At 41.2% G+C, this 72,089-nt stretch overlaps 3 protein-coding genes and 1 non-coding gene across 4 annotated transcripts; all 4 read left to right on the top strand.

The window, feature by feature from the left end:
- Positions 1-12,635: 12,635 nt before the first annotated feature.
- Positions 12,636-20,576, top strand: LOC131248078 (phospho-2-dehydro-3-deoxyheptonate aldolase 2, chloroplastic-like). The gene is made up of 5 exons (XM_058248127.1): positions 12,636-13,225; positions 14,671-14,948; positions 15,260-15,536; positions 19,685-19,930; positions 20,043-20,576. Exons 1-5 carry the CDS (start codon positions 12,767-12,769, stop codon positions 20,322-20,324), a joined length of 1,542 nt encoding a protein of 513 aa, XP_058104110.1. The 5' UTR covers positions 12,636-12,766; the 3' UTR covers positions 20,325-20,576.
- A 2,394-nt stretch (positions 20,577-22,970) lies between these two features.
- TRNAW-CCA (transfer RNA tryptophan (anticodon CCA)) lies at positions 22,971-23,042 on the top strand. The gene has a single exon. It is a non-coding gene; the product is annotated as a tRNA-Trp (tRNA).
- An 803-nt stretch (positions 23,043-23,845) lies between these two features.
- Positions 23,846-37,880, top strand: LOC131248077 (polyadenylate-binding protein 2-like). The gene is made up of 6 exons (XM_058248125.1): positions 23,846-24,158; positions 24,336-24,438; positions 28,437-28,507; positions 36,150-36,341; positions 36,428-36,555; positions 37,399-37,880. Exons 1-6 carry the CDS (start codon positions 24,030-24,032, stop codon positions 37,445-37,447), a joined length of 672 nt encoding a protein of 223 aa, XP_058104108.1. The 5' UTR covers positions 23,846-24,029; the 3' UTR covers positions 37,448-37,880.
- A 113-nt stretch (positions 37,881-37,993) lies between these two features.
- LOC131248076 (subtilisin-like protease SBT2.5) lies at positions 37,994-47,265 on the top strand. Its single transcript, XM_058248124.1, has 8 exons — positions 37,994-40,124; positions 40,239-40,627; positions 40,724-40,819; positions 41,034-41,103; positions 41,879-42,161; positions 42,721-43,048; positions 44,084-44,349; positions 46,553-47,265. The coding sequence occupies exons 1-8, from the start codon at positions 39,927-39,929 to the stop codon at positions 47,242-47,244; spliced, it is 2,322 nt and encodes a 773-aa protein (XP_058104107.1). The 5' UTR covers positions 37,994-39,926; the 3' UTR covers positions 47,245-47,265.
- The last annotated feature ends 24,824 nt before the right edge of the window (positions 47,266-72,089 follow it).

Raw genomic sequence — 72,089 nt, 5'->3', positions numbered from 1 at the left:
TACAATGACTTTATTATATGACTATCAGATAGGAGGACATGTCCTTTGGACAGTTAAAAATAAAAAATATATATATATATATATCTAATGATCCTATTTCAATAAGCAAGGGTCCACATATTAGAGATTAGAAAATTTTAACCAATCTGGCCTTGGGCGTGTTGCTCGGCGAAAGTGGGGTCCACTATTTAGCTGGTTTACTTTGAGTTAATGTATGACACGTGTACAAGTTCTGAGTGCGTGAGTATCAAGTGTTACACATCCAGCTTCTCCCGGCTTGGAGAATGTGCTTCTTCTGTTGGTGGGCAGTTAGATTTTAGGACTTCCAAAAGTCTTAAAATCAAGGTGGCCACTTAAAAATGAGTTCCTCTGGTATCGTTGCAGGACATTTGGTGCAACTAAACGTACCCTCAATCAAAATCATAATTATGCATTAGAGTGTTTTTTTTTTTTTGGAGGGATTATTTATGTAAGGGTGTGTTTGGTTACACCAAATTTCATGAAATATTAAGAAATTCTATGCCAAATTAGATCGATTAATCAAAAAATTTTATGATATTTGGTGCAACCAAAGGCACCCTAGATTATTTATGATGTAGAGCGGGTCACAAACACTTTCATGTCCAAGACGAAACAAAGAAGATCTGATCAAAGGCGGAAGTCATCAAGACCGTTAGAACATTAAAATAGGCATATCTTGCAAACTGAAATAAGTTACTCGTTGTAATGTATATGATTTTGAGATAGAACGAGCTATTTTATCCAACCAACCTGGCATATTTGGGTTGCGCACACCAAATTTACGAGATTCCATCATATCAATGGTTAAATTTTATTTTTATTTCTACTTTTACTATTTTCATCCATTGGGCTTTAAGAGTTGTGCACAACATGCTTAGAAAAATTAGGAGAATAACGTGGTTAAACTAAATAGAACACTTACTATAAATTTACAATTTACAGTAAATTGTAAATTTTAGGGAGTTTTAGTTATAATTTAATTCTTAAACTTATTTCAAATCTTAGTATTCTTATTTAAAGGTTTGTAGATTCATTTATTTCATCTATCAAATAATTTATGAATTTTTATAAATATTACTTTTATTTCTTACTTTTTTCTGATAGATTTAATTAGTCTTTACAAGGAGTCTATAGAAACTTTGTGGATTTGAAGTAGTTATCATTGAGGAAGATGGTGTCCGACCTCATCACGTGCGTCCCAAACATGCCAGAAGATGATGAAGATAAATCAAGTTCGTGGACCTGATTCTACTCCTTGTGAACTTGATAAAAGTTGGGCATGGCTAGCTTCAATCCAAAATGATCCAAACGGTTCAACTTGTGGGACGCTGTCATTCAAAATTGCACAAAGAGGACATGCGGTTGTGATTATTTTAACATCTCTTGGTGTTAGCCCACTGATGATCCTGAGTCACGTGGCCCCACGGATTTGATGACGAGAAGAAAAGAAAAGAAAAACGTCCACCTTATCAATTTGAAAATTTGAACCTGTTTATGGCCAATGAGATTGCCCATTCCTGACCGTCCAAAGGATGGTTCTGATCATGGATTTCTGGGCTTTGGGAATATTATATTTCTGACCTTTCATATATATTTGTGCATGGTGGGAGAGAGACTCGAGGGGCTCAGTACCTGCACCCCATCCACCATCGTTGTAATCCAGGGCGGTCAGATTGAAATTGCGTGGTGGGCCAGATCACATTCCAACGGATATGAGACCACCCAGCCGCCCATGCACCATAATCACGGTGCGGGCCCTGTGTTCTATCGGAAGGCCACTATTCCTTTTCACTAAAGATAACTGATCACGTAAAGGCGAGTACCACAACTCGTGGTACGGCACCTTTTTTTTTTTACCGGCAACATGTCACTTATTAGGACATCAGTACCGTGAAAACGGTAAGATCTTCGGTGAAGATCGCCTGGCACAAAAATCAGGGCTATCAGCTAATCAGGTGGCCGCACCATTTGAAACAAAGGACAGCCAGTCAGGCTTAAGATACAGGTGTGGCCAACCTAGTAAGCGGTCATCTTAATTTCGAAATGGGCGATTTTCATGGTGTGGCCTACCGTTTGCATGGTACTGATGCCCTGCATACGTGGAATTCTGGTGAAAAAGACGCTACTGTACCACAACTCGCCATGCTATTGCTAGCAGTAGCAGATGATAATTTCTCAGAGTATCTCTTCATAGAACATGTGGCCGGGTGGTGGACCGTCCATCTGGTTTGACATACTGTGCATGGAAAATGGTTCAAAAGAAAAATCCATCAGCTGCTTGTAGCCACTTGATCAGAGGCCTTTAAAGCGATGGTAGTAAACAAGACCAGTTAACGGTCCAGATTCGATGGGAGAAAGTGAATTTAAAAAAAACAAAAAAAACGACGTATAGGATTGTCTAATATCTCTTATTTTTTAAACGTAGACCAACCAGGAGAGTATCATTAGATGGACCCTACAACTGATGCATCACCCGTCTTACCGTTCTTCTACCTATACAATACGTATCGTGTCCTACCTTTCATTATTTTCCGTATGGTGGGCCCACCAAAGTACCTTTCCATACAAGAGAAATAATGCGCCTATAGGGCCCCACCGATAATGCATGCGAACGGTCAAAAACGTGGAGCCCACGTGGGGCTGCTAAGTCATGTCGTTTTCAACCCCACGGATTAAACGTGCGCTCCCATTGATTGCTGTGAGAACTCATCATCTACAGACAACTGTACCACAACTCGCAGTACGTTGCCATCTTTTCCGCTGACATGCCACTTTTCAAGACATCAGTACCGTGAATATGGTATCTCTTACCACGAAAATTACCCTTATCTAAAATTAGACTGATATACTTACTCGGTGGGGGAAATCTGTACGTTGTGTTTTGTTCATTGATTCCAATGGTGTGGTCCACCTGATTATCCAAAAAATGATTTTTTTTGCTGTAGGTGACTTTCATGGCGGTCCTATAGTTTTTTATGGTACTGATGCTCTGCAAAGGCAGCACGTTAGTAGGTACGGTACCATAGTGGTACTTTACTGGTTGATGATTAGTTCACGTGACACCACGGAAACGTGGTCCGCATTGGAAGTGGACGGAAATGAAAATTCAACGGTTAACTCATTTAAGGCAATCCTAATGAAGGATCTCTATAGCATATCCCATTACGTCAAGGTTGGAGTCCTATTTGATAAATGTACGTATCACTTTTATAATGGCCACGTCAGGGTAGATTTGAGAAGTACCCCCTTTTTTTATCCCACCATGGTACATGAATAGTGGTGATTGACCATTAAAAACTTCTCATGGGTCACAAAAGCTTTGGATCAAGATGATATTTATGCAGTCTCTTCATCTGACTGTTTGTAACCTTACCAAAAGGTTGGATGGCAAATAAACGTTCCGGTGGAGTCTAGGAAAATTTTAATGGTGCTAGTTATTTTTTATGATGCAGTCCACCTCAGATTTGAGTTAGCTTCACTTTTAGATCTTACTCAAAAATGAGCTTTCAAAATGGTTGGACGATATGGATTTATGGCGCATACATCACTTTGAGTCTCATAGTCAAGGGTCCTACCTAACTAAGTGGATCGGGTCGCACTTAATCGACTCCAGTCCAAAACCAGTGATGTGGGTTGGACCTGACCTGTAAGGCCTCACATTGATGTATGCATTTTATATCCGCATCTTGGTGTGATCTTAAGAAGGTTCCAATAGTAGCTGGTGGTGTGGTAGATTGTGATTCATAGTGATAGAAAGATTTTGACTAGACAATTGAAACCTGAGAGGAGCCTTTCAGATTGCAGGAAAAAGAAAGAAAATTGTATTGTTCCAAGGGCTTATTTCAACTGTCTTTTAAAAATTTATCATATGGAGTACATAATGGTACGAGACGATGTGCTGTTTTTTGACTTACCGCAGAAATCTTAGGTGAAAGTATCCCACATATTATCAATGCTTCAAAATCTTAGGTGGGTTTTAGGCACCCTTATCTCATATGGAATCATATTTTGTTTCAATCATTTGTTGAGCTGCCAAGGTGAAAGTATCCCACGTATTATCAATGCTTTAAAATCCATTTATGTACAAATGCATCTTCTAAAGATGTATCTTAGAGAGCTTATTTGATTTTTAAATTACCATGTAAACACGTTGTAAGGATCTCTTCTACTATGCTGCTGTTTACAGGTTCAATGTTTTTACACAAAGATGGAGGTGGAAAACTTTTTGAGCACAAAAACTATAAGGCCCGCCGTGATGTATTTGTCATGTCCATAGCATTCATCTGTTCCACTTGCTAATTTCAATACATGGGCTCAAAAATTTCAAGACATGAGCCTAAAAATGATTCCAATCCAAAGCTCAAGTGAACCTCACCGACTGTTGATAAGTTCCCCAGGGTCATAAGAGTTTTGGATCAAGCTGATTTTTAAGTTTTACTTTGTTCATATGACCTTATGAATAAGTTAGATGACAAATAAATATCATCGCAGGTTTAAGTAAGGTAATAGATTTAGATTTCATTGATTGAGCTTAAGTATAATCATTATTTCATGTGATTACTTATAATAGAGCTTTGAATTTGCCTTATTTTCAGATTCATGCCTTAAACTGAGCTTATGGAATGGATGAATGACATGAATATAACATATTCATTGGGATGGACCCCACAAATTTTTAGCGAATAAAAACACCATGAATTCCCACGGTATTCACATGATTTTCAAGGCAGTAATTCCTCACTAAACCATTTGCAGCCATTTACAGTGAAATCTGGTAAATCCAACAAGCCCTAAAAGTACGAAAGCCAGGACAATTGATTTGGAATAAAAATCAGATAATTGCAACCATGGAAAATATGAAAATCAGCAACCAAGCATTCCTAAAATGATAAGAGAAAGCAAACAGTGACACTAACATAAGAGCGCTCATAAAAAGTATGGCCTGATATTGACAGGCACGTGGAGTGATTAGGTCTCGTCCGTCTGTAAGTATGTACATATGGACCCCACATGGCCCCAAATGCTTAGTGGTTATTACCCTTACCGTAGGGTTCACCTTCATCTAAGGTTGTATATCCATTCCGTCCATCTATTTTTACAGCTAATTTTAATACATGGTCTCAAAATTAAGCATATTCAAAGTCTTAGATGGACCACCCCACACGATTAAAAACATCCCGAGGTCCACTGTAAGTAAATCCATAATGCTTATTTGTATCAAAGGTCGTCCATATGTTTTGAAAAACCATAATATCACAGTATTATAAAAATCATGCGGATCCAAAACTAAAGTGGGCCACACCAACAAAATAATAGAAACAGCAATGTCCACCATTGATATCTTCTTGGAGCTGACAATGATGCTTATATGCCATCCAAACCTTCCATAAAATTATTACCAACCATATAAACGGTAGAAACAAATATCATCATGTGGTAATGTCCACCTTAGATTCAGATCTGCTTTATTTTTGGGTTCATGCTTTAAAATGGTCTCGGAAAAAATGAACGGCGTGGATGTAAAATAAATACATCAAGGTGGCCCAAGTGAAGGGCCTCACCGTCTTGGGTGAGGCTCGGGCCGGACGGAATCCGCTACCTGCGTGTAGGTGATCAGTTCTCTTCCCGTATCCTTGCGCGAATCGCGATAGCGTATCTTTTATCTAAGTGGGCTATCTTGCATTTAATACACCTGCAGGTATACATACGTAGACGTATTTGGATCTTTCATCTAATGGGCCCAACCAGCAATTGTACCGACACCAAAACAGCACTGCTCCGATGATTTCTAGCCGTTACCTGCAAACTTCTGAATGCAAATGGACGGTCATACAAGAAAAGGTAGATGTGGACGGTCATGCAAACGTGGTGAATGTTCATTGGGAAATGAGGGTTGGTGGCATGTGTCCACCTAACCCCATTTGAAAATGCTGGAATATTACCAATGTCCACAATCATTGAACTCAATCAACCACACGTTGGGGCAAGCAAAATGATATCCTGAAGGTGATGATGTGAGCTGTTTTGTTTTTTTCGCTTGATCTGGACCTTTATTTTTCAGGCCATTGATATATGGTTAGGATCATCTGGTTGGTGTGACTTCCACGTTTGCTTGCCCCAACGGTGCTATTGAGCTGGATTTTGATGATTGGTCAGGCTATGTATCAGTCAAAAGCTCGGGACCCAATATTGCCACCACCTCGTTAAAACGGATTGGCCACTCCCCAGCCAATGGCCGATGGTCGGTGCTCCGTGGGCCCCACCATGATTTATGTGTTTCATCCATGCCGTTCATCTAGTTTTCTAGATCATTTTATAGTATGAGACTAAAAATGAGGTATATCCAAGTGGACCACATTACAGGAAACAGTGTTGAATGAGCGTCGACAATTAAAACCTTTTTTTGGAGGCCATAAAAGTTTTGGATCAAGCTGATCTTTGTTTTTTCCCTTCATCAGGTCTGTATAACCTAATCAACAGATTGGATGTCAAATAAACAATACAGCAGGCCTTATGAGGATTTTAATGGTAGATATCTAATTACTATTGTTTTCCTGTGGTGTGGTCCACCTGATACTTATATCCCTCTAATTTTTGGGATCAAGTCTTAAAATGATCGGTAAAAATGGATGAATGGAATGGATGAAACCCATACATCATGGTGGGGCCCACAGAGCACCGACCAGGGGGAGTAGCCAATCCGTTTCCCCCCTTAAGGTGGGACGCGGTTTGGCTGTTGACCCCAGTACCGAAGCGAATTGGCTGGTGTACCACACATCACCTACCTGGCTGATGTGTTGACGTCATTAAGTTCTGTGGATCCATCATGAGATATGAGTTATATCAAAACTGTCTATCTACTCAGCAAGCTCATAGAATGCCTTGAGCTGGAAAATAAGACAAATCCAAAGATCAAGTAGACCATAATGTAAAAAAGCAGTTGGAGATTAAACATCTATCATTGAAACCCTTTTAGGTTCACGTAAAATTTGGATAAATATGATATTTGTTTTTCCTTTTCATCTTGATCCGGTTGGATACTTGGGACATAGATCTAAAACGATCAAAGCGTTGGTCAAGATGGGTTGTTAGTATTTTACATTGGCCATCCAAAACTTATGATAAGATGCACAGCTGATGGTGATGATTGTACGGGAAATAAGTTCTTCAAAATCATTCAGAACTGGTATGTACTCAGTATCGGCTATAAACAAGATCAGCCCAAAAATATTAATTCAGGTGATGTGACTCACATCGGTGATGAATAATACAATATGACAAAATTGATTTTTATATCATGATAACAATAGGGAACACAACTATTAATAAGGAAAAATGCGTATTGAAAAGGAAAGAGTTGAATTATCGAAAGGATATTTGATCCTTTATTTGAAAATAAGCATGCCATAATGCCATGGGGGTTGAATTTCTCCACATCGCCGCCATTTTACCAATCCTTTTACATCCCTAGTGTAAAACGCTTTACTTTTTTGCCAAGACAATTATATTTTTTAATGTAGTAGTAATTGAATAATTAATTATTTAAGTCGATGCTCATACATTGGATTTATTTCTACATTCGGAATCTAGATAGGTATTTTATGACCGACTGTAAGAAATTATTTTTTATTTTATTTTATTTATATTAAAAAATTATTTTCAGAAGGCAATGTCATCTGAATATCATATCTTGTTGCTTCAGCCGGCCAGTCTCATCAAATATCGATTGTAATCTACTTATCTCAACCCTTGAGGTCATAGTTGTTCAATACCCATCTCAACACTTGAGGTAATAGCTGTTCAGTTTGAATTGAGGTCCAAATTCAATTTAACACGCCCAAACTTACCACGTGATGAAATTGTCGAAAACAACACCCAAGGGTGGTAATTGAACACCTACCATTAAAACTTCCAATGGCAAGAATTCAATCTCTACTGTGTGCTCTATTTGACATTTGGATTTACTTCATTTTTGAGAACATGACTTAAAATAATCTCAAAAAATTAATTGACTGCGTGGATATATAAAAAAATCCATCAAGATGGCCCAACGGTCGGGAAAACACCCATAGCTGGGTAATATCTAATCCGCTGCCTTTAGAAGTACCGGATTAGCTACTGACAGTTTGAGTAGCACTAGCTGCTGAAGTGACATCACCAAGTTTTGTAGGCACTACCATGATATATGTGTTGTATCCATACCGTTCATCCATTTAGAGAGATCATTTTAATATATAAGCAAAAAAATGAGGCAAATCTAAAGCTTGAGTGGATCCCACCATAAAAAAAAAACAGTAGGACTAGTGACGCAGACCATTGAAACCTTCATGGCTCTACGATATTTATTTGAGATCCAACCTTTTAATAATTAACACAGGCATAAATAAAGGGAAAACTCAAATATAAGCTCGATGGAAAACTTCATAAGCCCTGCAAGTTTTTAACGGTGAGCGTCACTCTCCCCATTTTATTTTGTAGTGTGTTACACTCGAGCTTTATATTTGACTCATTTTTTAGCTCATTCTCTAAAGAGAAATTTACGATTTACACGACTGTGGACCCCACCTTCTATCCATTGGATATTCTTGAAGCGATACAAACTTAACATACGCACTTAGACCTCCTCATGCGGATGACAAATTCCAAGATGAAAATACCCCTCCTTTTCACAGAAACAGACTGGGTACTCCGCTTGGTGGTCTGTGGGCCCCACCATGATGTATGCTTTTCATCCATGCCGTCCATATATTTTTCTAGATCATTTTATGGTATGAGACAAAAAATGAGGTATATCCAAATCTTAAGTGTACCACATTACAGGAAACAGTGTTGAATGAGCATCAACCATTAAAAATCCTCCCCCGTCTAAGTTGGCGCCCACTGTGATGTTTGTGAGAAATCCTCCCTGTATAAGTTCATTCATAGGGTCACAAAGACCTAAATGAAGAGGAAAAACAAATTTCATAATAATCCAAAACTTCTGTAACCCCTAAAAGGGTTTCAATGGTAGACGTTCAATTCCTCACTGCCTTTTACAGTGTGGTCCACTTGATAGCTAGATTTGTCTTATTTTTCACCTCAAGCCTTAATACGAGTTTGCCAAATATATGGACGGTTTGGATATAACACATACCTCATAATGGGACCCACAAAAATTGATGGGGATTACAACAGAAAAAGGAAAAAAAAAAAAAAAAACGAAGCCGGCGAGTTAGGGTCGAACAAAAGAAAAAAAAAAAGCGTAGCCAGCGAACTGGGTCAGAGCTTGGCCTATCACTAAGGATTATAACCGTAGCCATAACTGTAGTACTATGCACTTCTTCCTCTTTTTTATTTATTTATTTTTTTTATTTTTTACATGGAGAACATTTTCCCCCTTACATTTTTCTATAATACATAATTATGTAAATATGCATATATAAGTATATAAAATTATTTTTCTATCTTTTAATTCATTTCTTTGTCTATTTATTTAACAAGCATATCTCCTAAACTAGAATGATTTACTAACTTACCACATATGATTTTGTGGTAGGAGAAGCTAATTTAGCCAACCAACCTAGTTATTTTCCAAGATTCCATCGGGTCGATGGTCGAAAATCTAGCGGGGCAAACTAGAAAAACTTGGGTCGGGTTGGTGCTCAACCCTAACCCAACCCAAAGTTCCTATACCTAACCCAACCCAACCCAACCCAATCTTGGGTTGGGAATTCTCAACCCAAGCCCAACCCAAGAGGGCTCGACGGGTTGATTGGGGTGGTCGGGTGTATACGTGTTAATATTTTCGTTATTACATTAGTTTATTATATTTCAATATATGACTTATTTTTTGTATCTATGATTTTATTAATTATATACGTGATTATTTATCATAAAGAACTTCATTTTTTTCTTTAAAAAACCAAGCTAAAATATAGGACTACTTCTTTAAAAAGTCATGTAGCATAGCACACAATCTATTTGGGAGAGAGAAATCTGGCATATCTTGTTAGCTCGAGTCCTTGGAAATGACGTGGACAAATGAGACCCGACATCAGTAGTGTACCTTCTACACAAACAATCCACACTCAATTATAATTTATAAGTAACTAATATATTGATCGGGTTCGGGTTGGGTCGGGCAACCTGAGACCTCAACCCAAGCCCAACTTAAGTTTTATCGGGCTGGTGTTTGTATAACGCAAGCTTAAGATTGGACCCGATATATCCTGCCCGAGCCCAACCCAATGTCGGGTCGGTCACAGGTCGGTCAGGTTGAATCCGCCCAACTTTCTGCCATACATGAAATTGAGCGGGGGAAATTAGAAAATCAGCGGGGCAAACTAGAAAATCAGTGGGGCAAATTAGGAAATCAGCGGGGCAAACTAAAAAATCATCGGGGCAAACTAGAAAATCAGCGAGGCAAACTAAGAAATCAGCGGGGGGGACTAGAAAATCAGTGGGATAAACTAGGAAATCAGCGGGGGAAACTAGAAAATTAGCGTGGCAAACATGAAATTGAGCGGGGGAAACTAGAAAATCAGCGGGGCAAACTAAGAAATCAGCGGAGCAAACTAGAAAATCAGCGGGACAAACTAGGAAATCGGCGGGGCAAACATGAAATTGAGCGGGGCAAACATGAAATTCAGAGGGACAAACTAGACAATCAACGGGGCAAACTTAATAGATAATTTCATGGCTTGAGCCAATAAATCTAAACGTATCCAATGTTCAAATGGACCACACTCATTTTCATGCTTACCCCGCTCTTTTTCATGTTTGCCCCGCTTATTTTCATGTTGCGGGCAATCTGCATCTCTTTGGACTATAGGGAATTCATATAACCCCAGGTTACAGGCAAGTTGCATAACTTTTAGACAATTTAGTTTGCATATGGCTCAATTGAGTTTCAAAACTCCCTATTTAAGTAACTTAGAGTCGAACAGCCTCTAAAAGAGGTTTTTGACAAGTTGTGTTCAAGCCCCACCAATTCATGTAGATACCCTTGTTGAACAATTAATAAAGCTCATGAGGAAAAAAAAATGCTAATGAGTTCGGTGACCTTTTCTTTATGACAAACGTTAAATCAAAATAAATAAGGTTTATTTTTCATAAATGGAAATGCAAAATGTTCGGAGATATGGGCCCTATCCAACAGTATAGGCTATTGTCATTGTCAAGAAACTTTTAGATGCCACACCCCTCGCACATGTAGGTAGTCCTTCACGTGTCATTAAGGGCCCTTTTTAATATGTAGAGCATCCGAATTGCGGGGCCCTTCACGTGTCTATAATACATAATTATGTAAATATGTATATAAAATATATTTTTCTATCTTTTAATTCATTTCTGTTTGTTTATTTAACAAGCATATCTCCTAAATTAGAATGATTTACTTAACTTATCACATATGACTTTGGGGTAGGAGAAACTAATTTAGCCAACCAACCTAGTTATTTTCCAATATTCTATCGGATTGGAAAACCTCTTTTGACTCTTCTTTTCAACTATAAACGATGGAATTCTCCACTGCGATATATAAAAAACGATCGTTTTGAGAAAACATTGAGTGGGGCAAATTAGAAAATTGATCGATGGAAACATGAAATTTAACAGGGGGAACATGAACACACCCCCACACACTCACACTAGTGAAATATGAGTGGGGTAAACTAGAAAAATAGCGGGGCAAACTGAAATATGAGCGAGGCAAACTAGAAAAACAGCGGGGCAAACTGAAATATGAGCGGGGTAAACTAAAAAAACAGTGGGACAAACTGAAATATGAGAGGGGCAAACTAGAAAAACAGTGGGGTAAACTTAAGTATAAGCGGGGCAAACTAGAAAAACAGCGGGACAAATTGAATTATGAGCAGGGCAAACTAGAAAAACAGCAGGGCACACTGAAATTTTTAAATACCCAGACCCACTGTTTTTACTCAGAGAGCACGCATAACGTCCCCAAATTTTCAAATACCCAGACCGCCTTCATGGAATGGTACACAGATTTTTTCTCAACTAATCCAGTGCCTCTTATTTCCTTGCTCAGAAACACCCGAAAAAAATTTGCAAACGCGCAGTCGATAGATTTGACAACTGCTTTCGAAATGTTCATTACTGACAGGATGTGAATAGGAATACTTGAAAGAACCTGTCTAATCAATACCAATCTGGTAGCTGGATGGCACACCTGAATTCCCATCGCAGCACCGTCCGTCAGCGCTCGTCTCTGCACGCCAGCAAGAGGTCGTCCTCAAATTCGGTTTCCGTACGAGGAGGTCTAAGTGTGTATGTTGAGTTTGTATTGCTTTATAAAAACCACTGGATAAAAGGTGGGGCCCACAGTCGTAAATTTCTCGTGTCGTTCTCTCCTTCCCGCGTTCGTATCGTAGGGTCAGTACTACCTGTACAAGTACGGCTACAAAACCTGGTGACGTCACTTCAATAAAGTCTCGATACTCTAGCCGTCAGTAGCTAATCCGCGTCCAACTCCGGTTACCTGCGTAAACCGAAACAACGAATATGAAGTCGCCACGTTTCTTACTTCTCTTCCTCTAAAAAAGACAAAAGAGGGATATTTTAGTAATTTCGCATACAAGGTGACATTCATCGAGAGATCTTTAAATCCAGGCATGCAAGGTGTTTACAGGCCTCCATACAGAGTGCGCCTCTCTCGATCGGAAAGAAAGCCCCGTTCTTGAAACCCTAACCCTAGAAATCCTGCATAGTATCTGTAACTCTCTCTCGAGCTTCCATCCGATCGGCAATGGCGCTCACTGCTGCAGCAAATCTCACCCCAACTGCTGCCCTTCAACCCACCTCTAGCAAGATCTCCTTCAAAACCCGGATCCTAGCCGTCCACGCCGCCGAGCCTGCCAAGAAGTCCTCTACAGCCGTTGAAATCAAGTCCAGATCGTCGAATTGGGCGATCGACAGCTGGAAATCGAAGAAGGCGCTCCAGATCCCGGTCTATCCCAGCAAGGAAGATCTCGAATCGGTTCTCCAGACGCTCGCGAGCTTTCCGCCGATCGTCTTCGCTGGAGAGGCGAGGAAATTGGAGGAGCGGCTGGCGGACGCTGCCGTCGGGAAGGCGTTCCTGCTGCAGGGCGGGGATTGCGCAGAGAGTTTCAAGGAGTTCAATGCGAATAATATCAGGGATACGTTTAGGGTATTGTTGCAGATGGGGGTTGTTTTGACGTTTGGTGGACAGATGCCGATCATCAAGGTGAGATTTTTATCAGAGATTTTTATTTATTTTTGGCAATGCGCGCTTACTTTTCTAGATGTGGAATTTCATTGCTGATGTCGCTTTCCTAATTGAAATGTGATGATTCTTCTTGGACTTCTCCTTTCTTTGTATTGCATTCCTCCCTTCTTTGTAACGCTTTGTTCTCTTTATTTAATTGGGTCTTTGGGTGGTTTTGGTGATTTTAAGGTTTGTGTTGGTTCAGTGGAAAATGTTTTTATTTTTATTTATAGATTATGCTGTGTTATTGTTTTGATGTGAATTTCTTTCCTTGGAGTGTGAAATTTTTATTATTTTATTTTTTGGTTTGAATTTGGCCCGAATATCTGGTAGTCTCTAGTGGCTCATTGTGTTATTCCCCAAAAAGAAGAGGAGCAGAAATTTGCCCTTTTTTGCTGTGGCCTACCCTTTTGTCCCCTCTTTTGGTGGTATACATGGAAGGTCACAACCGGTTATAAGCGGTTAATCACTTTTTTATGACTTCATACTTTTTGTTTTCAAATTTACCCTTCAATAAATCATATATTTTCAAGGGAAAAGTTGTTTTAGAAAAAAATGGCTGTAGATTAAGTTAACCTACAAACTCTCTTACCGTGAAGGTTATCTGGAATGTGTTTGTAAATTATAGTGTGGGCACTGCTTAGATGTGAGAGTTTGCTCCTTTTTTGGTTCACCTGTGGTTTTTCTTTGTAGGTTTCCTTAATGCATTCCCGTCATCAGTTATTTGATTTTAATCACCTAGCCTGTTGATTGTCTTGTTATGATCCATGAACCCACATGGCCTCTATTGAATTTCTTGTTGATCTTCTATCTTCTGTGTCGATACATTTTTTTTTATTTTTTTCTTTTCAAGTTTTTCTTTTTATGTTTTAGATTCATTTTCATTACAGCTGGTTGGAGTGTCAACTCTGTTGAGCATTCCTAGTTCTTGTGGATGATGGTTTCTCTTGAATCCAAGTAAATTTTCTTCTCACATCTGTCGTCATCATCATCATCATCATCATCATCTAAGCCTTATCCCAACTAACTGGGGTTGGCTACATGAATCCTTTTCTACCATTCCACAATCAAGTAAATTTTCTTCTCACATCCGACTGTAAAAGAAAAGAGAACGCGCCTATAACTAATGGAATTTAATTGGGGTTGTCAATGGACTGGTCTTGGGTCTGTTTGGCCCAGATTTTGACCTGAATTTTATTTTTATTTTTTTAAATTGATTTTGTTTGCTCAGGCCAGCCCATTTACCCCTGGAATTCATCATGATCAACAATACTTTGCCCTTATTCACTTTTGTAATTTGTATTTTTTATATTCAATGTCTGAGAAGGGATGTCCCAATAAATCATGAATTTTGGTTGATATTTTAGAGATATTCAAATGAGCTCCCCAACTTAGGCTCTTTGTATTCTTTGACTATGCCTCAGGTAGGAAGGATGGCTGGCCAATTTGCAAAGCCCAGATCTGATCCATTTGAGACCAAGGACGGGGTTAAGCTCCCTAGCTACCAGGGAGATAATATCAACAGCGACATCTTCGATGAAAAATCTAGGATGCCAGACCCCCAGAGGCTGATCAGAGCCTATTCCCAATCAGCAGCCACTTTGAATCTTCTCCGGGCATTTGCCACTGGTGGATATGCAGGGATGCAAAGAGTCTCACAGTGGAACCTTGATTTCACAGATCACAGCGAGCAGGGAGACAGGTACTTGATATATCATACCCTTCTAGTTATATTTGAGGTTTGGAATTGGATTCTCGTCTGATGAATATTACATGACAAGATTCATGCCACTATTTCTAAAATAATCACTCTGCTCGTTCTGGTTTTCATGGAGGCTTCTCCCTCTCATTCTGATGATTTGTTGGATTACGTACCTTGTACAGTTATTTTTAAAGTTGTCGAAACTTATTAACTTAGAAATTGGAACAAACATGTACAAATCTATCTAGTAATTTCATCCTATTTGAATATGGTTGTGATGCTTACTCCAAGGTTTGATTGGTTGGAAACAGATATATGGAACTTGCACAGAGAGTTGATGAAGCTCTAGGATTCATGGTTGCAGCAGGACTCACTAGCGAACATCCCATAATGACCACCACTGAATTTTGGACATCCCACGAATGCCTTCACCTACCATATGAGCAGGCACTGACGAGGGAGGATTCGACATCTGGTCTTTATTATGATTGTTCAGCTCACATGCTTTGGGTGGGTGAGAGGACTCGACAGCTGGATGGTGCCCATGTTGAATTCCTCCGTGGTGTTGCCAATCCCCTTGGCATTAAGGTAACATTTTAGCTTGGCCTTAAATTCTAATATCGTCTTTCATCGAATTGGAAAATTTGCATAATCTATACTATCTATAACGCGAGTAGCATTTAGACATTTTTTCCCTCGCAATTAGTTTCTCAATGTTGGAGAACTTTGAATATTTTAAGGACATTATTAGACATTTTAGATGAATTTAGGGGTATTTTAGGAACATAAAAATGTGGTTGGTGCTTGTTGTATGGTTGAGATTCCACCCGAAAAAGCCACTCAATGGCTTAGATTTTATTGCAAAGGACAATTTTACCCTTGCAATTAGTTTTAGGAGTAGTGAAAGTTGTAGGACATGGGGATTTAAAAAAAAAGAAGGGGCGTTTCAGCGATATAACCCTTTTTCTTCATGCAAGTAGCCTGCACAACCTCTCGTCGTTGTGCGTAGCTTGCATGGAGAGATCTATTAGGGAGTCAGTGCGACAAAGGCCATGTGGCGTCCACTATGATGACTGTGAAATCCACTCTGGCCATCCGTTGCGCCAGATCATCATAGGACGTCAGTCTGAGAATGATGTAGATCTAAAACACGAGTGGGCTACAGAAATAGAAAACAGTGGCCCACTGTCAAATCACTTAGGGGCTTCTCTCTCTCTCTCTCTCTCTCTCTCTCTCTGCATGTTGGCCACACCTTCCCCTAAGAGTTCTCTCCCATTTGTCTTCTCAGTCACTCTCCCCCCTATATTTATCCACTTGTGTGCACGTGCTGTGCCTCTAGTATCAGTAATGCCAATTCTCTGTAATATGATTATGTCAGTAACAGTAGTAATGGCAATGAAAATGACAACAATAAGTTTAGTTTGCATATATAGGTCTCATTTCGTGCAAAAATGAGTGATTTATTTTTGTGGTCCCTACTTGTTTCATGGTACTCATTCACTGCGAGACAAATTTTGATTGCATGGCGACGAATAATGGGTCTCTGTGAAGAAAAAGAAATGGCGAGATAAAAAGCATATTGTTCTTTTCGTTTCTAATATTCCTTTAAATCAAGCAAAGAGGATCTGCTAGATCGATTTGCGCTCTTTGGAGAGAACTGATATTTTCATCCCTCTAAACAACCTCTTAGGGCGACACCATGGTTTTGTTTTCATCATCAGATTCAGGTAAGAATGTGAAGGCCAAAGAGCCACTGATTCTCAAGAATGTGAAGGCCAAAGAGCCACTGATTCTCTCAATGAGGCAGGTTTGGGCAGAAGAATCATCAAGGTCGATTTTGTTTGAGAAGAACGTGATTCAGCTCTGCTCCAAACTCTTAAAACTTCGTAGAGAAGCAAAAGTCAGAAGGAAACTGAGGCCATCTCTGGCAAAGCCCAGCGGACCACTGGCGGGGAGGAAGCAGGTTTAAACTTTAAAAGGGCTCTAAAGGAGGAGCTCCAACAGAGTATTGCTTTTCTGGGAGTGAGAAGAGCGAGAAGGGACATCGCCAAGATGAAGGTCATGGTCAATGAACATGTGGCTGAAAACCAATCCTCACTGTTGTGTGACACTATTATAGGTTTCTCTATCCAAGCCTTAAATGACCTTTCCTTCTAGCCTATCACTAGGGAGGTCTTCAAGCTTGGTGATGGCGACATCAGGTTGAGGGTGCTCAAACTATCTTCCCATCAGGTTATCATTAGAAGCAGTTCAGAGATAATATCATAATTAGGGGTGTACACGAACCGAGCTAGCTCGGTTGGCTTGCTTGACTCGACTCGAAAAAGCTCGACTCGACTCGGATTGAAGCTGAGTTCGAATCGAGTCGAGCTGATTTTTGGAGCTCGAAAACGAGTTCGAGCTTACCCAGCTCGACTTGACTCAGATCGAATCCAGCTCGAACTCGGCTCGACTCGGTACAGGGTATATATACCCTTTAAAAAAAAAAAAAAACCCTATTACCCTTTATTCATTTTCCCTTACCGGACGGCCGCCCACCCCTTAAACCCTAACCCATCTTCTTTTCTCTCTCTCTCTCTGTTCCTTTCCTCCCATCTGGACGAATCTCGTGCACCCCTCTCTGTCTCTCTACATCCGCTGGTGTAAAAAAAATAAAATCAGAGGGAGAGAGAGCGAGAGATGAAAGGCGTCTCTTCGGCGCCTGGCGATTACATCCACTTCAACTCCCAGGTTCCCCTCCACAAGATCTCCGTACTCTCTCTCTCTCTCTCTCTCTCTCTCTCTCCCCCCGTTGATTTTCCTATAGTTTTGGATTTTCGGTTTCTATCCTTAGCACATTTGGTGCGTTATTCAATTGCTATCGATTATATATTAGAATTGGATGCTACTCATTACTCAATCTCGTGGTTTTGTTGTGATTTGGTTTTTTTTTTCCCTTTCTTTTTTTGATTTATGTTGCATACACTGTGATTTTGAAGTTGCAGTCAAGGTGTTTGTGAAAATGCCTCAACTTGGCTCGAACTCAGCCCGAGCTGGCCTGAGCTGCTGACCAAACCGAGCCGAGCTGGCCAGAAGGCTCGAAGACCGAGCTGAGCCGAGTTCGAGCTGAGGTCAGCTAGTGACCGAGCTGAGGCCAGCTCGACTTGGTTCGACTCGATGTACACCCCTAATCATAATATGCATAATCATCCTTTTCAGTGAGACCCAAGGTATCCAAAAATGGTTACTTAACGGTAATGGTGGCCACCCTTATGTGTTAAGGAAAAAATGGCCTGTAATGGTCCGTTACGGGGCCAATACGATTTTTTATTTTTTTTTTCAAGAAAGAAGAAAAATCTGGGGCTCAACTCTCAAAATGGCCTTCGATTTCAAGGCAACAAAGATGAATGGATTGGAAACAGATCTCTTTTGGTGCAAGACTGTGCGACAGTGTAACAGTAAGGTGGTTTGTGACTTAGGCTTCGGAAGATTCTTGAAGGTTAATGAAAAGTATCCAGTTCACAGAATTGATGTGACTTCTAGAGACTTTTGAGGTGTTCTCCAATGAGGAGAATGCCAAAATTTGCAAGAGACTGGCCTCTGGTATTTTTTCAGCAAAATCCTTTTTCAAAGAACTCTTTAAATCCTCCGCAGTCTCCTTTCCAGCCAGCATCTAGAGCAATGCAGTCGTGCCTAGAATCACAGCCTTCATGTTGATAGCGGTCCAAGAAATTATTTTGACTCAAGACCAGTTGCAAAAACAGGTTTCAGTCTCCCAAACAGGTGTTTCTTGTGGGAAGAATGAAGAATTGGTCGGACACTTATTTCGACACTGCCCCTTCACGTATTAGGCATAGTCTGCAGTTCTGTTGTCCTTTGCCGTGGCATAAGTTGGTCAAGACAAGCTACTTGGAGAAATGATCTGGTGGGAAGGTTGACAATTCAAAGATAGAGGCAATATTCTCTGGGCAGTGACTCCTTTCTCAGTTTGTTGGGAGATCCTGTCCAAACGAAACAAGTCCTATTTTCAAAGTATTAGAGGCTTCAATTAATAAAATCATGCAGAGAATTGTTGGCAAGCTGCCCTCTTGGGCAGCTGGTCACGCTCTCTTTGCAAATGTCAACCACTCCAATCTTCAGGGAAATTGGAGGTGGTGGAGCATGGGGATGAAAACGAGAAGGGTCATTTCCCAACCGTATGCTTTTCATTGGCAAAGGGCAGAGGTTTACTGTGGTGACATTCCAATCTATTGGGCTTGGGAGACTGCTTTTGGATGAAGATGGCTCCGTGACTCGGGCTTTCTCAGCCCCAATAATATCCGACTCCAAAGTTAAGGCCGTCTCCTTAGCAGTTAGAGAGGCTGTTCGCATTGTGACTTATTCACCATCAGTTTCGCCAGCTGGTCACTGTGATACAGGTCCCTCAAAAAGATGTGTGCTCTTGGGCTTTGGGGATGAAGGGCCATAACCAGAACTTAGATTGCATTATCAAGGAGATAGATTTCTGTCTGGGGGGTTAAACATTTTGTCTAAGCCCTCAACCAGTTGTCCTAATCCCATCGTGTTTGATCCAGCGAAATCTGGGGCAACCTGCCATTATCTTCATACAGGGAATTCTCTTCCCATAATTTAATGATCATTCTGTTATCTTTAGAAAAAAAAAAAAAACAATTGCGACAATGACAACCAAATAACCAACCTCTTCCCCCTTGAAGGTTTGGGATTTTTGCTGACGTGAGCATGTGTCCTTTGTGCAGGTGAGTGACAAGATGGACCCAAAGGAAATGGTGAAGTTATGTGAGATCCTAAACCCTCATAATAAGCCTGGAAGGCTGACCATAATTACACGGATGGGAGCTGAGAACATGCGCGTGAAGCTTCCTCATCTGATTAGAGCTATACGCCAAGCAGGGCTTATCGTCACTTGGATAAGTGACCCAATGCACGGGAACACCATCAAGGCTCCATGTGGCTTGAAGACACGCCCATTCGATTCCATCAGAGTAAGAATCGTAACATCTAATTTGAAGTCATTCATCATCAGATCCTTCATTTTTGTTTGTTCCATAGGACTTCTCACGGACGTTATATTCTATTTTGGTCTCTGTTATGCAGTCTGAGCTGAGGGCATTCTTTGATGTTCATGAACAAGAGGGGAGCCACCCAGGAGGGATGCATCTGGAGATGACTGGGCAGAATGTAACAGAATGTATTGGCGGATCAAGGGCGGTGACCTTTGATGACTTGAGCTCGAGATACCACACACATTGCGACCCCAGACTCAATGCTTCCCAATCTTTAGAGATAGCATTTGCGGTTGCAGAGCGTCTGAGGAGGAGAAGGATCCGGTCAGACAATGTTTTTGTCAGAGGGAAACCTGAAGGTGCTGTTAATTAGGTAAATCTTTGATGTGGATGGGAGCAACTGTTGGTTATTCAGTTAATCTTCTTTCCATCTTCAAATGGAGAGTGGTCGTCCGTTTTGTATTAGATATGTTCCTTTCTTTTCCCTTCTTGAAACTATGGAAGAGCTCTCTCGGGTCTATTCGTGTGTTTGTAGCCATTACTGGCTCTTTGCATTGTGTTTAGCTTTTTTTCATTTTGTCGTGGTTAATCTATGGGTTAAATGCTGAGAAGAGAGATTCATGCATGGTGCTGCATTCCTGTTTGAATCCTCTATGAGCAGGGAGGGGATGTGGATGAATGCTGGGATTTTCTTGCTTATATGTAGCAGTGCGAGTAATTGACAATCCAGTTCAAACATAGACCCGTTTTGTGGTGCTTTGGTCGAACTGACGAGATGTGCTGGCTTGTTTTGGCCTGAATTACCCTGAAACTGATGTTTTTGAAGTACGAAAATAAAATAAAATAAAATCTAGAAGCAAAAGCTAAATCCACGGTTCAGCTTGAAAGGTGTGGGTTCTAACTTAAAGAGTCTTTGACAAATGCAGCTGAAAATTTTGAGAAGGACTATCTACTTGAACTGTTATGGTGGCTGGTTCCATTCCAACCAAGTCCGACTGCCTGCCCCTGCCTGGGTTTTAAAACATTGATGGAGACTTGAGTGGAATGGTTTTGAAAAACATGTTAGTTTGAATTCTTAACACCAATTCTGAAAACGAGCATCCCAAAATTTGGATTTCTAAGTGCCGCTGCATTCCTGGCCATCTTTAAATGGTGAGAAATGGTGGATGCATGCCACCACATGTGCCAGTGTGGCAGATGAGTCCAATATCAAAGCCATCTATCAGGTGGGTCCAACCGTGGATACGATAGAAACAAGCTGATGGCTTAGAAAACTTTTGGTGAGTTCTGTTTAACCTCCACACATCTCTAGACAGTATAATGCCAGCAGTTTAAGACGATTTTGATGCTGTGAGTCATCAAATGAGGGTACTTTTGTCATTTCAAGGGCCCAACTTTTACTTTCTCTACCGCCTGCTAATGGAATGTCACGTGTGTAACTTTGACCCGGAAGGTAGGTCGCAACGTTGAAAAAGTTGGGATGGAATGTCGACGCCCAATATCATTGAACCTTTTTTTTAACTTTCGATTGGGTGGTCCACATGAACACACAGGGGTTGGTGTAACGGATGGACAGGATGCATTTCATGCACGTTAAATCATTTCCTTGACTCACAAAGTAAGCAATCCAACTACTACCTACTTCATGCATCCATTTTCCAGGTGCCTACATTCCCTCCCCTAGAATCTCAAAGTCCCAACTTTGTCTATATTTCTCTCTGTCCTCTCTCCACTTGAAAAGGACTTGCCACTTCCATGTTATGTATGATGCCAAAAACTTTGTACATTTTTGCCTTGCAATTAATTAGTCTTTGCAACATTGGTTAATATAGGGTAAATTTATTATAAAAATATAATTGCTTGGTATGTAAAGGTTGGGATTTTATCGTTCAAAGATTGCACGGTGTACTTCTATGCGTGTTGTCCACACTGACATCTCCTATTCACCTATTAAAATGCAAAAGCTTATAATTATGCAGACTGCAAAACAAAGGTTATGTAAGACTCACTATAGCGACCATGAGACATCTATTTATATATCTGCTTTTGATCATGTTAGGACAAGCAATGTATTTCCTACTCAGAATAAATTTAGATAAACTTGGAGAGGCCCGTTGGTGCAAATGGTGAGAGGCGTCCGTTTAGGCTGCATTGATGGAGATGAAGTGGCCCACCCTTGTTCACTTGATGGCATAGGATGCACATGACTGGCGATGTGTTTCATGGGTGGGTAGCTTGATTTGCAAGAGTCGTGCGTATATTCAAATATCTTGTGGCTTTCTGCAGTTCCAATAGGAGTTTTATCATACTAACTATGTTGGATGTCGACTTTATTCGGCGGATTCTAGCATGTACTAATCCAATGTCAATGAAAAAGCATCATCTGTGCATGTCAAAACATGATTCAGATATAATGGAATTCAGATTTGGCGAGGCTAAGGAAACCCCAACATTAGAGAGGCTGTAACTGCATGGCCCACCTTGATGTGTTGTCCATCCATTTTGCTAGCTAATTCTAGAGTAGGCACCCAAAAATAAGCAAATCTAAATCTCAGGTGGACCACGCCATAGGAAATAATGGTTATTTAACGCCCCATTAATAAAAACTTCCTAAGGTCCGCTGGAATGTTTATTTCCCAGCCAACCTGTTGATAAGGGTCCCACAAACCTAAATGAAAGGAAAACTATGTGCTTGTTCCGAAACTTTTGTGGTTCACATGCATTCAATCACTACTGTTTCCTCTGGTGTGGATCTACTTCATTTGAGCTAACGGATGGATGGCGTAGATATGCAACACATACATGAAGGTGGGCCACACGGTCACGGCCCCACCAAATCCCCATTGGATACAATCATACGTGCATTGAATAGTCAGCCACCATCCTACAGGAAATCATGATTAACGTATCATCCTAGAGATGGAAAATGATCGAGTAATGCGTCTCCGCCATACACGTGGCAGCATATGGTGAGGTATTTTTGGTATCTTTATTATTTTCTAGATAAATGTAAACAATTGGATCCGTGGCGCAATGGTAGCGCGTCTGACTCCAGATCAGAAGGTTGCGTGTTCGATTCACGTCGGGTTCAAATCCAATTTTGTTTTATAATTTTTAATTTTTAATCCTGTCTGTTATATGATGAGTTTTGTGATCTAAACCGTCCAGTATTCTCTATTGTAATTCCATTTTTTATTTTTTGATATAGCCGTTCAACTATGTTTTGAAAATTACTTTTAATCAAATCCATATAAATGACGAGTCTAGTGATCTAAACCGTCCAGTGTTCTCTATTGTAAACTTCTATTCATTCTGAATCTAGACCTTTGAGTCATGGGTCCAATTATCTTCGTAAAAACTTACATCGTTCGAATGATGGTTCCAGTGATCTTAGCCGTTAAACTGTTTTTGCTGCCACACATGAAATCTCGGTATCCAAACCATTTAAATGATGGGCCGGCGGTCTAAAACTTTCGAGTCATTGTTCTTTTTTTTGTTTTCTCCTCGAGTGACACACCAACCATTCCTCTTGGGACTGGAATCCTCTACCGCACCTAAAACACCCAAGTCTGTGGGCCCACCATCTCGATCCACTCCGTCTATCAATTTCTGCCCTCGATGTTAGGCCTATAAGCAAAAGTCAGCCAGATATACCAACTCAGATGGGCCACACCGCATGGAACAATGGGGATGGGATGCCAACCATAGGTTTTGTTTCTTTCATCATAACCTATAAATCATTCACCTGGATGAAGAAAAGATACAAAACTCAGCGAACCACACCGTGCGATTTTACATTGTTCCCACTAGCATGGGTCATGCGAGCTTTTAATCGGGATTAGCTTCTGTTTGGACCGTCAAAATAATGGTTCTCGCCTGACGGAAGGAACGGATTTTACCACTTACAACATGGTGGACCCCACATGGATTGGGTGACAATTCCTGTCCTTTTATACATTCTAATAGAGGCTCCCTCGAGCTCCCTCCAAAACCCCATATCTCTTGCCGGGATAAAGGAAGAAAGGGGAGCGGAAGTCGTGTAGAAAGTGAGAAGCAAGGGCCCTTAAAAGAGGTGGTGATGGACGGTCAGCAGCAGCAAGAGCACGAATCATATGGCGGAGATATGCCGGAAGATGGAGGGGAGATGGACACTGATATGAAAATGGCTAGGGCTGACTTTGACAATGAAGATCCCGATTCCAAAAAGGTCTTAAACCCTAACCTTACCCTAGCTTCTCTTTATCACACTCTTTCATTGTATCTATGATCTTTTCTACTCTTTTTCGTGCCCTAGTTCTTTCTCTGCTCCGCCGTCGGCTTTCGAATCATAGTATTGTTGAAAAATCTCATTTTGCCTTTTTTTTTTCTCCTGCATTTCTGTTAGGATTTAGAGGAGATGAAGAAGAGGCTGAAGGAGATCGAAGACGAAGCCGGTGACCTTCGTGAGATGCAGGCCAAAGTTGAGAAAGAAATGGGCGCCGTTCAAGGTAATTTTTCTCTTTTTTTATCCCATTTCTCATTATATTTTATTTATTTATTTTTGCCTTCTCCATCCATCGTTCGTCTTGTGTGGAAACAGTTCTTAGCAGAGGTTTGTTCTTGATTGATTGGAAAAGTGGGTAGCAAAATATGGTATTTATTTTGCTAGATATGATAAAATGATTTTTATTTTTATTTTTTAATTAGAATTTCCGTCGGTGATGTTGGGCAATCTGGAATTTACTTACGAATTCGTTTCCAGAAACCAATTTCCTCATAAAGAGAGCCAGGCATGGTTGGGTACTGCGTATACGATTCAGAAGCAGATTGCATCCTGCCCCCACCTGGATGGAATCGGTCCAGGCAGGGGCTTTGTGGGGTCCACTGTGAAGTATGGGTTTTATCCACGCCGTTCATCCATTTTTACATATCATTTTAGGGCATGAGCCAAAAAATGAGGCAGATACAAGGTTCAAGTGGACCACAAAGTGGGGATTGAGCTTCCATCATTAAAAACTTCTTGGGGGCTATGGAAGTTTGGACTTCATCCATGTCTATGCGACCTTATGAATAGGTTGGATGGCAATGAAACATCATGGTGGGCCCTGAGTAGGATTCAACGGTAGGTGTCATTATCACTGCTGCTTCCTGTGGTGTGGTCCACTTGAGCCTTGAATCTGCCTCATTTTTGGCCTCATACCTTAAAATGAACTGTAAAAATGGATGAATGGTGTGGATAAAACCCATATATCATGGCGGGCCCCACAGCCACTGCGTGGGCTGATTTCCGTTCAGGCGGGGACTGGACACAATCCGTTTCCATATGATTCTGTGGAATCCAGAGACTGTATTTGGGCACTGGGAAACAAGGTGTCCCGTATCGGTATCGGTTGGCGTAACGGTGACCTCCAAAACCGATACGGATACGGGGGCGTAACGGTGATACGGGGGCGTAACGGTCCGTAACGGCGCAATTTTTTTTTTTTTTGCCAAAAAAATATGAAAAAATATGGATTAAATCAGGAATATTCTAAGCATTCCAAATATGCATTCATTTATAAATTGGAACATGTTTATGGTGGTGTAACGGTTCACTCTTTGGTGAGAAGTTGTATCGGACTGTCTGATGAATTTATGAACCAGATAACCTGAATTTGACTACAAAATTCATATATTTAATTTTCTAACTATCTACTATCAATGATAGATATATTAGAATGAATGTAATATGAAAATATCTTACATTTAGGTGTTTGCAATTATTTTTGAGGGCCAAAATTCATGCGTAAATAGAAAAAAAAATATATATAAAAATATAAAATGGCACCTCAAATATGTAAAATGCACATTAACATGTTCTATTATGATTAACACATCATATGACATCATTAAAACAACAAAAGAATCATAAAAAAATGTTTTTCGAATTTTCAAAAAAAGGGCCGAAATAAATGATTTTTCGAATTTTCAAAAAAAGGGCCGAAATAAATGCGTAAATAGAAAAATATAAAAAATATATATAAAATGGCACCCCAAATATGTAAAATGCACATTAACATGTTCTACTATGATTAACACATCATATGACATCATTAAAACAGCAAAAGAATTATTAAAAAATGATTTTTCAAATTTTCAAAAAAAGGGCCGAAATAAATGCGTAAATAGAAAAAAATATAAAAAAATAAAATAAAATGGCACCGCAAATCTGTAAAATGTACATTAACATGTTTTACTATGATTAACACATCATCTGGCATTATTAAAACAGCAAAAGAATCATTAAAAAATGATTTTTCGAATTTTCAAAAAACTGGCCAAAATAAATGCGCAAATAGAAAAAAATATAAAAAATATATAAAATGGCACCCTAAATCTCTAAAATGCACATTAACATGTTCTACTATGATTAACACATCATATGGCATCATTAAAACAGCAAAATAATCATTAAAAAATGATTTTTCAAATTTTCAAAAAAAGGGCCAAAATAAATGCGTAAATAGAAAAAAATATTAAAAAAATATAAAATGGCACCCCAAATCTGTAAAATGCACATTAACATGTTCTACTATGATTAACACATCAAATGGCATGATTAAAACAGCAAAACAACTATTAAAAATTGATTTTTCGAATTTAAAAAAAAGGGGCCAAAATTCATGCGTAAATAGAAAAAAATATAAAAAAATTATTAAATGGCACCCCAAATCTGTAAAATGCACATTAACATGTTCTACTATGATTAACACATCATATGACATGATTAAAACAACAAAACATATTAAAAAAAGTATAAATACCTATTTTTGACGAATTTCTGAAAAATGGCCCACCGAGCTTTGATTCAAAAAAATCTGTAATATAATGTGCTTTTATCTCAAATACCTAGCCAAGGTTGGTTGAAATTAGTAGTAGGAGTAAGAAACAGTTTAGAAGCAAGAGTTTTAAAAAAACAGCAAAAACAGAGCTTAAAATGGAAAAAAAAAATTTACCGTTACAGGCCTGTTACGGGCTCGTAACGGCCGTTACACTCCGTAACGGGCTCGTATCGGCCGATACGGGTACAAAATCGGGTAACGGCCGATACGACCTCGAAACGCGTAACGGTTCCCACCGTTACCGTTACCTATCGGCCGTTACGGCCGATACGTAACCGTTTTGGCACACCATGCTGGGAAAGGAAGGGGTTGCGCTTGGGTCTATTTATAGAAAAATTAAAAAAAGTGACCGTTCGGAGAGAATCCATTTCCCTTGGAATTTGGAAGCCAGCCTTTAGCTCCATTTTTCACCTTTTACATGGCCTGACATGCAGGAAATTGATCCTACTAGGATTCCATTTCCAGAATTGTAGGTTTCTAGGTTGCCAAATGACTGCTTAATTTTTTTGCCCATGAGCTTGACAGAAAATGTACGCCGGACCGCCTACTTCGTGTTAGTGACACGTGTTTCTTTCTTTGTCTTTCTCTGTTTGTTTCTTTTTTTACTTCTTTCCTTCCTTTCCATTTCTTTGGGTCTTTCAATCACATAAAGAAATTCTAAATATTTAGATTAGCAACCATGTTTCAATTCATTGTAGAGGGAATTACTAAAGTAAGGTTGGAACCATTGTTGTCATGTGCGACCGCATATGCGCATATCCATATGCAGATCGGATATGCGATCTGGCACATATGCGATCGCATATGTGGCATATGCGATAACATATTGGCCAACGATTGACACATTATTTTTTTTTTTTTGTAAAAAAAACAACTTTTTGTCTATAACAAGGCTTCCAAACCTCCTCCATTTGCAATATTCTCACTCTAAAACTCTCTTACTCTATTCTTCTCTTACATTTATTAATTCCAAGTGGTCGTAAACTCTCTCTCTCTCTCTCTCTCCCCTTTTCATTCCCTCTCTTGGAAGTTGGAAGATCAAGATTCAAGCACTTGTTATTTAATTCATTGTTTAATTGATTTTATTTCTCTCAAATATATTTTAAATATGTAAAATTAGTTATTTATTAACTTAGGAAAGTTACCCTTAATTTCTTTTTCTTTTTTTCTTTTTTGAAAATTTCCATATTTTTTGATTTTTTTTTTTTTTAAAGTTTTAAAAAATTAAATTAAATATGCGGTGGCATATGCGATTGTGCTATCGGCTCTCATATGTGCATAGGCATATGCAATCGCACATGATTGCATATGCGATTTGACAACATTGGTTGGCACCCTTGCAATTATGCGCATTTCAAATTGGATTTGGAATTATCGTAAATTGGTAATTGCAATTTTGGGGCTGCTCCCTCATTACGATTGAAGCGGGTTGAGACCCACTTTTTTCATTTATTCCACTGGATTGAGTTATTGCACATCAATTCCTTTGAGCATCCAAATACACCTGTAGACTTAAATTTACATGCCAATGTAGGCATTAATTCTGATTTCTTTCCTCTCTAGCTTTTCTTGATTTACTGATCAAGGTGTCACCTTCTTTTTTTGTGATTGGTTCGTATGAAAAGATCCTTCTGGTGCTGCTGCAACCCAGGCTGAAAAAGAGGAGGTTGATTCCCGCTCAATCTATGTTGGTAATGTGAGTTCCTGTGGCTCTGTCCCTTTGTTGCAATGTAATTTTAATTGGATGTATCAATATTTTCTAATGATATGGGTTCCTAGATACTTTTTATGTGTTTAGGTTTGTTGTTTGTCACCTCGATTGTTAAGAGTCTTAATTGATTTTAGTCATAGATGCCCTTCGCTTTTCATGATTGCTTAATGAAGCAATTTTCTGAGAGTATTGCTTCACTAAGGCATTGGTTGCTGACGACAGTGATCTAAATGTTTCTACGCACAAATTGAGATTTCAGTTTATCATGTTTTTTACCATTCATTGTGCAATTTTGACATATTAGACCAACTTTTTCATGATTAAGCAATGGAAATGCATTCACTTTTGGTATGACACATTCCTGGAAAGGTCTTCCCTTGTTCAGAAAACTAAATGGATTGATAAAAAGTGTGAGCCAGGCTCACACAAGAAGAAAGAGTTGCAGGCTCTGAATGGCAGTAATGATGGAGCTCACCTAAGCAAATGAAATTGCTGATGGTATGTGGGTATGCCCTTATTTGAGTTCTCATTGCATGTTGCAACGCAAGCACATGTCATTCCTAAAACTAAAACTGATATTTTTTTCTTAATAAATAAAAGAGTAGGAACCAGAGTAGAAAACAAAAGTCACCATATAGGATCCATAAAATAACAAAAAGCAACATATATAACCAGCTATCTTAATCACAAGCAATGATGTCAAATGGCATAAGCAATCTGGAGCCATCATGTGGGCTTGATTGCTTATGCGATCGCATAATTGAAAGCAATCGCCCTCACTTTTTTTTTTTTTCAAATTTAAAAAAAAAAAAACCAAAAAAAGAGGAAAAATTGTAAAAAATTAAGAAAAAGTTTGCGTAATTACTACAAGAGGTCTAATTTGTTTTTATTTATTTACCTATTTCATTATAAATTTTGTAAGTTTTGTAATTGCCTGATTACTACATTATTACATTACATTTCAATGACTATTAGACCATCTAAGTTATACAAGTAATCAACAAGTTACACACTCACACTAACAAATAACAACTTATTAAAAAAACTACAAATATAGAAATTTTATTGATAACTTGACGAGTTACTTGATTTATAAATGGAATTGTACAAACTACAAACTAACCGCAAAAAACTTCAAGTTACAAACTTACAATTACAATTTACAATTTACAACTACTTATAAATTAATCTTTCAAAAAAAAAAAAAAACTACTTAAAAATTATAACTTTCAAGTGCAATACAACTTACAAAGTTACAACTTGTACTAATACCATACACATTGATCCTTAACCCATTGTTGCACATCACCACCATCATTGTCGCACATCATTTTTCGACATATACTTCATGTTCTTTTGTTTCTTCATCATCGGTCGCACTAGTTGTTCATCCACATCTAATGGTTGATCACCTTGATCATCTTTTTCTTGTATCTCATTAATCTCATCTACTTCTTGGTCTTCATTGCTACTAGGCCTCGTGTTATTGCTCACCCCTCTTCTCCGCTTTTGAGTTGAAGAACTTTCTCTGGGTGCCGATCCAAGTGCGACATTTTCTGCTTGGGCCTATATTAGGTCCTCGCCTGCAAAGATCGGGTCCTCTATCTCTACAAGCCACTCATTTTCTGCCTTTAAATCATCTAGTAGATGGGATCATATAAACCAAACTTTTTTTTTTTGTCCAGTTTGGAATCTTTCTTGCAACTTCTGGTTGTATTGGATGAAGATCAGGTCATTTAGCTTTGTTTGTTCAAGACATTCCTCTTCTTTTTTTTTTTTTTTGTGCGAATCTGTATAACATTCCAATTGAAAGTGAATTAGTGATGGGTGATGGTGATTACTTAGTTCAAGATTTGAGAATTGAATTGCAATTTGCAAAATTTACTGACTTGAACATACTCCAATTGTGCTCACAATCGTTAGCAGGCATGTAAGGCCAAGAGTTTTCATGGCTAAACTCTTTAGTACTGGATCCTTCTTGTTCAAATCTACTTCATACATTGACCATTAATCAGCTACACAAATAACAGTTTAAGTTAGATTTTTTACATTGTAAGAAATTATTTTTAAGTTAGACCAACTTGTTAAGATATTCATACTTGGAATTTCATAGTCCTATGCTTGATGACTGTCTCTTGAGAAAGTCCTGCACTCTTCATGTAGAAGTCAAGTAGAAATCTGATAAAGTTCTTCTTTATTTGGAATCATTCTCTCCAAAACGTTAAGAAAGCTTATCAAATTCATCGTTTCTACCTCAATTTGATTGGCAGAAGCGAAGAATATGGTCGGATTAAGGATGTAGGCAACCGAATACAATTGAGAATCTGAGATGACATTTGGTTGTCTCATCTCTTATCTATAATATCTAAGATAGGCCTGCAATCATGATCTCTATAGTTAAAGTAGTCCATAATTTTATTTTCTAGCACTCTCCATTTGCATCATAGATGTAGCTCATTGGTGGCTTCTTATCACCATCCACCAATCGCAACACATCTGCTAAGGGTCTCGATGATTTTAATGCCTTTAGTACTAGTGTCCAAAATGATGACAAGAGGATGGTTTGTTGCACTACCTTCCCTTCATTCTTTAACCAAGGCCCATATTTTGATCGGTTAACAGTGCAAAGGTTCTAACCTTAGCGTTCTTTGTATACAGACTTTGTAGTGTTAAATAGGTTGTTGCGAATTGGATGACGCTGGACGAAGTAAATTACACCGAATGTGTTGATGGAGATGAATGACACATTTGTACATAAAGATCCTGATTCTTTTAGCATTAGCAGTCGCTTTGATATATAACCCACTTACATCTTTTAACATTAAATCCATACAATGTGCTGCGTATAGAGTCCAAAATAAATGATGTCCATTTTTCCATAAGAAGGTGAAGTCTAGGGCTAGAAGAATCATTGTCTTTATGTACAAACATGTCTTTCTTCTCCATCACATGAGGCAACACATTGGGTGTAATTTGTTCCCTCCAGCCGTCACTCAATTCACAAGAGCCTTTAAGCACTACAAAGTTTGCATGTAAAGAAAGCTGAGCTTAGAACCCATGCATTGTCGGCTGATTGGAATGATGAGCCTTGGTCAGAGAAGACCGAGTAGACACAAGTGTTACAATGGCAAATTTTGGTAAATGGGCAATAATTATTTACAATGGCAAATTCATGTACACAACTATTTTGATCTTGGCAACTTTATAGAAATTGAGGGAAGAAATACCCACATAAGTCACATACTATGTGAGTTTTTTCTGTAACACTACGATAGTGCCCGTACTTCCAACCTGGTCGACTTGTGTTTCAAAGAAGAAGATTGTGAAGAAAACAACATGGTGTATTGGTGTTCTAACTTTTAAGTACTAAGATATAAAGACTAAAGAGTATAGAATAAATGAGAGGGAAGGAGAAAGACGAAGAGGGAGAGTTACACACTTACATTAGTAGTAGAAGAGAAGAAAGAGAGAGAGAGGGAGTTAAAGAGTTACACTGAGAGAGAGAGAGAGAGAGAGAGAGAGAGAGAGAGAGAGAGAGAGAGAGAGAGAGAGAGAGAGAGGAGTTACACAAATACAAATACACAATTACATTAAAAAAAAATGTTTGAATCTAATTTCTTCAATCTTGTCTTGTAGAATGTAGATTCTTCAAGTTGAGTCTTGAACTCTTGATTCTTGAAGGTTGAATCTTGTAGTTGTAAGTTATAAAAATGTCTTGAATCTTGTAGTTGTAGAATGAGTGTAGAATGTAAAATTAATGAATGTAGAGAATGTAGAATGTGGAGAAAGAGAGAAAAATGTATATAATGAAGATTAGAATGTAGAATGAATGTAGACTAGACTAGAGAATGTAGAATGTAGAGAGAGATATAGAAATGTATAGAATGAATATTGGAATGTAGAAATTAGAAATTGAATGAATGTAGAATGTAGAGAGAGAGAGAGAGAGAGAGAGAGAGAGAGAGAGAGAGAGAGAGAGAGAGAGAGAGAGAGAGAAATGTAGAATAGAATGAATGTAGATTGTAGAGATTTGAGAATGTAGAGAAAGAGAGAATGTATGAATGTAACTATTTAACTATGTAGAATGAATGAATGTAATAGAAAGATAGAAGTAGAAACTAGAAACTTAAAACTAGAAAGAGATAAATGTAGAATGAATGAATGTAAGAGAAAGATAGAAGTAGAAACTAGAAAGAGATAAATGTAGAATGAGAGAATTGAAACTTGAATGAGAGAGAAAGAAATGTAGTTGTAGACATGTGGTCTTGTAGAATCTTCAATTTATTCTTGCTTCTTGAATCTTGATTGAAAGTTGAAAATAGGAAAGTTGGAGCTTGGAAGTTTGGAAGTTGTAACTTGAGAGTTGAATGATGTGACTGGAAAACTTGAAAGTAGGTGAATGTAAGAGAGATTTGAGGAAGTATGAGTAAAATAGAGTATTGGAGTGAATGGAAGTTGCAAATGGGGGGGATTGAATGCCTTTTTAGAGGCAAAAAGTCGATTTTTTTTTTTTTTTTTAAAATTTTTATTTTTTGCAAAAAGAAGAAGAAAAAAAAAAGAAAGAAAGAACAAAAAAATTAAAGTTCCAATGGTCAGATTTCTGACCGTTGGCACATATGCGATCGAATACATCGCATATGCTCACATATTTGGAATATGCGATCACATATGCACACTAGTCGCATATGCCATCATAGCATATGCGATTTCCTTATGAATATGCGCATATGTGGTCGCATTTGATAACATTGATCTCATCTACCTAGATGATTTGGAGGCAGACGGTAAGTGGCTTTTAGAGATAGGACGGCATTGGCCAAAGTAGAAGATGTGGCATTTGGATCGAAACCTAGAGAAAGTTTTTGAACTTAAAGGTAGAGGAGTGACAAGAAGTACCACATGGCCTTCTTTTTTTGCCTTTTCGTTTTTTTTTTTTTTTTAAATTTTTTTCAAAAAAAAAAGTGATGGCGATTATTGCTCATGCGATTGCATAAGCAATCAGGCCCACATGATGGCTCAGGATTGCTTATGCCATTTGACAACATTGGGTGTAAGTGCTCCCATGCATGTCAAGGCCCCCAAGTTGCTTGGCTTTGCTAGATGTCCTGGCAATAAGGAATTGCAACTTTTGTCTGAGCCACAAATATCTCCATCTTCATCACTTTCCATGAAAATGTGTGCATGTGTGTGTACGAGTGTGGTCCTTTTGTTTTTACTGTGTTTTATCACTGTAATATACATGTACAGCTCTGACTGGTAGTGATGCGCCAGCCAGTTCGCAGCCTGGTTAAGAGTGGACAGGTGTCAGGTAGGCAGTGGGCAATTATGAGAACGAAGCTGAGTGGGAGGGGGATCCACTGGATGTGGTTTCCTTAAGACTGTAAGAGGACTTTGCAATGGGGTAATTTTGTTTTCTAAACGATATAGCTTTGCTAAGTTTATTAATCTTCTAAAAAGTTAACCCCCTCAATGTTATATGGGGAAGTGTTTGACTTGTCATTATCACTTTATAGTGCTTTTTGCCATTTGCATAGATTAGCTTGGTGGTTTATCTCTTGGATAAAGAGTCCAATTTGATAAGTTCGTGGAGGAGTCTAGTTTGTCACATGATTTATGCATGTGCATTTGTTTTATATTTTCTATATTTTCATTCTTGTAGACAAATGATGTAGTGAAAAATATGATGCTTAGACCCTTAATTAAAACTGCCGTACCCTAGTCGAATACTTGGATATTTGAGCAAGGTTTTTTGGGGCTCAAGACCTGAAATCCAGATCTACTAGGATTTTGAACTCTCATAGTTTTTAGTTATCTAGAAATTTATAGTGAATGATACCAATCAGGCTGGAAGCCTTGAGGGTTCTCACGGTTTTTTTTTTAATTATATATATATATATATTTAATGACAGGTAGATGAATGGTTGTCATTTTCATGACCCGGCCATGAGCTTTGTCGCTTGTTGTAGGCTTCTGTGCTCTATTTTATAAACAATATTGAATGAGTTTCTTTTTTATTGGTTGATTTCGGTCATGTTCTATCTGAATCTTCATTGTTTGTTAGTTCATTTACTAATTTTGAAAGTAGTTCTTGGTAATCCATGTACAATGGCAAAGATTATTCTCTTTTTTTGTTCCAATATTCTTGAGGTGAGTCCGACTTTGAGAAATGACTTGATAGGTGTAGGGTAAGTGGGAGCCATTTTGGCTGCCTGAACAAAATGCCACCACATATAACGTTATTTAAATTATTGTGTTGGCACGTGAGTTATGTTGGTAATTATGTATCAGTGGGTTCTCCTGCTATTTGAGAGCAGCCAACTAATTAAGCATGACCCTTCATATATTCACGGGTGCTTCATGCGTATAATTTGCCTGACAACTGCACCCTCACGACCCTAAATTGTATGCTTGCCTTTTGGGGTGTGCATGTAATAGTTGGGCCAGGGGTCAGTACTAGGCGGGACTGTGTTGGCATGCGGGTGTTGTTACTGTGAGGCTCTGCCGTGGCTGGTTCCAAGAGCCTGGTTAAAAGAGGAAGGTTGATGTCTGGTTGGCAGCTGATCGTAAAACTTTTGGCAATCTATCTCTGAAAAGCCCACCTGTAATGGTGGGGTGAAAGGCTAAGATTGGTGGTGGAGGTGATGACTGTTACAGTGCTCTTATCATGGGGCACGTCAATAAAGTAGGAATTGGTGTTTTAAGTATCGACGATATTGGCTGATATATCCCACGATATATCTTGTATCCCACCTGTGCGATATGAAACTCACTAGTAGTGGGATATATCCCACATTTTCGATCCGGTGAGCATTTTCGATCATTTTTTTCTTATTCTGTAAATCATGTTAAATCAGTGTTAAATTGTTACAAATTTATGATTTTGATGTTTTGCATGAAAAATCATGGATTAGGAGCTTCAATTTCGAGATTTGGAGGAGATGGGCCAAGTTGTGGAAATTTGAAAAATATCAAATTTCCTAGTTTTTCGCAAATTGGTTACAATCATTGTGTCCAAACATAAAATTAAACATTTATGTTACCTGATATGGTGATTCTTCTTTCGGTTTTGAATGTATTGCTTGTGTTTCCACATATCTTCTTACATTTATAAATTATATGAATAGACTTTGAATATACTTGCATCAATTTAGTTAGACAACGCATAAATTAGGACCCCATACAAAGAAAACCTATTATGTGCACTTGTTTTTTTTTTTTTTTTTTTTTTGTAACGTTTTGATTTATAAGTGTGCATTGATGTTTTTTTTAACAATCACTGAAGTTTCACTGAAAAATTCGACCAATTTCCCAATGTTTCCCCATGTTTCCAACAACAACGATACGTTACGTGATACAACTGATACATCCCATGCAATAACCGATATGTATCCGTATCCCAAGGGTGCGATATGTAAAGTAATACTGATTTTTTGAACACTGGTAGGAATGATGGGTAACAACATATACGTTAGTCCATATCATTTCATCTTTGTTGTAACTATCTATATATTGCAACCATTGATTGTGTTCTTCATTGTGGGTCTGTGATATATGTGCTTATGAACATGGCACTGCCTGAGGATGTGGGGCCATGCATTTATTCATTGTCTCTGGTTTGAGATCTCAGGTAGACTATGAGTGCACTCCAGAGGAAGTCCAGCAGCATTTCCAATCTTGTGGAACAGTGAACAGAGTGACCATTTTGACTGACAAGTTTGGTCAACCCAAGGGATTTGCTTATGTAGAGTTTGTTGAAACAGACGCTATTCAGAATGCTCTGCTTTTAAATGAATCCGAGTTACATGGTCGCCAGTTGAAGGTCAGATAATCAACATGACATGTTATTATCTGTTCTTTTACTTATATCTGAAGTTGGTTTCTTCTTCTTCTTCTTTCTTTGGGCAGGTATCGGCTAAACGGACCAACATTCCAGGATTGAAGCAGTACCGAGGAAGGCGCCCCAACCCATATATGGCTTTTCGATCCCGAAGACCATACATGCCACCCCCCATCTATTCTCCTTTTGGCTATGGGTAAGTGCAAGATTCTGCATTTCATGTTATGCTTCTCCCAGCTGTTTTGTTCCTTGCAGAAAGTGTAACTTCTGAAAGAGGCCTGATCTAATACAAAAGGTTTCTAGGATAAGCTTAACGTAGAAATCAATGTGCGTGGCCCACATTGGTGTTTTAGTGACATCGAATCCGTCCATCATGTGTTCCTCCTAATGTTCTCCTTGGCAACCAAAAATGTCTGATTCAAAACTTAGGTGGGCCACCCCACAAGCAACACTTAGATGGGGATGCTGCCCAGCATGAAATGTTCTAGATTGTACGTTGGTTGTGGGTCCCACTGTATTTTACATCTGCCTTACTAATCCATTCAGAAGATGCATTCAACCATGATTACCGGACAGCCAAAAAATAAGGTAATTCCAAAACTCAGGTGGGCCACATGATTTATGGGTTTCAGGCATGATTTTACAGTGTGGCCACACTGAATTTTGGATGAATCTGATTTTTTGGGCACCAAGGAGAACATTAGGGGGAACACATGATGTGGATGGATTGGATGTCATCAAAACATCTCTCTGTGGAATCCACATTGATTTGTATGTTTAGTTTATCCTAGAGACATTGGTAGTGGATCTGACCACCCTCTGAAAATATCAAGTTAAGAAGCCAACCCCAGATAGCTGGGGCAAGGCTATGATAATGACGACTATGAAGCTGATAAGAAAAAGTAAAATAAGTTCAAGAGCATACCCCTGCCATCTGACACACAATAAAATTTCATTTCTTCTCTTACCATTTCCTATTTTCATTGTTGCAACTTCTATATTGAAGGCAGTTCTATTCCGCATCTCATTCTCTGTGCAGCAAGGTTCCAAGGTTCAGACGGCCCATGCGATACAGACCATACTACTGATGGGGTTCTCTAATCGGCTTGCTGCAACCCCAAGCATCGCAAAACATTTATTTGGTGAGACCATGAACATGGCGTATTTTTAAGGGCCAAAATCCCTGATCGAGCGCTCTGGAGCTCCAAAAATCCATCTTCCTAACAGCCTGTGTTACCGATATGCTGATGGTCTGCTTGAGTGGCCAAATCTGGAATCCTCTTTTTTAGGGTTTTCCAACCCCTGGCCTGATTTGTTTTAGCTCGAATGCTGGTTACCTGGAGAAGGATGGATTCACTGTTCTGTTCTTTTGAATTGCAGGAATTAGGTTGACAAGCGGAAGTGATTCATTTTTGTTTTTCACATTTTAAAGGATTTGGTTGACTCCATGTTGGGATGGAAAAGAATTAACTGCAATTTGAGGGCTAATCCCTCCACTGAATGTGGGCCCGTTTTCTGTTTGAGATCACGCTTCCGTATGCCATTACCATGGAAGCTGTAGCGTGAGCCGCACTACGAAGATCAACCTTGTATGAAACCAGGTCAATCCACTCTTTAGGTGGATCACTCATCTATGTTGAGTCAAACCATTGGTTGCCCACTAATTCCTAACATTGTGGTCCATCCGGTGAGCTTACCGACCTGATTTTAATACCAGGTGTTCCTGATGGTGGGATCCACTGTCGTTTTGATGTGGATGTGCCCGACATGTTAGCGAGAAAGATGGTACAGCTTCACAGCCTGTGGGGCCGTTTGCCTGTAGGTGCTGAGTTGATAGGGCTCTCACTCAAGAGTGAGTGAGAGTTGTTGAGTTGGGCACGTGTGAAGCTTTTGTGGGAGGTGGTGGTGACAATATATGAATGCCTCTAGGTCCATCTACCCATCAGTTGGACCTAAATCTATTGAGGCAAACAAATGTAGCCCACATGATGCCTGGACCAGGCCGGTTTTCAGGGCAGTATGCTCACATCGGTTGCAAGTCCCTGATCTTGAACGCCCGTTCCATGTTGGCACATGAGCCATGATCTACCTAATTAATCTCTCCCCATGTAACTGTCATTGCCAAGCGTTCTTCAGGTGCTGATTTCGGCAGACATGGTTCAAATGCAAAAGGGCAGATAGAGTTCACAATTTGGTGATTAATCCACCATATGCGTGGCATGCGCGTATATGAATCCTGACTCTTCAAATCATACAGCGAATCTGGATGGTGAATAGCAAATGGATAGCTAAAAATACTATGGTCAACCGTCTAAATTAAATTAAGTCAAATGGTTAAGATTGTGCCATTGGTGTTGATTTTGGGCAATGCCCCATCTGTGGTGGGGTCCAAGATCCGGATGCTCCTGATTTTTTATTTTGCAAATGTGTTCCACATGACGAGCGTGGTGGATGAGTTACCACAGCAATTAGAATTACATTTGATGTTAGTGGCCATATGAGTAGAGCTATCTTTACCACCATTTTTACAAAATAGTTCTGCTAGAAAACATCACCGTATTGCAATAAGATACGCATGGAAGAATTCGGGGTAACTTCAAATTATCTGAACCGTTGTTTGATGGGTCTCAGTTTATAAAGTGGATAGAGGTCAAATAAAAGCTGTCAATGGGGCTGCCAGAGCCCTTCCATTATTTGGCTCTTTGGCTGTGAATATGTATGGTCACCATAACCTGGGGATATATCCCAGCAAACCTCTCTATAAAAAATCAAACAAGCGAGAACAAATGCGTAAGGCCCAGCTGATGGATGGTGCTGATTACTCGACTGTGCAGCCAGCATCAACTGCAATGGTCACTTCATCCACATGGACCAAAGTCAGTTTAGAAATGAGAAATACATGGATGCATGTGAAGCATGAGATTTTCGCCTTACTACCCAAATCCTGACAAACTTGCTACATTCTTTCAACAGGCATTCGGCTAAAACATTTCCAAACATGCATTCCTAGCATACACTAAATCCATCCATCACTCCCCTCTCTCCATCCATCTCCCAATGTCTCCCTTCTCCTTCTTCCTTCTCTTCTCTCTCATCCATACATGGGGTGTCCCTTTAATGGGCGCCAAGGTTGTCATGGTTGTGATGGACGGTGATCCTGTAATTTCTTACAAGTCCAATCAAACCCATTTCAGGTCTGACTCTCATGAGACATTGTTATGGTCCTGATTAATGCATCAGAGAGTGAATAGTGTCCCAATGTGCAAACCATAGTTCATAAACATGAAAACTCAAGTTGAATGGGCCTTTAAAAAAAATCTTCTAAGCTAGAAGGTCCTAATCATTCAGTCAGTAGCATAAACATAGAGAGTTTAAGAACACAACAACAACAACCCCAACGGCATCAGCAGCAGACAATGAAAGAAAAGGCCAGATATTAGTGTCCATCAGTGCAACCATCTGGATCACCCAACCAAGTGCCCCACTTATACAAGTTCGGCGCATCGGGACACTATTGAAATATCTCCCAAATTGCCTAACACTTACATTAGTAAGTTGTTAATAAGTATGAAAAATCCCAATCTTCTCTCCTTTAATTGTTATGTTTCTTGTAGGAATGAAGAAGATCTGAAATTGTACAAAGAAAGCATGATTAGTGGGCATGACATGTTCTTGGACTCTCTCCTTCCAATGGACTCTTACACCAAACTCTACAGCTACACCCATTTACTCAATGGCTTTGCCCTACATATCACGTCTGAAGAGGTATGTTAACCGATTCAATAAACCATAGCCATATTAAAATCCACATTCTTAATCACAACATCTAACATCTTCATATAAGAGATGTTCTACTAACAAACATTGAGATTTTTACAGGTACTAGAAATTCTCCAAAATGCACATGGCATCAGAAGTATCCACCAAGACATCAAGATGGTGAAATTGACAACCCACACACCAGAATTCCTAGGGATCCCCAACGGTGTTTGGCCAGAGCTAGGAGGAGCCCAGAGTTCAGGCAATGGCGTGGTGATAGGCATGATTGATACTGGCATCAATCCCTACCATCCAAGCTTCACCGGCCAAAGGAAATGGGGTATCGGAAAATTCAAGGGAAGATGCAAAGAGGGAGACGGATTCCCTCAGGGCGCCTGCGCAGGCAAGATAGCCGGCGCACAGTACTTTGCTCGTGCAGCCATAGCCGCTGGAGAGTTCAATGCCACACGGGATTATGCATCCCCTTTCGACGCCGACGGTCATGGAAGGCAAGTCACATAAAATTTTTGTTACAAGATACTAATAAAAGCTTAGTTTTTTTACGTGGATTAACAGAAATTCCTTTCTTCCGATGCAATTAACAGCCACACAGCTGCAATAGCCGCCGGGAATTACCAGATTCCCGTGATCGCCAACGGATTCAACTATGGATATGCGAGCGGCATGGCGCCCGGTGCTCGGTAAATAAACTGTTACAATCTTAAATCTTGGCAAATTGCCGTTCATGGGGCGGCGGGAATCCAGATGCACATTCGGAAATTGGACTTTGAATGTGAATATAGATTCTGGCCCGCTCTGAATGGTTGGATGGGAACCATTTGTGATGGGGCCCATTTGTTTTACACAAATTATCTGTTTTATGATTTATTTTTTTCGTTTTTATTTTATGGGAAGGATTGCTGTATATAAAGCTCTCTATTCGTTTGGTGGTTACATGTCGGATGCCGTCGCAGCCATCGATCAGGTCTGCGAAAATTCAAGAAATTAAGCTAGAATTTTATTAGTCGTTGACGATAAATGGATTAGTTTCCCTTTGTTAATCTAGGGCTATCAACATTTCAATATCCACCGTTCATGTCACTAGATAAGGTGATCTGAGCTGTTGATCTCGTGGGACAGTACATGGATATGGCATGGTGCAAAATTCACATTGATATGATAATTATAGACATTGCATCATTGTGAATTGCAATTGCATTTTTTTTTCTCGATGTGATTAAGATACCTGGATAGTCTGTCGAGCTTTAGGTTATTGTGTATCCGTGGTGGCCCACCAGATAATGGTTCCAATCACCCTAGATGACTGTCATTTCTACGGTGGAGATGCTACGGATGGGTGAGCAGACTCATCTCTGGCCCTGAGCGCGAGTACACTTGCGAACCTCATTTTGTACACTGTGTAGAGATAGCCGGCAGCGAAGGTAGTATTTTGAATCCTACTCTACACGCTGTGGGATCCGGACCGTGCATAAGGTGGGCCCTTCTGTCTATATCTCGTGGCTCAAAAATCAGGCTCGTTGGATCTTTAGGTGGGCCACACGCGTACGTTTGATGTCGAAGATGGTCATGCTTTCTAAACGTGTTATACCGAACTGATGTTTAGAAGAGCCTGATTTTCAGGTCACTTCATACACAGTGGGGCCCACCAAAATGAACAACCAAGGTAAGCTCTTGCAAGTAGCCATCCTAGTTCTCATCAGCAACACTCAATGGACGGTTCTGATCTGTTCATTTTTCAGGCAGTAGAAGATGGTGTAGATATCCTCAGCCTCTCTGTAGGGCCATCGAGCGTCCCTCAAGGGCCATCTGCTTTTCTCAACGTCTTAGAAATGGAGTTGCTGTTCGCCACCAAGGCCGGCGTGTTGGTCTTTCAAGCCGTCGGTAATGGTGGGCCATCTTCCAGCTCCATCCTCTCTTTCAGCCCTTGGATCACCAGCATTGCCGCATCCATCACCGATCGCAGATACAACAATTCAATCCATCTGGGCAATGGACAGATCTTGTCTGGCACTGGACTTGCACGTAAGTTTCATACCCACCATGTATTTACAAGAGACTTACTTCTGCATGTATTCCCACACATGTCCATCCAATCCATCATGTTCCATCAGATGGGGCCCACGTACAATCATGATCTGACGATCCACCGTGACTTAACATCTGCTGGCCACTATACTGGATGGTCTACGATCCAAACCATTGATCTGATGGGTCCCAGTGGGATGCAGAATTCCCTGAAAATCTCATAATTGAATAGATTCTAACCACTCAATCAGTGACCTCCAAATGAACACTTGAGAAGAAAACATACCAATGGCCCACAAAAAAGATCCAGATATTGGATGGGAAGAATCTTTCAATCTGCAAGATTTTAGGGGCTTCCACCGTCCATGGTGAGGCCCACAAGGACATCATCAACCTCTCGATTCATCACGGCGCTACATTTTCTCCCTTGAGAATCTTACACGGTGAGATTTTCTTATACTTTATTTTTTAGCAAGCATAGAGGCATTTTCGTAAATATCATAGGATGTTAGGGGCACTTGCGTAAATTTGACTCATAGTGTGTCATTGTTGTCAGCTCCTACGGCCGGGGAAATACATTTTCCGATAGTCGCTGCCGCAGATGTGTGCGAGAGGAACTCGTCATTAGTGACGGTTGAGAACTGTCAGCACGCTGAGCCGTTCATCAGGTCCTTGGTCCGGGACAAGCTGATCATCTGCACATACACGTTCGACTTTGAGTTCGAGTCAGCGAGCATTACCACCGTCGCCAACACCATCCAGAGAATCGGGGCCGCAGGATTCATCCTCACGGTGGATCCCAACCTCAGGTCCCACCAAGTGAAGGGCACCACCGTTACACTTCGGGTCCCAGGAATCGTAATAAACAACATGCAAGCCTCAGCGTACGGTTGCATGCATGAACATGTTTCACCTACGTAGTCCTTAAAATTGAGGGCGTGGCTTGGATTCACCTAGGTGCGTGGGCTTGGGACCCCTTACTGTGGAGCCCACCATGATGTATGTGACTAAATCCATGCCATCCATCTGTATTGAAATCTCATTTTAGGGCATGATCCATTAAAAATGAAGCAGATCCAAATCTCAGATGGACCATAGTATAGGAAACAGTAGCGACCATTAAAAACTTCTTGTGAGCCACAAAAGCTTTCGATCAAGATGATATTTATGTGGTCTCTTCATATAGGTTTTTGTGATCTTATCAACAGGTTGGATGGCAAATAAACATTCCAGTGGACTCCATGAAGTTTTTAATGGTGGGGATTCAATCACGATTGTTTCCTGTGGTGTGGTCCACCTAAGATTTGGGCATAATTTATTTTTGGAATCATGCCCTAAAATGAGCTTTGAAAATGGTTGGACCGTGTGGATTTAAGGCGTATACATCACTATGAGCCCCACAGTCAGGGATCCCACCCACCTGGGTCTCACCTAATCCACTCCCTGAAATTTAAATTTACACAAGTACCCTCGTTTGATCATGAAAACATCTATGGTGCCAATGGGCCTGGTTTGGGCTTGGGTTAGTCTATGCTAGGCCCAACCGTTGACACTTAGGTCCAAGGTTGGAGCCTGATAATATTGCGGCCCAACCGTCAGCCCAGAAATTGGTAAAATCCCTACTTTCCACTTGAATGTTTCTAATTTATCCGTTGGACAAGTGGGCCACATCCACAGAAAAAGGTGCCTACAAATCAACGGCCTACATTCAAGATGCATGGCCCAAAACGTGAATGGTTTAGATCTTGCCTTTATGCGCCCATGCATGTACAGATGTAATGCTTGTTATATAGAAAAATAAAATGCGTGGGCCGTCATTAGATTCTTTCAGCAACATAGATTGGACACGGGACGATTTCTAATCTTGTGCATGATCATGAAATGTAAATGGGTGTGATTGAATCCAGTTTCTCGTGCAGACTGTGGGAGTACTACACCACCCACACCATTCGCAACACAATAGGGCGCGTGGTGGCATTTGCAGCAACGGCAAGGATCATGGACGGACGGCGCGCAGTTTACACTGGACAGGGCCCGGTCGTGGCGTCCTACTCATCAAGAGGTCCTGATGTGAACAACGCGCTATTACAGACGGCGGATGTTCTCAAACCCAATGTCATGGCCCCAGGCTCCTCCATCTGGGCTGCCTGGAGTCCCAATAGCCAAGGAGATCGCTATGTTACAGGTACTCATGGACCCTTTCTTTCTTTCCTTCTTCCTTTCTTTCATAAACGCATGCACCTTTATATATATATATAGGGATGAGGGCCCCACAGCGATGTTTGATGGACATCCATGCGGCGCATTTGGTAGGTCCCCTCTAGGTTATGGGATGTGCCAAAAATCAGCCGTATCTGGTACTTAGGTGGGCCACACTATTACGTGTATTTGTACAAAAAAAAAAAAAAAGGTCTGGAAAAATCAGCCGTATCTGGTATTTAGGTGGGCCACACTAGGTTATCATTTTTGTTTTTCACTATTCACGTATCCAATAAGATGGGAGAAGAAAAAAGATTTGCATATTTTTGTTTAAATTAGACTCCTGTCAAGTGTGGTAAACTATGCTTAATTCCCCGTTCACAGAGTTGTCTTTTACCGTGTTCAACATTCAAATTGAAGTCTTTTTATTAGGTTCCTTATCTTGGCGTATTCTTGAAGATTCCCTTGAAAATAACAAATTCATATTGCCTAGGTCCTTGGTATCGATCCGTCTATCTTCTTAATACTATTATAAATAGGCCATGATCTCATATTCATACTTTAATTGTAATCTAGATCATGGATTTAACAAGTTGAATTTGGGGTATTGAAATCTTCTTTTAATCTTTTAAATTTTCATCGCTATAAGACCAATCATGCCTTATGAGATAAAATGATAGGTAGTTGAAGTAATAAGAAAAGTGTAATTGAAATGAAGATATTGAGATAGATAAGTAGCCAAATAGTGAAAAATAGAATTGGAAACGAATGCATTCTAGGAAATATATGAGGTTGTTTGGGTGCATGGATTTACAACCTTAAAATTCTAATCTTTAGGCTATAGATTTTAAATGCTTGGTTTTTTTAGTTGTGTTTAATAGCTTGTATTTTTGAAATTTTGAAATTCAAAAATTGTATTTGGTACTTTAGATTATCTTTTTAGAGTTTGCGAAATTATTTTATATATTTACAAGATAATGAATATACTGAGGTAAAGCGTCTCAACATCATTATACTGAATCCATTATAAGATAACCTTAGCCCAAAAATGAAGTAATTTTAAGCATTTGGTGGCTTAAAAAAATAGACCTACTAATTTCATCAGTGATATTTCTTTTTAAGCTGTTGTTACTCTTCTTTTTTTTTCTTTTTTTTTGGCATCCCACATAATTTTGAATAGGCTTGATTTTTGTAACATCCCCTTATTACGATGGTATAGATGCAAGGGAAAATATCCAACAATGTAAATACCTTAAAAAGATGAAAGATGATTGTTATGATGGTTGAAGAAGAAAATCTTAGGAATTAGGTTTTATTTTTTTTTCTAGATTTTAAAAGGGACAAAATCCAGAATTTGGGTTTGGTCGGAATTGAAATCTAGAATTTTCAGGGTGTCAAACAACACCCAATTAATTTACAAGTCTTGGATTTCAATTCTCAATTACCCCAAATTCTAAATTTCTAAAAGAATAAGGGAAAGGCTAAAAAAACAGTGGGCATGGCAATTAAGAAAGTCCTAATAACCTATGGTTTAATTGAAGTTATAGCCCTTATATGTATGGGAGCCGATTAGTTAGTATAGGGCTCAGAGAAAGAAGGCGAAGAACCATTTAGATTAATCTACCCTTACTAATGTGCAGTACCATAAGAAGTGTGCAACCATCCATTTCATCCACCCCTAAGTTATATTGCTCCTTGCACACATGTGGATGGTCTAATGGTAAGATCTGAGACCACCCATTTCGTCCACCCCGCCCTTCATGGCTCGCCGGGGGAAAAGGCAGCCATTAGATGGCTCTAACCAGCTGATCAGTCGTAGCCTATCAAATGGACCATCAACATCGGTTATGGAAAATGCTCCTATCTTAGATTGTCTATATGGTTTTAAAGAATTACTTCAATCAGGTGATATCAAGGTTCATTGTCTGGAATGGACAAGATTTTCGATCTCAGATCGGTCGATTGGAATATTCACGTGTCTTTTTGAAGCATTTCTCTTTTTTTTTTTTGCATGGTTCTCTATTAGCTATGTGTGCGTTTGGTTGCACCAAATATCATGAAATTTCATAATTAAATCAGTATAATTTGGTTCAACCAAACACACCCTATAAAACCCATGTTATGAAAATTAAAATTTTATAGAATTATATCTGAATATGGAGAAATCCAACATGAAATGGCATCTGCAGGGCAGGATTTCGCTCTCATTTCTGGTACGAGCATGGCCACCCCACACGCAGCCGGTGTAGCGGCTCTGATCAAGCAAAAGCACCCAACTTGGAGCCCTGCCGCAATTACGTCAGCAATAATGACGACTGCCCATGTAACCGACCGCTCCGGTTTACCGATCTTAGCCCAACGGTCTAATCAGCTGGACCCCGGAACACCATTCGACTATGGCTCGGGAGCCATCAACCCAACTCGAGCCATCGACCCAGGACTAGTGTTCGACGCCAGCTTCAAGCACTACATCCATTTCCTATGTGCCGTTCCAGGCGTGGATGATGACTCCATCAGGCAAGCGGTGGGCGTTGGTTGCCCCACGTCCTATAGAAGAGTGTGGTGCTCTGATTTGAACACGCCGAGCGTGACGGTGTCGAACTTGGTCGGCTCAAGAACGGTGAATCGGAGGGTGACGAATGTGGCTGATGGTAAGGAGACGTACCGGGTTACGGTGCGGGAACCGGCTGGCGTGGGTGTGGCTGTGGTGCCACACGTGTTCACCATACGTGTCAATGAAACAAGGCGTGTGAAGCTAACGCTGGAAGCAAGGGAAGCAACGAATGCATACACGTTTGGGGAGTTGGTGATGGAGGGGGATAGAAATCACGTGGTGAGAGTTCCTCTGGCCGTTTACGTTGCAAGCGTGTTAGGATATTGAATGTTTGGATCTAACGTGCGCACTGAGTAAGTACTCTTTTATCGTGAACTTTTATTAAAAAAAAATAAAATAAAATTTAATTTACATTTTCTTGAGCTAATTTCCCCTTTTTTCGTGTTAGGAGAGAGTCTTGTATCCTTCTAAATGGATAATTTTTTGGATGTGAGAAAGGAATTTCTTGGCATACAGTGGGCCTGATTGCACTGCTGTCAGCGTACGCTCGTGCACAACGAGAGACACGTGCATGGATGACACCCACACACGTTTGCATGTACGTGTGAGAAAAAGTCAGAACCAAAACTCAGGTGAGCTATACACCACAAGGAAAAATGAAATATTATGCCTAAAACATCTAAAATCATGTCATGGGACCACCTGAGTTTTGGAATGGATACGTTTTTGGCCTGTTCTTTTCATTCAGGCCGGGTGCACTCCATAAACAACTCAGATGACATTAACATCAGTGTTGGATCTTTTCCTATGTGTGTGTCTTTATATGAAGAAAAAGACCCAAATCTGTGTGGAACCTTTTATGACTTTAAAGGTACATTTGGTAAGTAGAAATTGATTTTTTGGACCGTTACTATAGGATATGGTCCAAATCGAATTACCTTCAACGGGGTGTCTAGAAACATCCAACTATACAATTTAAGTGGACGGCTAATCAAAGAGGTCACTTATCGATCAGCAGTTTCGATGGTGGAGAAACTATCCTACTGGTAAAATAATCTCATTGTCTACTTCACGGATAAGCTCAAATTTCACTCACAAGTAGGAGATTAATCAAACATTTTTTTTTTTTAGTATTTGGGTCAATGTGATTTTTCTTTCTCGGATGTGATTAATGGAATAAGTGGACCATCAATCAGACGGCTCAGATCAAACGACCAAATTTATAAATTGCATTACATTGTCCAAATACAATCGGATTCAAGCCTTGAACTGATCATGGCCTCAGCCAAGATTAATTAGAGTGCGCCAAATATCAGAATCTCCAAAGAACATGTTTGTTTAGATGCCAATGAACTGACATTCAAATACATTTGTATATCAATCAATCCCTAAATGAATATGGTGTGCTTCCCTTTCAAAACACTAATCACACCCAAAGATTACCTAACTCAATCCTCACCGCCGCTTTCGGAATGTCGAGAGAAACTTCGCGACAAATCCCAGCTTCTGTGCCTGAGCAAGTTCTTGAAGTTAGTAATTCAAATTTTAAATAATGGGATGTTGCAAATTTGATGTATAGAATGATGAGATGCGACTGAATTAGTAGTTCTAATGCTGATCTTACTTCAAAGCTTTTCATAATAGTATTCATCTTATTCATTGTAGATCCGCTGTGTTGCTTCTTCTTCTTCTTCTTCTCTCCTTTTTTCCGTTGTAGTAATCCCGCCCATGATTTTAGAAAATTTGGAATCAACACCGTCTTCCAACCGCTGAAGCAAGCGGGAGTTCTTGAAATTCTAGGCCTTCCTTTGACAGCGATAATCTATGAAAGATGATCACATTTCTTAAACATTTTATGATCTTCAAGGACATTTGTATTTGGAGACTGAGAAATGGAGATTGGACCATTAAATGTCTCCAAAATCACAAGGGAGTGTTTTGGCGAGACTAGGGATTTTATGGATTTTGTTGGTGTTTTCCTTGTTGTGCGTTGCAATGGGGTTGCCAATCTTTATATATATATATATATATATATATAGAGTTTGATCCACCAACCAACGGTTGGATCTTCATTACCCAAAAGAGAAATGCTCCCCTCATGCTTTGGAGACACTAATCTGCATTAAACCTTTGATTTTAGCAGTTGAAAACCAAATTTAGAAAATAAATATATATTTTGTAATATTAGTTGTATTGAAAATGGTTTTTAAAGATGTTGATTAGCAAACCATTGTGAGGATTACCAGGATAGTCTGCACCATGAATGGTCAGGATCAAGAAGGCCTGTTGGCTATTGATCCAACAAGGAACAACATGCCGAGATGGTTGCTCAATCATAACCGTCCATCTTAAGAATGCTACCTTGGTTGGGACACAATGAACAGATGAGTCTGATTATCGATGTGTTGCTGAATGTGGACCGTGGAAACGAATATTTCAACAGCTGATCATATCCAAAATTCCAAAATAAATATCTGTATGTGGCTAATCTACAAGTGGTTTCCGAAGATGGACGGTTCATAGCCATCGGGGCATTTCGGAATGTGGGTCCCACGGGACAATACAAGTTGAGTGGGTAGTTCTGGTACCTTGGTTATTTTCTGTTGGATGATGGACGCAGTGGGAGAGCGATGCGCTGACGTGGATGCTGAGGAATGGCTGCGTGCAACTTCCCTGAGGCGTTGCGAGTAAAGGAGGAGATCGGCTCTTCTATCGTACCCGCCACCAATCCTGTGGTGTACTATCCTTTGTCTGACGTGGGTCTGATGGTAGTGACGATGGCGACGGTTAGGATTTGAGGAGACCACTCTTCTCCTCGGTTTCTCGACGTACAAACTCACCACCACCGATGTTTCTCCACAACATACAGGCTGCCATCATCACAGTCATATGCACGTGTTAACGACTGCAGATCATCTGAAGTTCATGACGCAAGTGCGCGCGTGTACATGCAAACTCACACGCAGAGAGATAGAGAGAGAGATTGTTACCTTTGGAGGCATGGTCGTTGGAGACCCACGAGAGAGAGAGAGAGAGAGAGAGAGAGAGAGAGGATTCGGCCTGGGAGATGGGGTAGAGAGAGGGAATAAATGGATTCGGCCTGGGAGATGGAACGTGTGATCTGTCCGGCCTTCGGACTGCAGGCCGGAAGAAAAGCCAAAATACATATATTACAGGGGAGTTATTTAATACTCTGGCAGATGCTTGATGTACAGGCACTTAGAATTCTACACGTGCCATACAGTAACTCAAATCAAACCGACTAAGTTGTGAAAACCACTGTCTCTAAGATAGACTCCCAAAATCAAATTCGTTAAACAATGCCAACCTCTTATTCGGAGGGACTTGTTTGCTGGAACAGGAACATTTTGATATTTTCTTTTTAACCGTCCAATCAATGTCAACAAATCCGATACTCATATAATCAAATAACCATATTGTTTGGTTCAAGATACATCTAAGATGTGACCATAATTAGGACAGTTTACAATTGATGTACTCGTATCCCACTCATGCAATTTCTAAATAATTTCAAAATGCCTGCTTATCATCCATGGGACTCGCCAGCGTATCAAAGCTATTTCTCTATTTTATTAGGTGCGAAAGATGGGAGCGGATTAGGTGTCTAAGGTGTTACCCTTACCGTGGGGCCCACCTTGATGATTTTTTGTATATCCACACCGTCCATTCATTTTTTCCAGACCATTTTAGGACATATTCGCAAACATTAAGCAGATTCAAATTTCAAGTGGACCATATCACAGGAAAGTGTTGATTGAACGACCACCATTAAAAACTTCCTAGGGCCTACCTTATGCAAATATTTAATGTTTAATTACCATCCAAACCGTTAATAAGGTCAAAAAAACCTGTATTAAGGGAAGATAAAAATTTCATCTCGATCCAGAACTTTTGTAGCCTATAAAAAGCTTTTAATTATCATCCACCACTTATTCCATTGGTGTGGTCCACCAGACATTTGCAACCATTTAATTTTTGGGATAACGTCCTAAAATGATCTGAAAAAATGGATGGGTTGCATGGATATACAAAATTCATCAATGAGGATCCCACACGGTAAGGTTAACACTCACTAAGGTATTACCCAGGTAACACCTAATCCGCTCCCTGAAAATAGACCCGCTCATCACATATGACTATATCAGTCATCAAAGTCCCTCATTTCCTTTGTTTTTTTCAAACCATAGTTTTTATATTTTTATTTTTTTTGTCACATGTGGACATACATACATTGCAACTCCTTGTCGATGAGTCCATTTACACCAGCCATATGGCTCGATAGAATGCAGTCACTCCTCTCTTTCCATACCAACCTGTATGTATGGATCTTTCTATCAGCTGTACCGTTTCTGCAGCTTGACACGTGTCATTCATCAAGAAGCTCGTGGACAGTCTCCCCAAACCCTTCATCAAACTTCTAATGCATCTTACCTGGTGGGCCTAGCATGATTATAAAGGACTCGGTGACTCAACCCAACTCATTTGGCACTGGGGTGACTCGTGGTGTTGAACTGGATCAGGTCTGACTGAGTCTGAGTTGAATCGGACGAGTCGACTCGTACGAGTCTTAACGGGTCAGGTGGGCCTTTAACAGACACCTGTTGGTCTGCTATGGGCTTAATTGGAAGCCCATTCGTAAAAGGGTTTGGGGCGCAAAACGGAGGTCCAATCACTAAATGGGTATGGGCTCGAACCCGACTTTGGCCCATTTAATGACTGCTGAAGCTTGGGCTGTACCTAACTCGGTCCAGATCCGGCCCATCCAACCCTGATGTATCTGATCCACGCCGTTGATCTTATACGCCCAGAACGGCTAGACCGTGCTCAAAAAATATCACATATTTGTACGGTTGTTTCACTAGAGGATTTTTTGGGCAATCGTTCATCCACAATCGGGCCCTTAAAATCAACGCTCTCGGATCACTGTGCCATGGGCCACATCAATACATAATAAACCAGTAGGGAACCACGTGATGGACGGTGCATATGTCAGTTTCAATTGTGAATCGGGTCCATCCATCTATTGGGCCATGATAAGGATCGTTTATGCGGACGCGGATTTCCTGTGAAAGCCTTTGCAGGAAGTTCCTGCGCAAGGATACTGAGTGGGGCCCATATAGATGTTTGTGAGAAATCCACCCCGTCCATACGTTTTTAGAGATAAAAAATGAGATGTATCCAACACTCAACTGGGCCACAAGAGGAAATAGTGGGAATTCAGCGAGCACCGTTGAAGCATTCCCATGTCCATAAAGGTTTTGTATCAGGTTATCTTTCTGGTTTTTTAAATTCATCCCATTAGTAATAACCTTATAAACAGTTTGGATAGCATATAAACATCAAGGTGGAGCCCAGAATTGTTTCAACGGTAGGAATTTCTTTCCCCAATTTCCCCTCTCGTGTAACGTACTCGAGTTTTTTACCAAGCTAGTTTTTGGTCACACGTCCTAAAATGATCTCTAAAAACAGATGGACGGAATGGATTTCTCACATACATTGCAGTGGGCCCCACCCAGCATCCTTGCGCAGGAACTTCCTGAGAAAGGCTTTCACAGGAAATCCGTCCCGTTTATGCTTCAAATATGTACCTATCCAACAATCCTAGCCATCAGTTTTCTTTTGGCCACTAATAATTATTATTTTTCTACATTTGTTTCAATGACCACTGATGGATGGATAAGAATGTCTAATGGGCGTGATTTGTTGCTAGGCCCAACATATGAATGGACCCGAAGATGACGCCGAAGATGTAATTCACTGACACGTGTTCATGTTCGTGGTCCGTATCATTCATCTGGTGGGTCTCACAGGTACCAGAAAATGACCTAACTGGAAAATGAAGCCCGTCCATCCGGTGGCCACACGGGTACCAGAAAAATAGACGGTCATAATAAAAATCACCAGTTTCTATTAAATGATAGTGGAAGTTCCTAATGCTTTGGCCCACTGCATATGCATGGTGTCCCCACTAAATGAGTGGCCCGGATCCTCTATATCTGCCAATGTAGCATGCGCGTGAGAAATCCTGGTATTTGTGTCTTAGGTTGGAACGCTCGATCTTTAAATTGCTACAACAAATGAGCTATGGTACGGATGATACAGGAATGATCCTGACCTTTGTTTCTCTGACTCCAATGTGGACCATTGAAATTTCTTTCTCACCGTTGCGTCTCCATGGATTACCTATAGACAGAAACCCTCATAAAAATGATAAAGAAACGTCTATATCTCGATCAACTATCTACTTTTGACCATTTATTAAAAGGTCAGGATTCTTCCAATTTTGGAATTTTTTTGTGCTTGAGCCATCCAAAGTGGTCCATAATATCAGCTATTTGGATCATTGATCATTTGACCCATTGTACAATCTGAAAACCAACGGCATTCTACAGTCTACGTCAGTCATGTATATGATTCGAATCAGATATAATGCGCTTGTATAATACATTATCCAAAATGAAATATTTTACGATATGGAATTTAGATATCTGAGTAGAGTAATTGAGACCCGAAATCTAAGCTCATAAAATTTGAAATCCGTGTTATTTAAATTTTCCATAGACTTTGTTTTTTTTTTTTCAATATACCATAATTCATCGTACCAACATTAACATCAACAATTCATAAAATAGAATTCTATATCTCCATACTAAATAAAGAAAATCAACTCAACTTTAATATGGCATTCTTTTACTAAAGGAAAACAAAGTACGAGGAAAGACTTAATTCATTGAGTCCATACAACTCTACATTAGGAGTAATTTAAACTAAAACTAAATAAAAAGAAATCTTTAAGGCCAAGTCGGTGTCTGGCCCATCAATAAAAGTTTGCCTTCTGAAAGTATTCATGTCTTGTACTTGAAATGGTTTAAATACTACCAGTACGATCACTCAATAGGATCACTTCCATCTTAATCGAGATTTGCACATTAGTATAATAACACAATCTTATGATAATAATTAGATATCTTTTCTGACTTTCTTTCTGGTTTGGAAATTTTTTTTTAAGTTTTTCATCTACCAGCAAACTGTGTTCATAGAGTTTCAATAATGGTTTCATCATGCTTGCTGAATGCAGAACCATACACAGGCTCATTGTATTGTGGAAGTTATTTGCCTGCAACCTGTGGGCAGTCTTAATTAATTTGATAATAGACGAATAATGCTTTAAGGACAGTGTGATTACATGCTTTAAAGAAAAATACAAATATTAGCTTCATTTAAAACTTATATAACCCATTAAAAGTTTTCAATTATAGGAGTTCAATCCACATTGGTTCCTCCCGGGTGGTCCATTTGGGTGTTAGACGTGCTTCAATTTTAAGCTTATATCCTAAAACGAGCTAGCAAAATGGACGGACGATGTGGATAAAACATATACATTATAGTAAGCCCTGTGTAGTCTTTACACCACATAGCTACGTGTTGTTGGGCCAAACCATGGATTTTCACTACGGACTTAATATCTTTTGTTATTTAATTTTGCATTTAGGATCGAATTCCTCCCTTGGAAAAAAACACTCCATGATAGAAAACCAATGTTTAGTGGACATTGAAATTATAAGCTACAAATTAGATTTCACAATTAATACTTGTTACTTGTATTCATATGTAACTCAATGTCACATGTAAAAAGTGCATATGAATGAATAGTGTAGATAAAATACGTTCATCGACATGGACCCATAAATCTAATAGATTGAGACATCTACAGAAAATGGCTCTATATCACTTGCTAAAATGGAAGCTCAAATGCTTAAATTAATCAAACTCTTCCCCTCGGTTCCAAACACAGGATCGATCGAATTTATATCACACCGAATGTAATTTAAAAGTAATTAATCGATTATAATCTCCTTACTCATGCTTTAGTGGTAGATTGACAAGAGTTTCAATGGGAGGTCATCGGTTCAAATACTCATTGTTGGGGAAAAAATAGTACAAGTAAGAAGGCTCGGCTAGAAGGCTCGGCTATGGAATGGACCAACTCTACTGACACTACCCGATGATCCGAGGCAATAAGCCCGACCGAAGTAGGTAAGCAAAAAGCCTAAAGGAGAGACTTTGCTCGGGTTCCGGGGAACGAATTTCGACCGAAACTTACAAAGTCATGAGCCACAAGGCAAAGTATATAAGATGCATAAAGTTGACTCGGCAAACGAGGAAGCAACATCTAAAGAGGCTTATCAAGGCCTAAAGCTTAGAAGCCACCCGATCGACTATAAAACCGACCCATGTTTAGGTCGGTTACAGAGTCGGCTATCGGATTAAGAAAGGATATCGATTACGGATCGGTTCCATTTCATCCGACAGAAGGCAAATAATTTTATCCTTGTAGCTAGCCAAAGCCCATTCGTCACCAGAGTCGGTTAGGACCGAGCCAAGCAAGGAAAAGATGGTGTAAATGGAAATAACGTCCCAAAAATTCAGTAAAAGGATCTTCGATCCCGAAGATCTCTGGATCGGATGGAGTCCAAAAACAGATCGAAATCAAATCTCCGAGATATCAGGAGAAGAATCCCTGCACACCGGGGTCCTCCCATTTCTATAAATATAGGAGACCTCCAAGGTGAAAGGTAAGCAAAAAACTCTCCAAAAGCCTCTTCGAATACGTCCATCATACTAACTTAAGCATCGGAGGTTCCCCGGCTTTAGCTAGGGTCCTTATTGCTTTCTTCCTCGTGCAAGTTGAAAGGACGGTCGAGGAGACGTACCGGTTTTTTGCATTAATAGATTGGCGCCGTCTGTGGGAAACGATACAAAAAGTCATTTTTTAAGTTCTATCGAAAAGCTTCAATAGCGAGAACTAGAAGAACTACCCAAAACGAGCCTACTGAGGTCATTGTCACTGGATCACCAGCAATCGAAGGCCCCTCGGGTATGAACGGAGCCCAGAATCGACCCAACAACTGGCAGGGTTCTATGGCCTGTCCGGCAGCCTCTGTTTTTACCAGACATACTCAGCGAAACCGAGGGAATGGCCGACTGGATAGGAAGGTCTAGGAACTTAGAACCGATATAAACTTTATGAAGAAGATACAGGAACAGATTCATCAACAGCTAGTTCAGCAGCCTCAGTGTGATGATGGTCAGGCGATGAACGCCTCGCAACAATTCGTTGATCCTCAGCGTGTCGCTCCCCGATCTATCCCTCAGTCGAGTCAGCACCAGGGTCCGCCCGAGCCTACACCTACTCATTCCGTGACCGCCTCACTGCCTATCATCGATCTTCGATATGAAATAGATCGGAGAAGGCGTAGTAGGCCTCCGGTTGAAGGGACGACATATAATGACGAACCCTGAAAAGCCAACCTGCAAGACTTCAAGAGGCAAACAAGGCCCGAGGCAAAAGCATCCCTGTTCATTGAAGAGATAATGCAAGCCCGGCTACCAGAACGGTTCAGTCTTCCGCAGATTACACCATTCACCGAAAAAACTGATCCAACCGAGCATATTGAATCCTTTCGGACGTATATAGAGCTGCACGGTGCCTTGGACGCTATGATGTGCCGAGCTTTCTCCCTCACTTTACCTGACGTAGCTTGACTTTGGTTCAAACAGTTGAAACCAAAGTCCATTAGCTCGTTTGCAGAGCTCAGCGATGCATTCATCACCAATTTCATTGGTAGGAAGAAAAAGTTGAAGCCACCTATACACCTGAACAACATAGTTCAAAAGGAGGGAGAGCTGCTAAAAGATTATATCAAACGCTTCAAATTCAAGTCACTCTAAGTTTGGAAACATTCAGACGAAACAACACTCAACTCGATCATGCAAGGCGTCAGAGACAAACCATTTCTGTCATCCCTGGACAAGAACTCGCCTACTACTCTGGCCGAATTCATAGCCCGGTTAGATAAGTACACGGATGCCGAGAAAACCTGAATCATGTACGAAGCCGCCCAAAACGCAAAAGTCCAGGCCAAAGAGTCAGCAAAGAAAGAAGTTGATTCGGCCGGTGGAAAGAAGCGTAAAGATGATCGGACACGTGATGAGCGTAAGTCAGGTAAACGGCAAGACCGCAAGTTCTCAACGTACACCCCGCTCAATAAACCGTAAGAGTAGGTTTTGATGGAAATTAAAGGCGAAGGATTCGTCAATTGGCCAGATAGGCTCCGAAGCAACCCGAACCGACAGAGTAAAAATAAGTACTACCATTACCATCGCCATCATGGGCATAATACGAGTGACCACTACCACTTGAAGGAAGAAATCGAGCGACTCATTCGAGAAAGCCGTCTCAGAGAGCATGTCGAAAGAACCGGGACAACGGAAGAACGTTCGAGTGAAAACCGACCCACGGAGGAAATCTGAACCATCATTGGTGGTCCCCGAGGCAAAGGCGACTCAAACAATGCTCCAAAAGATCATACCAGGAGCATCAGTCGATCCGAGTCCGAAATCCTGATATTAGCTCGGCCTTCGAAAGAAAAGAAAAGGGAGAAATACAGCATATCGTTCACTAATGAAGACGCTCGGGGCATCCATCATCCGCATGATGACGCATTAGTCGTCATTCTCATGATAGCGAACCGCAAGATATTTCGCATTCTCGTTAACACAGGGTCGTCCGCAGACGTACTGTTCACTCAAGCATTTGACAAAATGGGTGTCGAACGATCGGCTTTACGGCCAGTTCACACCCCATTAATCGGATTCTCTGGTGGACGAACACTTCCCGAAAGAGTTATCTCATTGCCACTCACTGCTGGTAACTCTCCGCACCAGGCGACAGTAATGATTGACTTTCTGATAGTCGACCAACCATCAGTCTACAACGCTATCCTTGGCCGACCCTCTTTGTGCCTTCTCCAAGCTGTGGTGTTGACGTACCATCTCTCCATGATATTTCCGACCGAGTCGGGAGTAGGAGTCGTAAAAGGTGACCAACAAGACTCACGACGCTGCTATACGACGGCCGTGAAGGCTCCAGCCGAGGAAACCACGATTGAATCGTTGAACCCTTGGGCCGAGACACATGAGCGAGGACAACCAGTAGATGACCTTATCTCAGTACCCTTGGTCGAGACAGACGAGTCCAAGACAGTATAAATTGGCTCGTCTCTGCGGTCGCCCCTGAAAGACAAACCGATATCCCCACTCCAACGATACGCTGATCTATTTGCATAGAGCCATGAAGATATGCCTGGGATCGACCCTCGATGATGACTCATCGCCTCAACATCGATCCGACCTACCGACCAATCTGACAGAAGCGATGACAGCTCGGCCCCGAAAGGTACGCCATTATTAAAGAAGAGGTCAGCAAGCTCCTCAAGGCTAAATTCATCGAAGAGATATATTATCTGGAATGGGTAGCTAATGTTGTACTCGTTAAGAAAACTAAAGGGAAGCGGCGAGTCTGTATTGACTATACCGACTTAAACAAAGCCTGCCCAAAGGACAGCTTCTCTCTTCTAAGGATCGATCAGCTGGTGGATAGCACGGAAGGACATGAGCTTCTTAGTTTTATAGATGCTTATTTTAGATACAATCAAATTGTAATGCATCAATCAGATAAATCTAAGAGTACCTTTGTCACCGACAAAGGACTTTATTGTTACCGTGTGATGTCATTTGGTCTAAAGAATGCACAAGCGACATACCAATGGTTGGTAAATAAAATGTTCGATTGGCAGATCGGCCAAACCATGGAAGTATACATTAATGACATGCTTATCAAAAGTATACACATGGTCGATCATATTACTGACCTAGAGGAGATGTTTCTCATCCTTCGTAAATACCAGATAAAGTTGAACCCGAGTAAGTGCACCTTTAGAGTAAGCTCGGGTAAGTTTCTCAGATTCCTGGTCAGTAAGCAGGGGATTGAAGCAAATCTGAAAAAAATCAAAGCATTGATCGACATGGAATCTCTGAAAATGACCAAGGATATACAAAGGCTAATTGGACGAGTAGCCGCACTCAACCGCTTCTTCTCCCGAGCTACCAATAAGTGTCTCCCGTTCTTCAAACAACTAAAGGGTCGGCAAATGGTAAAGTAGACGGAAGAGTGTGAAGCAGCATTCTAGCAGTTGAAGTCATACCTCGGATCTCCACCTGTCTTATCGAAACCCGAACATGGGGAAGCTTTACTACTGTACCTGACGACATCCGACATAGCCGTAAGCTTGGCTTTAATACGTGAACATGAAGGAAAGTAATTGCTAGTTTATTACGTCAGTAAAGCGTTATTACCGGCAGAAATAAGATATCCGCCTCTGGAGAAAGTAGCCCTAGTCCTAGTTGTCTCTTCACGACAACTTCGGCCATACTTTCAAGCTTACATTATCGTCGTCATGACCGACCTTCCACTACGTCAGATCCTTGAGAAACCAAAAGCTTCCGATCGACTGACAAAGTGGGCGATAAAGCTCAGTGAATTCGATATTTAATACAAATCGAGGGTGTCAATTAAAGAACAGGCTGTGGCCGACTTCATAGCCGAAGTTACACCGCAAGTCGACTCGTTTACTAAGCTTACAGATGAGCCAACCAAACAGCTAATTGCTTATCCCGAGTCATTGCCTGACCCAACCCCCTGGAAGCTTTATGTCGATGGCTCATCCAACTCTAAGGCAAGCGGGGCAGGAGTCGTCTTGGAAACTCCCTACGAAACCTACATGCAATATACCTTAAGACTTGAATTTCAAGCCTTGAATAATACAACAGAATATGAAGCCTTGTTGTTCGGTCTCCAACTCGTAGCCAATCTGGGCGTCACTCATCTCAAAGTATTCAGCGACTCATAGTTGGTCGTCAATTAGGTCACTAGCGTATATCAAACACGTAAAGAGCAACTGAAAACATACATGAAGAAAGTCAAAGAATTGATCAATAGTTTTCAACTATGTATTGTCACTCGGATCCCTCAAACAGAAAATGCTAAGACCGACCTATTGGTAAAACTTGCATCTGCAGACAAAGACGATATACCCAGGTTCGTTCCGATCGAGTATGTTGCTAAGCCAAGTGTCGATGATCTGCTTAGTTCGACCTTACATCCAATCGACTCGGAACTTACTTGGCTCGACTCGATAGTCCAATATCTCGACAGTAAAAAGTTGCCCAATGATCATGCCGAGGCCCGACGATTGAAGGTCCAAGCCTCCCGTTACACCATAATTGACGGAGTATTGTATAAGAAAGGATTTTTCACTCCTCTACTACGCTACCTAAATCATCATGAAGCCGTGTACTATGAGAGATCCACGAAGGGATTTATGGGAATCACTCGGGAGGACAATCACTCGCGCATAAGGTCTTGCGACAAAGGTATTACTGGCCGAATATTCAGCACGATGCTTGCAAGCTTATCCAAAGTTGCGATGAATGCCAACGATTTACGGCTGTCCTGAGACAGCCACCCGAGGAACTGACCCCTATGGTCGGCCCCTGGCCCTTCGCACAGTGGGGAATCGACATCATTGGACCTCTCCCTTTGAGGAAAGCCCAAACTAAGTTCGCCATTGTTGTAGTAGATTACTTCACAAAATAGGCCGAAACCGAGCCATTGGCTAAAATAACTGAGTAAAAGATCACGGACTTTGTTTGGAAAAACATCGTCTACCGATTTGGGATACCTCAGATTATAGTGTCCGACAACGAGAAGCAGTTCGACAACAGGCGGTATCGAGAGATGTGCGATAACCTTGGGATCAAAAATGTTTACTCATCCCCCCATCATCTTCAGACAAACGGACAGGTCGAGGCAGTTAACAGGATCATCAAACAACATCTCCGAACTAAACTCGACCGAGTTAAAAGAGCATGGGCCGAAGAGCTTCCTAAAATACTGTGGGCATACCGAACAACCACTCACACTGCCATGGGAGAAACTTCCTTCTCCCTTGCATATGGATCTAAAGCTGTTACTCCAGCCGAGATCGGACTGCCTTAAGCTCAAGTCAATTCGTTCAATGAGCGAGATAACGAAGAACTGTTGTCCCTCGGACTCGACCTTTTGGAAGAACAAAGGGAAATAGCTTGTGTCACGCCCCAAACCCAGAAATCGGATTCATGGGAATCCCGATTGCCGAACTCGGTGTCGACAGCCTCCATAGTACCCTATTCTCGGCCCCCAGCGTACTTACGCCAGGTTCCGATCCTGGGATCCTACAAGGAGGATTTTCTAACATACATTTGTCTTATGAGAAGCATAACCACAAGTATACCCACATCATAAAGGCAACATCATCATCAGATATCCACTAATATAATCATTTGGATACAATGCAGAAAGGGAAATACATATATATCGAAATCAAAGCTCCAGAGGACAGCTATACGCTCCAAGCCCAACGCTGCTGTAACCTAACGCCACCTGCACGCATCTATCGTGCATAAGCTTACAAAAGCTTAGAGGGTGGTGAAAGTGTGTGCACAAGATAAGTGCCAAGTATACCATAAAGCCCATAAATCATACATCATCAGAATAAGCGGAAATACTGACAAGACATGAATCATACGATATCAGAGTAAGCGAAAATATACTGGTGAGTCCATGAGTGCTATCAGTCGTACCAAGGCTATGCGATACAAAACATAATAAGATAATAACAGATGTTGAGGATGCAATGCAATATGCAAATCCTGACGAGCCACAAACACTATCAACCTCATGCAAAAATATAGTAACCTAAAATGCTAAGTACTGCGGATGCAATGTATGCGGTGCGAATGAAATGACCATGCTGGAATGTGAAATCGGGATGATAGTACGTAGTATCGCAGGTTACGGGGTTCACCATAAGGGACTTCTATCCAAACCAATCTCATACCTAAATTTGGATAGTCCGACTCAATGTGGTAAACTCCTGATCTCAGGTTAGTCGCACGCCCAACCGAAATCTTGGCTATACGAAGGTACACGTGACAAATAGTTACGCATCGCCAGCCCGAGTGGATAGTGAATGAATGAATGAATGGATATGCAATTTCTGCTCAATAAGTCCACATATCAGTACGGTTGCTCTCTGGAGAAATCACCGGGGTCTATTACACTCCACTCCGACTGCCTCCTCCCTAGCTGCATAGCCCAGTGAGTGGAAGAGACCTCACTATCCGCCTGCCAATATCGGGCCCGGCTCATCGATAGCAGACCCATTTACGAGCTGGTCATACTCAGCCTAGTTTATAGCCCCCTTACTCGGGCGGATAAGGCCACACCCCCTTCCAACCGACCATGACACACTGGGAGACACAACCTCATGGTGTAGGTACCGACGCTCATATTTCACTTGGTTTAGACGTTGGAGCATCTCCTGGTACTAAGGAGGTTCTGAGATTTTCACCCACGGACATCCTACGTGCCCAAAGTGCTAGAACCAAGCATTTTCGGTGTCTCATTTGGTCATCCACGATGTGTTTGTGGAGGCGACGACCCTGATGTCGCTTGGGCGTACAATAATCAAGTCACATATATGTGAGATGCATGAGTCACACTATCCAGTTATGCAGCAATCCTACGCATACGGCGCGATAATGTGGGCACTCCATCTCATAAGGAGTCCCGTAAATAGTCTATCCAATGGCGTATGCTATGATAAAAAATTCCTCATATTAGGCATACATATGATGCGTATGGGCATGAATCATGGAGTTATACTAAGAATTTTATATGGTGATGACTATCCTCACAATGAAGATGGGCCTTGATGGCCTACACACAACAAGTATGGGCCTATCAATGGGCCCTAGGGAGAGTTATAATGCGAACATTTAACCAATATTATTATTATTATGTGGACGTCAAACCAACATTGCTCTCAAGGCATGGCCCGCCATAAATGTCATTACATAACCCATGGTGGAATCACACAATGCAATAGACCTGGTATACATCCCATTAGGCCTCAACCCATTCAATATTATTATTATAATGTGGACGCCAAACCAACATTGCTCTCAAGGCATGGCCCGCCATAAATGTCATTACATAACCCATGGTGGAATCACACAATGCAATAGACCTGGTATACATCCCATTGGGCCTCAACCCATGGGCGTCAAATACATCAAATGGGCCTCAACCCACGGGCCCTAATACATCACAATGAGCCTTAACCCATGGGCCCTAATACATCACAATGGGCCTCAACCCATGGGCTCCAAATACATCAAATGGGCCACATCATATGGGCCTCATATACATCAAGTGGGCCTCAACAACGGGCCATAAACATATCAAAGGTGGGCCTCACAGATGGGTCTCATACATATCAAAGGTGGGCCCTAATGATGGGCCATAACTACATCAAGATGGGCCTTAGAATACGTTAAAATGGGCCTACTCACATGGGCTATATGCATATCATATGGGCCTCATACACATCAAGTGGGCCTCAATGGATGGCCATAAATGGATGGAAGGAATGGATGCAATGCGTGCATCATGGTGGGTCCCACTGACCGTCCAGTAGTGGACAGTGTGGATACATACATAGGCCAAGGTGGGCTTCCACTGTCCACAGATAAAACACATACATTACTGTGGGCTCCACCGTCCGCCTGGACGGTGGGAATAAAACACATATATCATTGTGGGTCCCACGTGGGGCCACCGTAATGTTTATCTGCCATCCAATCTGTCTATGAGGTCACGCAGACCTGGATGTTGAGGAAAAATAAATTTCATCTTGATCCAAAACTTTTGTGGCCCACAAAAGGGTTTCAAGGGCAGATGTACAATCCCACTGTTTCCTCTGATGTGGGCCACCTGAGTCGTGTATACGGCTGATTTTTGGTGTAAGGCCCACTGCCCTAAGGGCTAACAAGATGGACGGTGTGGATATTACACATACATCACAGTGGGGCCCACAGCAGGGGACCCATGGTCCTGCTCATCCACCCGCCAGTGCAGCGCTGACGCTGCCTGCGTCTCTAACAGCAGCAGTGTCAGCTGCTGCATGTTTGTTTTTTTTTTTTTGAAATTGTGTTTTATCACGATTTTCCATACATGGGGCCCGCTTCAAGTGAATCCACCCCGGCCAATGGAATTTGCAGTCCATAACGCATCCATCAAGCCCAATATCTGATATTTTTCGGTGTATAGAAACAGCAGGATAGTTTTTCAACGGTAGAAACCACTGTTTTATGTACTATGGCCCACTAGAAGATCGGATGGACTTCATTTTTCGGCTCAACGCCTAAAACGGTCTGAGGAATGAAATGGATGGTGTGGATTAACAACATGCATCAAGGTGGAGCCTATACAAGTGACCCTTCCCAAGAGCTTGAAACAAGCTCATATTTGTGTTTTCATTTCACATCCAGGGGCATCCCTGGACGTGGACGGTCTGTGCAGAACACATGTAGCAAGGTGGGCCACCAAATGATGGATGGTGTGGATACAATACATATAAAGTGGGCCCCCACTTATGGATCACTTGGATAAAATACATGCCTTATGGTGGGGTCCATCCGGGTGGGCCACATGGCCACCTCATCACATGAAAAGAAATGAAAAAGAGAGGGAGAGAGAGAGAGAGAGAAAGAGAGTGGGACGCGTGTGATGGAGGGACCCCGGCACTATGGGCCCTCCGTTTTAAGCATTCAATCATACATTAAGTGAGTCCCAATACATGTAGGCCTACCAAATCAAAGATCAACGGTGGAGATTCCTCCTCCACCCAAAATGGACTGTCTAGATGACCTCTAGTTATGCAAAGAAAATAAACATCATGATGGGGTCCATGGAGAATGGCCCCATCATGGAATGATCATGAGCATCAAGGTGGGTCATCGGTCATACCTAAGGTCCAAAGTGAGATCCATACCACATCAATCGGTAGGCCTCACTTGGCCCATCATCAAAACATGAAAAATCTAGCCTAATAAGCACCCACCTTCAATCTTCTTGGTCCGTTGGAAAGTCGGTCTCCTTGTGCTCCACTTTGATGGAAGGTGATAAGAGATGGATGGCTAGGATGAAAGTTTATGGGATGGAAAAGTGGGCCACAAAAATCACTTCTCTCCTTAGAAATGCATGAACGTCAACCTCTCTTCTCTCTTGGAATTGTTGCTTGAAATTTGTGATGAGAAAGAGAGAGAGGTGTGGTGGTTGTAAGAGAGATGTGAGTGATGGATATGAGGTGAGTGATGGGTGAGGTGAGAGATTGGTTGACTTTGGGGTTTGCTTGACTTGTGGAGAAAGGAAGCATGGGTTGCTCTTGTACTTGACATGATGTGATGTGATTAATGGAGTGATTGATTGATGAGACATGTTGTAGAGATTCTCTTATGATTTACAACGCGCGATGTTTTTCCTCAAACTAAACGCGGGTCCACATTTCCCTGCTAGGGTATTGGATCGCTCTGCGAGTCGCGACATTGGAACCGCAGCGACAGTGCTGTCGCAATGGTAGAAGTATCGAGTCGAGCCGACTCTGATATACAGGACACGACTCAGGATCATGCGCAACTGCTGTCTACGCATTGCAGGTCGCCAGAGTTGGACTAGGAGGACCGCGAAAGCCTACGGAACAGTATGAGCTGGGAGAAGGGTCTTATAGCTCGGCTGCATATAATAGCTCGGCAACGACAAGTAGATCAGTTCTATAATACTCGAGTCAAAGTTAGACGCTTCCGAGTGGGAGACATGGTCCTCCGAAAAATATTTTTAAACACTAAGGAGGTTGGTGCAGGCACACTTGGACCCAATTAGGAAGGACGTTATGTTATCTCAAGCACCATCCGACCCGGAACGTATTGGTTGGAAGATCTAATCGGGCAACTACTTCTCCATCCTTGGAATGCTGAGCATCTGAAAATCTATTATCCCTAGGTCAGCTGTTGAGCAATTGAAATGACTCGACTAGGTAAAGAATGTAAAACATGTAAGGTGAGTCAAATGAATAAGAAAACTAAGTATATTCATTCATCAGTATAAGTCTTACATCAGATTACATTAGTCTCTACTTTGGAACTATATTGATAGAAAAACAAAGATAAAGGCACTGGAGTCGGCCACAACGCGCAACGTCCTCTCTCAGTTGCAGATGCTCTCGAGCCCGCATTGAAGCTTGGTGTGCTTGAAGTGCTTGAAGCTTGGTGTGTTTAAAGTGCTTGATACACTCTACAATCCAAAATGAAGCTCTAAGGTTCATCAGGAACTAACACAGGAGTTGGCTCGGACTCAACTGTTGCCGCCACTTGGAGCAACCTCTGGCACCGCCTCAGGAGCAGCCTCAGAAGCAACCTCAGGATCAGTCACAGCATCAGCAGACCCAGCTGCCTCGGCCTCCGGACCTTTAGAACCAGAGGTACCTTCATCAAATCCCGAAAGATCAAGATTGAGGAAGGATTCCTTCATTAATTCAACACACTTAGTGTGTAACCGTCTTGATACAAGTGATCCTGCTCCTCTAGATATTCTCAAGACTCAAGAAAGTCCTTTAAGGCTTGGACCTTGGCCTACTCAATGGCAACCTTAGTGTCGGTCTTCAGTCGAGACAACTTCTCTTCCGAGGAAGATAGATCCTTACGACTCAATTGGCTCTCCTCCCAGACCTCATGCAATTACAAGGCCAAACGGGCACTCTCGGCCCGAGAATTGTTGACGGCCTTCCTGGCAAGCCCTAAGTCGTCGACCATTATGTTGAGCCGAGTCACAACAGATTCGAGTTGTGCTTCCGCCTCCGCTACCCGTTTCCGAGCAACTTCCGCCTCCGCTACCTGACTCTGAGCTTCGGCTAGCTCCAAGCTAGCCTTGAGCATGCAAGGGGCGAACTGCAAAAGAAAAATGTAAAGTCAGGTTAAGCTTGAAGGAATTGGCAAGACAAGTGAGAAGTTTAAGTCTTACCTTGAGAAGAATCTTTACCGCATGAGAGAGAGTTCGCCTCTAGGGAGCTTCGAAGAGGGCAGTAAACTCTTTTTCGCTCCCATGGGAAATCGCCCAGGGGACCATCTCCAACACGGCCCGCTAAAAGAACGACGTCTCCTGTTGAGTCGTCTCCCCTCTTAAAGGCTCCCCTCTCCTCTCCTCCCCCGTCTGCTCCGGAACCTACTCAGTGACAGGTCCTAACTTAGGAGCCACCTGAGCCTCGGAAGCCACTGCGTCCACCACTTCCACCTCCTCCGAGTTGGGGATTATCATGGTCGAGACGGCCGGGGTAGTTTGCCCCTTAACCTTCGAAACCGTCTTCTACTTCTTTGGAGGTGGAGGCTGAGCCTCTGATATCGGGAGGGCCTTCATCTTTGAAGGCGGACGAAGGATGAGTCTTACCTGAGCCATCTCTGCATCAGGAAATGCAAGACGAGTGAAACCAAATTCAAAAGGAATGCAATGAGACAACTAGAAAGTACCTGTTAAGGTCGAGTCTAAACCCGATTTAACCAGACGCTCCGGTTGGAGAAATCTCTTCCAAGACCGTTGCTCTAGACTTAGCTCCCTCATATTCTTAATCTGAGCTAAAGCGCCTGCTCCGAGCTTCGGCCTTTGCCTAAGGATATCTGCGAAACGCATTCAGTCAGACTCAAAGACACTATGGTACGAGAAAATAAAGAAAAAAGTGCGTGCTGAATCACCTGCTTGGGAAAACACCCGAGGAATATGAGATTCGATGGGCCTTGGCTCGGCAGTCTCCCACTGGCCACACGCCCAGAACCATTTGTCTCTCCAGTGCTTGTTGGAGGTAGGTGGGTCGGTTATCAAAGGTCTGCCCTTGTTCCGTCAAACACACAAAAAGTACTAGCCAGGCTGCTACGAATTCAACCGTACTTGAAACAGATAGAAACTCATCAATAATCAGTAGGGGCTGCTCTGTCTCAGCCCACAACACCAAGCATCCGAACAAGTTCCTCCACCCATTTGGGACTATCTGCCCGGGCGCTACCTGAAGTCGGGAAAGCAGATCCCGAGCTATTCCTTGGAGGGAAAGATGTAAGCCGTATTACAGAGTGACTTGGAAGATAGCAACCATCCTAGCAGGAGGACGGTCGGGTAATTCGCTTGGCAGAGGGAGACGGATAATGACCGAGTCTGGGACATGATACCCGGCCCTAATTCTGTTTAGATCTGCCTCGGTTAAAACTGAGGGAACCTGACCCTTCTACTCATCTCCAGTCTCCCCTCCCTCGGTCGCCGATTCAGCAGCTTTCGCCGATCTCCGGGTAGAGACCGACTCACTGGCTCCTTCAGCCTCCTCATCCTCTTACTCTGATTCGTCCTCGGGAGGATTAGGTCTGCTTGGGGCAGTCGCCAGAGACGCCCTTCCGCGGGAGGGACCCGCAGAAATAGGACGCTCCGCTGAGGATCCAGCCACCCTTTCAGAGTGCTAGAAAGCCTCATTGGCACCTACGACCATCTCCGCCAGCAATGAAGGTAATTCTAAGACGTCTCATAGATGCCTCGCTTCACCCTCTTCACCAAAAACTCCCTCCCGGGGGCTTGAGGAGCCGTGCATTGCCATTAAAACTAAAAATTAAAGGGATGAAGAGAGTACGAAACTCACCGGAGATAGCTATGAGGGCTGAAAAGGAGGCGAACGTAGGAGTGAAAATCGAAAACGAAAGCGAAAATGGTGAAACGTGAAAATGAAAAATGGAGAGCCGGGAAGAGGAAAAACGAGCGCGAGAAAATGAGACAGAAGCGCCCCTCTCCTCCTTTTATAGCCTTGCCACGTGGCAAGGGCATTTAAGGAGGAGTCAAATCGACAGCCGTTTCAACTCTCATGCCCGACACGTGGCGCATTCCGAACAACGCAACAGTCGCCATTGCCATGCGTCTAATGCCTATAAGTGGGAAAGACCGCTCCGACGGCTGCCCGCTCATGCGACCTCGATCGACGAATCGTCGCGTGCTCTGGACGACGTAAGACTCCTGAGAGCATTAAATGGTCCATCATAAAGTTGGACCAACTTTACTGACACCGCCCGGTGATCCGAGGCAATAAGTCCGACCGAGTCAAGTAAGCAAAAAGCCTAAAGAAGAGACTTAGCTCGGGTTCCGGGGAATGAATCACGACCGAAACTTATAAAGTCATGAGCAACAAGGCAAAGTATATAAGATGCATAAAGTTGACTTGACAAACGAGGAAGCAATATCTAAAGAGGCCGATCAAGGCCTAAAGCTTAGAAGCCACCCGATCGACTATAAAATCGACTCATGTTTAGGTCGGTTACAGAGTTGGCTATCGGATTAAGAAAGGATATCGATGATGGACCGGTTCCATTTCATCCGACAAAAGGCAAATAGCTTTGTCCTTGTAGCCAGCTGAAGCCCACTCGTCACCAGAGTCGGTTAGAACCGAGCCAAGCAAAGAAAAGACCGTGTAAATGGAAATACCGTCCCGAAAATCCAGTAAAAGGATCTTCGATCTCCAAGATCTCGAGATCGAATGGAGTCAAAAAACAGATCGAAATCAAATCTCCGAGAAATCAGGAGAAGAATCCCTGCACGCCGGGGTCCTCCCATTCTTATAAATACATGAGACCTCTAAGGTGAAAGGTACGTAAAAAAAACTCTCCAAAAACCTCTTCGAATACGTCCATCATATTAACTTAAGCATCGGAGATTTTTCGGCTTTAGCCGGGGTCCTTTTTGTTGTCTTCCTCGGGCATGTTGAAAGGACGGTCGAAGAGAGGTACCAATTTTTATTTTTATTTTTTTTGCATCAACACTCATTGCGGTGAAAATTCATGTGGTGAGCACGTGTAAAATAAGAAATAAAAAAACCAAAAACAAAAAGGTCCATTTTGTCGACTCCACGAAAGAAACTTAGGCTGAACGGATCATTCCGACCAGCCGTTTTTGCACGAATTTATTATAATGAAAAGAAAATGTTCAATGGCAAGCATTCAAATCTAAAAATCAAACGTAAGGATCATCATAATGGGTTAATAGTTTATTTATTCTAGTAATGAAAACATGGGCGGTTGAAATCGTCAGAAAACTTAGCAAAAGGGCCCCTGTGGGTGACGACACACCCTTGATCCTTAGTCGCGACAGACAGAGTCAGAACGAGTTTGCGTCCTCTGCCATCAGCGTTCCACCTAAGATTTAGGCTAATAACGTCATCCCTTACGAGGCGACGCGTATACCACCTAACTCCGTATTTCCAATCCGAGCTGCTCCGACTGCTCCACGCATCATTATAAGGGTTATCTTTCAATCAGCATTGTACATCCTGTGGGACCCAGTGTGAATGTAAATTGCTTCTAGATACGGATGGATCGGATGATCTTATCCATCTAAGTAGTTTACTTAGACTTAAAATATACGGTCTGAAAAAAAGATAGTTAGTGGTCAACAGTAAGTGCTGTCCAGTAAGTATGATTTTCAAAACACCAAAACACCGTCCATTCAGTACAAGGTCCAATAGCTGGACAGTTCAGATTTAACCCTTCACGTGTAAAGCAGAACGTTGGCTGTACCGCATTCCGGTTCTTCCGGCTCTACGGCATCATCTCCTTAGAGGAGAATACTCCTTCAAGCTTACATACTCATGCATAAGGCCTCCGTAGACACATCCCTCGATGTAGTCTGTTAAAATTGTGGGTCCCACTTTAGAAGGAGCCTGCACTCAAATCTAAATTGTTTCTTCATATCTAATACCGACGTTTTGTTTTTTAAATCTTTGGACCATCTGATGGACCGAAAATGACGGCTCAGATAATTTATTTGAAATAAATCTTGTTAATTCATTCTAACTACATGATTTCAACGGATTGGATTGAAAAAATAATGCGTTTCATGTTTACAGTGGCTATTCGAGTGTAAGGATTGTCGTGCTCTTCAAGTGTATCAAATAGCTAATCCACCGCTAATTTCCCGCCGCATTATTTTTTTTTAGGAGAGATGCGGCGACCCGAAAGCGTGCCTACCATCAGATTTCACGTATGCAGTAATCTGATTGCCAGCACATCTCCACGTAACCAGCCCCACCTTGTCGTCAGAAAATCACGAGTTTATCCGGGGACGCGGATCGCCCCGTCCCAAGCCATGTGGAGCCCACCAAAATGTATGAGTTATATTATGGCACGCGGATTTCCTGCGAAAGCCAGGAAGTTCCTGCGCAAGGATGGCCGGTGGCACCAACCGCTATGTTTGTGAGAAATCCACTCCGTCCATCCCTTTTGTGAGCTCATTTAATGATACGCGGCAAAAAATTTCAGGAGAATTAAAAACTCAAGTGGGTCTCACGGGATGGAAAATTGGAGAAAGAAATTCCTACCGTTGAAACTTTTCTGGGCTCCACTTGATGTTTATATGTCATCCAAACCGCTTATAAGGTTATTCCTAATGGGATGAAGTAATAACGTAGTAAAATTAGGCTGATACAATACTTTCATGGCCAATAGAATGTTTCAACGGTGATCGCTGAAAACCCACTGTTTACTCTCGATGCGACCCACATGAGTTTTGAATCGTTCTGATTTTTTACTGCATCTCATGAAATAAGCTCGTAAAACGGATGGACGGAGTGGATTTCTCAAAAACATAGCCGTGGGTCCTACTGACCATCCTTGCAAAGGAACTTCCTTGCGAAAGGCTTTCGCAGGAAATCCGGGTCCATATTTATGGCACGCGGATTAAGCTGACCTGACTTTGTGGGGCCCAACAGTTTCTTTTTTATCCACACCGTTTATCATTTTGCTAGCTTGTTTTAGGGCATGTTCCTAGGACCAAATCTATTTAGTCCATGGGATTAAATAATATGAAATTGTATTAGATAGGATTAATACCATTATTATACAAGTATTGCATGTCTAAAAATGCCATGGTGTGTATATATATATGGGGAAATGTATTATGCGCTCGACCTCACGAGTTCGTCCCATGAGGTCGAGCTATGTGGGCCCCACCGTGATAAGTTTTGAACATTTACCCCATCAGTCAGATGCACCATTCCATCGTGGGCCTAGGTCTCAAAAATCAAGTTAATTTGCGACTTGTGTGGGCCACACCACATACAAAAGTGGGGAGGGGCCGTGCACCATTAAAACATTCATAATCATTTTTTGGGCCCACCGAGATGTGGTTTGCAAATCCAGCCCATCCATTGTGTGTGTCCCACTTGGATGAGGGTTCAGACCAAGTTTCAACAGTATTAAAAACTCAGGTGGGCCCCACCAAGTGCTTTTATATATTTTAACGGTGTCTTCACATGATTTTAGATGGTATGGCGCACCTAAGTTCTGTATACGGCTGA

The sequence above is a fragment of the Magnolia sinica genome, chromosome 6, assembly GCF_029962835.1.
Source record: "Magnolia sinica isolate HGM2019 chromosome 6, MsV1, whole genome shotgun sequence".
Taxonomy (NCBI): Eukaryota; Viridiplantae; Streptophyta; class Magnoliopsida; order Magnoliales; family Magnoliaceae; genus Magnolia; species Magnolia sinica.
The sequence above is the reverse complement of the archived record's forward strand: the minus strand, read 5'-3'. Positions and strand labels throughout refer to the sequence as shown.

Bases quoted from the DNA above. Each gene is read 5' to 3' on its own strand.
- LOC131248078 (XM_058248127.1), top strand. From the start codon at position 12,767: ATGGCGCTCACTGCTGCAGCAAATCTCACCCCAACTGCTGCCCTTCAA. The intron at 15,537-19,684 runs GTAACATTTTAG...TCCTTTGTGCAG, and splicing joins CCAATCCCCTTGGCATTAAG to GTGAGTGACAAGATGGACCC. The intron at 19,931-20,042 runs GTAAGAATCGTA...TCTGTTATGCAG, and splicing joins GCCCATTCGATTCCATCAGA to TCTGAGCTGAGGGCATTCTT.
- LOC131248077 (XM_058248125.1), top strand. From the start codon at position 24,030: ATGGACGGTCAGCAGCAGCAAGAGCACGAATCATATGGCGGAGATATG. The intron at 24,439-28,436 runs GTAATTTTTCTC...TCGTATGAAAAG, and splicing joins AGAAATGGGCGCCGTTCAAG to ATCCTTCTGGTGCTGCTGCA. The intron at 36,556-37,398 runs GTAAGTGCAAGA...TTCTCTGTGCAG, and splicing joins TATTCTCCTTTTGGCTATGG to CAAGGTTCCAAGGTTCAGAC.
- LOC131248076 (XM_058248124.1), top strand. From the start codon at position 39,927: ATGAAAAATCCCAATCTTCTCTCCTTTAATTGTTATGTTTCTTGTAGG. The intron at 41,104-41,878 runs GTCTGCGAAAAT...TTCATTTTTCAG, and splicing joins CCGTCGCAGCCATCGATCAG to GCAGTAGAAGATGGTGTAGA. The intron at 44,350-46,552 runs GTACTCATGGAC...TGGCATCTGCAG, and splicing joins AGGAGATCGCTATGTTACAG to GGCAGGATTTCGCTCTCATT.